Raw genomic sequence first — 72,089 nt, 5'->3', positions numbered from 1 at the left:
CGAAGCCTCACTTCGGTCGATCGAAGCCTCACTTCGGTCGATCGAAGTGCATCTGCTCTGCCCATCTTATTCCTTCCTCCAATGTAATCTATCCTAAGCTTTGGAATGTTATCTTGAACCTTCATGAAACTTAATTTGGACACAAGTATGACGTTTTAACACTAAAAGTGATATGAAATGACTTAGGTAATCTCGAGTTCGGACCTCCGGGTTTGGGTCATTACACGATTGACCTGGGTATCCCAAACTGATAGATTATGTTATTCATATGAAACGCCTCAGTTGTGTTTGTTACGCCTGGATAAGGTTCTACCTCCACTCACTTAGTAAAATAGTTTATTGCGAGCAGGACATACTGATTTTGTGACCTTACCTTTGGTAGTGAACCAACCACATCCATCCCCACTTGCACGAAAGGTCATGGGTTGGCTATTACATGCAGGTCCTCAGTTGGTTGGTGTATTACCGATTTGAATCTTTGGTACTTATCGCACCTCTCGGAATATTCTTACATATCTTGTGACATGTGTGGCCAAAAATAGCCTTGGGTCATTACCTTATGTGCCAAGGATCTTCCTCCTACATGATTGCCACATACCCCTTCATGAATTGTGCACGAGACCTGTCTGAACTCTGTTGAGGTTACACACTTTAAATATGGCCCAAAAAAGATCTCCGATAGAGCTGGTCGTGAAGGACTACATATTTCGCGGCATTCGTCCGGACCTTCCTTACTTAATTCATTCTTTGGCTCAGCCAGCACGCCATCCCTTATGTATAACATGATTGAATCGATCCAACTAGGTTCATATAGGTAGTATCATGCACACCTACAAATGGTCAGGGCTGGATGATGAAGAGATGGATGGTTGGTAAAGCACGTCCACTGATATTACTCTAGTTAGTGCTTCTCTTGAACCGGATTCACTACATGCAAGTTAATCGGCTTTGAAGTTCTCCTCTTTAGGTATCTGTGTGAATTTAACTTAGTCGAATCCTTTTACCTCCCATTCAATAGCAGAATGATATGTCTCCATCGTGATGTCCCTCGTACAATATTCTCCCATCGCTTGCTTCACGATCAGCTATGAGTCGTTGAAGACACATAAGTTTTTTTTATTCTGAGCTCTTTGGCTAGTCTCAATCCCGTTAGTAGTGCTTCATACCCTGTTTCGTAATTTGTTGCCTCAAATTCAAGCAGTGTGCATATCCGGCTCTCACTATGTATTTATCTATTTAAGTATTAAAAAATTGGATCATTTGAGACTAAATTATTAGTTATCAAAAAGGAAATCTTGAAAAATAAAAAAATAAAAAAAAAAAAATAAATAAAAAAAAAATGGGAAAAGGGGAAAAATTTGCCACCTAGGTTTGATCAACAACAAAAAGAACTTGATCTCAAATAGTGAACCATTTACAACAGAGCTTATAAGTGGTTGCAAAGATGAAATGTCAATTTTTTGAAAAATCTTTAATTTTTTTATGACCAAAATAAGTTGTCACTTAATATGGTCTTTTGTCAAAATTTTGTAACAAGTAGTTACCTTTCAAAAAAGTTAATAAATTGTCCATAGATATTTCTTGATGTAGGACAGAATTCTGGACTGTTCGATAAGGCCATTTTCGACAAATAAATAGTGTTTTTTGGGTGGAAACACATTGAGAAAAACCCACTAATTTTAGCTTGTGGGCCATGCTGGTTTTTGGCTGAAAACCTTTGTTTAGGGATTGCTCTAAAATTATAGATTTAGTATTTTTTATTTATTAGTTTTCTTATTCTATTGTTTCAGATGTTTTAGACAATTTATTTTTAGAATTATTTTTAATGTTATTTTCCTTTTGATATTAGGTTTCATTATATTTTCTTTTATTATAAATATGTGTACGGCCAAGTGTAGAATTAACTTTTATTCATTCGATTATCAATACACATATATCCTTCGTTTTGTGAATTCAAAACACCATATTTTGTGAATTCAAAATAACTCGTTCTTTGTGAACAAATTTATCGTTTCCGCTTACGTCATTTCCTCACCTTTCAAACTATAATGTCGAGGATTCAAATTACCCTTTTTGCTGATATAATATATATTCTAAAAGGAAAATGATACTTGCACAGAAGAGATAAACTGATTTCTCTAACCTAATCCATGTGGCTATGTGAATATGTCATGTCACAATATTTAAAGTGATAACTATTAAGTTTCTTTCTTTTCCCTTTTTTTAACTATCCTTTCTTATCTTCACCCCCAAGAGTCCAATCTTTCTCTTTTTTTTTTTTTTCTTTTTTTTCTCTCTCTCATTCTCTCTCTTTTTAGTTTTTGTCTAGTCATCTCATCCATCTTCCTCATACTACCGGATACCTTCATGTAATTTGATTAATTGTTAGTGATGATGCCTACTTATAAAATTCCAATAAAATCAAATTGTATTACAGAGAATGAATGTTAGTGGAGTTCAAAGTGGTTGTTGAGACTCTTTGTATATTTTTTATAATAAAATCATTTTAATAAAACTATCTCCATATATTTGTATTACCTTTACCTTTTGGGCATAGTCTCTTATTTTACGATCAATTAAACCTTTCAAACCCATAATGTTTTTTTTTTTTTTTTTTAACCTTTCTTTGGAGAAAATTTTAACTAAATTCCTAATAGAAGACGAACGGCTAGTGCAGAGATATTTATAGAAAAGAAAATGAAAATAATTAAAGAAGGAATTAAATTTTTATTAAAAAGATGAACAATTAGGGGATCAGAAATAAAATTAGAAGTTCAATGATTTGTAACGAGTCAGCATGACCCACTATTAAATATTATTATTCTGTCTAACAAATCCGTCTAAGTTTTCTATCTAACAATTTAGTCTAAATTTTCTGCCTAAGTATCCGGACTCATTTTTAAATAGTTTTAAAATGTGCTTAATAGAGTAATATTGCATTTAGTTCTTGATTTGCACTTACTATATATACCATTGGTTTCAAAACTTGTCTTCATTTCTTAGAGTATCCCACCACCTAACACTTGGATGCCATGTTTCTTCTGAAAATAAAATAAAATAAAATGTTTGTTAAAAAAAACATTTTATTGGATGAATTATGAATATATGTCTGTGTGTGTGTGTTTATCATGACCACAACCGTTAATGTGATAAATAATGATCACTATTTATGGTATCTCTCGTAATTTTATCGGAGCACAAGTTATAATAAAATATTACAACATTTAAATAACATTAACACATTGGTTTAATATAACATCATTTCAATAATTTCTATACAATGGACGGTCTTGAATGAACCACACAATGGTTACGTGATTAAACGACTTAAACTCGATAATGACCCTTGTACCCTGGTCTTGTTTTATGCTGGTATATTTCAATTCCAATTCATTACCAAACATAACCTAAGAAGGATTCATAATAACACATTGCACTACCATCCAAAAGATAATATATTAGTAGCCACTACGTAGTAATATTTTAGAGAGACCTAATGAATGAAGTTGACTGCTCAACAATAAATGAGTTTTTAAACATTTTAATTATATATAGTGCGCGAGAATGCGAATCTAGCGTTCAGAAAAGAACATCTTAGCAGGTATAACAAAATCAGAAGCGAATCTATGGATCAAAGGAAGACAAATTAAAAAAAAACTAAGATATATTGGGTGAGATAATTAAGGAAATATGCTATATGAACTCATGCAAGAATTGTATACCAGTGTCATTGTTAATTCACCTAATACACTAATCATAGGAGAGAGGGACACCCTAAATTATTTAAAATGTGCCTTATATTCAATTTGATGGTGTGTCATTGTCGATTTTACTCTGGCAGCTTGTGTGTAATTTATTTTATTTTATTATTATTATAATATTTTTAAAAAAAATTAAATAAAGAAGGAATGCTAGGGTGTGTTCAGCTGTTTGTTTGGTTCAATTTTAAAAAAATAGTTTTCAAGAAATTTTCAATGAAAACTATTTTCATATAAAACTAAGTATGTCTTACGATAAAACACAATTTTAAAAAATAAAAATAGAAATTTCAGAAAATTGTTTTTAAAAATCTATCAATCAAACAATTTTTATTTTTATTTTTTATTTTTATCAAGTTATATAATTTTCAATTCTCAAAAAATAAAATATTGTTCAAACAAATTGAATCAAATAAGCCCAAAGCTTCTTGTATTTTCTTACTTGATCAGATTGTTTGTGACGTTAAAAGATGCAAGCTCTTTTTTTGTTAATGGTGACTTAATATAATTTGAGGTCTTAGACGGAAAAATAACATGACCTTTAATAGAAACTACCAATGTGTTAATGTTAGTAATATGCTCATTAGTTATTTTGTGATTTTTACACTTAGCACTAAGATTTTTTCAATCTCTAATTCTATCATTAGCTAATTGGCTTGTATCATACGTTGGAATTAATACAATACGCAAGGGAAATTTGAAACGCCACAACTACCTGCAAGTGAACTTCTAACAGTGAACTTGTAACCCATGGTTCCATAGCAATAACATGCTCGGCAACAATTAAACTTGTGACACTAATATATGAAATGCTACACCAAACTTTGCAAGCAGGGGCGGAGTCAGGATCTTAAGGTTGGGGGCCAAAATCATAAGCAACATTACCTAGCTAGAACCTTTAAAATATATATATATATATTTTATGTAGGCAAAAATATTTTATTATTTATTATATTCATACAAAAATATATCTATCTAAACTTTTGCCAATTTATTTAAATAAATAAAAAAAATCAGTTATTTAAAGAAACATTTTATCAAACTTTTTGAACAAACACAAATAAAATTTATGCCAAAATTATGAAAAAAAAAAAAAGAAAAAAAATTCAATTAAACAATTAGATTCTAATTTTAAAAAAAAAATCATGTCATACTTACACAAATTAATAATCATTACACAATATATCAATAAAAAACAAACTACCATAAATCAATTTTGACTAACTTAAATCAAAGAATACTGGCAAGTAAAAAGAAAAAAAAAATGATAAATAAACAGTGTTACTTTTTTAGAAACTTATTTGAGATGCAAAACAAAACTATACTATTGAAAAATGCATATATTGGATCTGGAAAGAATGCTATGTATTCTTATAAACTAAAAATCAATACAACAATATACCAAGTAAAATTTTGATAAATTCAACTTTTTTAGAGCTAGATTAAGAAAATTATAACTAATTAGTCTAATCCAATCCAAATTTAGGAAAGCTAAAACAAAAAAAAAACAAAAAAAAAAAAAAAAAAAAAAAAAAAAAACAAAAAAACAGACACACACCCACACAAAAATAGATATATACATGCAAAATTTATATAGAGAGAGGAAGGAACAAAAAAAACTTTGAGATTAACATGGATTGCAGTGCACAGAAAAATCATCTATATCGATGAGAAAGAAGTAATTCCTTGGGTCAAATCAATACATGTGTGCAATGAAATATGGGAAATTTTTTTTTTTCCGGAATTTACAATGAAATAAGGGATTGTAAGGATATAATCTTTCTTTGTGTGTGAAACTTGTCTCTTTACACTCTCTTTCTCTCATGAGAAGAAGGACAAGCAAATTCAAGTGGGGAACAAGACAAAAACAAAAAGGTCTAATAAGTGCTCAAATGTGATGCATTTTTGGACCTAAGCTAAGGTATCTTAGTCCATTCATCTAACTTTATTTTTCCATTTTAGTACTAATTTATGTTTTTGTCTATTTCAGGTCAATAAGGTTCAAATGAGCTAAAAATGGTCCATAACAGCCTTTTTGGAGTCGAGCATAGTTCCAAAAAGTTTCAGAAAAATGCAGAATTTTTCCACCAGGGGACTTTTGATCCATCGAAGAATCCTTCGATCCATCAAAGCAATCCGCGATCCATCGAAATGCCACGTCAGCAGATAGGGTTGCCAGCTTTGCAGATAAGGATGCCACGTCATTCTCAATCCATCGAAGCTATTCTCGATCGATCGAGAATACGCTGGCAGTGAGCTATTTTATTCCCGTGTTGGCCCGAACTCCACCTACCACATGACTACGGGATTAGATATTTTAAAGGCTTATTTTCTGACTTGTTCACTACTCCAGGAAGCTTGTATAAGGGGGAATTGAACCATTTGTAAAAGGTCTTTAATTTTTATTTTATTTTTTTACATTGTAATTGTTAGTTTTCTCTCTCTAGAAAAGTTAGAGATTAGGGTTAGAAGAAAAGAGAAGAGTAGAGGCACCAAGAACAAATCTCAAGATCGATCTACACATACTCTCTCTAGAATTCAACAAAGAAGAAGAGGAAAAAGATGAAACCATGTTTGGGGATTACCCTTAAGGGTTCCAAGATCACACCCACCTCCTCCGTGATTGGCTAGACTTCTCCTTGGGGCTTAGATGAGCCCCAAGTTTGTAATTTAAACCTCTATCTCTTTCATACTTTTTGGGGAATAATATCTTGTGATTAGTGTTTTAGCCTTATGAATTTATTGAATCTTGGGTTCTGCTTTGATTTCTATGGATTAGTTCTTTCTATTGATTCTCTATGTGATTACATGTTGTCTTATGTGTGATTATTTGGGAATTGATCTCTACACTAATTTTTCTATATTAATTATATGTCTATGTGTGGTTGATTAAAAATCTAGTGATGGCTATGCATGGTTTTTATTGAATGGATTTGTCAATTAATTTGATGGGTTATGCTTATTCTTGATGAGTTGTTCTACAATTTAATTCATGCTTGTAGTTAGGTAGACAATCTGTACTTGATTTGATATTCCATGGCTTATTATTGCAAATTCTATGATTCTCTAGATTGATGTATGCTATAATTGTTACTAGTTTGATAGGTCATGCTTAGGATTTATGGAATGTTCTACACTTAGTTTAATTGTTGGTTAGGTAGGCAATCTGTAGGTGCGAATTTTTACACCCGAACACTTAAAGAAAATATTAATCTAAAAAATCAAGAACAAGAATAAGCTTAAATGAATCAAACAATAGAGGAAGTATTTTTAGTGGAATTCGATGATTTTTTCCATTCTCAGAGATTTACATGGAGCCGTTTCTTGGCTTTTATTCCCAAACATGGGTATTTATAGCTACTGGTTATGTGCATATAATTATGGTGAGCGTTATGGATTTATGGGCCTAGGCTATCCATTCAGTCTTTAAATCAAGTGGAGCTTCCTAAACTAGCATGCGCATATGGCTCTTATTGTTGGGCCACCAACTATTAATGGGCCTATGGATGATCTCAGTTTAGTAGCGGGTTGATCTTTTACTGCCATGGGGTGTGTTGTGATTGGTGGGGGTTTTCCCCTCCACACTTTGCTCCCGATTCCTTTTATGAATTTGATTCATATAAGGAATTGTAGCTGTTTTCAGGAAGTAGAGAAGTTTCCGCGGCTATTACTATTTGTCATTACCATTTGTGTTGCCGATTTTGGGGCCCCGTGCTTGTCCTTCTATTATTCGCCTCCTTTTGCTTATATATTGGGTTTCGGTCATTCAGGCATCTGCATCTGTGATCTTGTTCCCAAGTTTTGGCGAGAGTCTGATTGCTGCTTCAACATCTCCTTTCATCTGCCGAGGTTAATCTTTCTTCTTATTCCTTTTTTCTTACATTATGAGTCAAGAAAGTAGCAAACGAACTCATAATGTTCATATGTTTGATTCTGAGTCAGGAACTGCGATGGCGAGTTTGAGTGACTGTAATGACCAGGTCTTTTTCCTCCTTTTTCATTTTCGGCGATTTTCTTTTTTCGTCTTTTTCCTATTTTGTCCTTTTCTTATTTCGTCTTTTAGTCATTTTTTGTTTTTCCTTGCATAACCTCACTTGTTGTGCTCGGATTTAATTCCGATTTTGTATACATTCATGGTATTTGATTTCCATGACATTGGTATTTTAACTTTTCTTGAAAAGCATGCTAGATTAGTACTTTTCTTGTAAAGGGTATGAATGTGTAATTATTTATAATTTTTGGGGTTTTAGTGTAATTATGTAAAATAATTATTTTTAGTTTTAGGGACCTTTTTGCAATTTATTTTAGAAGATATTTTAAAAAAGGACCATTTTGCAATTTTTGAAAAGCGTGACAAGTGTCACACTCTTATGGAGCCATTTGTTGGCATTTAGGTGAAGAGACTTGGCACCATGACCTCTTGATATTTGGTGGGTGGAGATTCATCCATGTGTTGGCCTTGGATTAGTGCACATGTAGCCTTTGATTTGTGACAAGTGTGGGCTTGGGATTTAGTCTTGGAAGAGGCATTGGATTAGTGACAAGTGTAGGATCAAGGTTTAGTCTTGCATTGTGTGTGTGAGAGAGGTAGTGTAAGAGCACATAGTGAGTGGATGATTTCTAGCCCTTCCACTCACCATTCTACACTTTACCTTCTTCGTTTCATTATCCCTAGCAAATCCATCATTGGAGGAAAGCTTAGTTCATAGCTTCTCCCTTCAATTTGGTTCACTTCCTTACACCTTAGAGTAGAAACCTTGGGAGAGAAAAGATTACTCTCACTCTCCTCTTTAATAACCCTAAACTTGTTTTACATTTAGGGCTTGGTTGCTTGGATTATAGAGATTCAATTCTCTATTGAGGTAGGGGTGGTTGTATGTTTATCCTCTTTGGGTTTTATATATATTGGAGCTTGATATATATTAATTACATGCTTTCAAATTCTTGTATTTCTATATGAGTAGAGATTTGTATGCTTGACTTAGAATTTGTGGATTAAAGCATGTATATAACTATTAAATTGTGTAGGTAGATTATTGCTTAATGATTTGCCTATTACTTGTGATTTCATTGAGGATTTATGATGAATATCTTGAAATTACTCTTGTGTTGTTAAGTAATATAGATTTCATTGAAAGACTTGTAAGTATTACTCTAAATTGCTTGTAGGTAAATTGCTATATTGCATAATTAGTAATTGTGGCCTACATTAATATTAAATCCGTGCGGCATAATGTGTAGTATCATTAGCTTGCCACTTTAGACATGAAACCTTAGGGCATGGTTTGTGTGGTTTTACCCTACTTGTGCTTGGTAGGTAGTTCATGCATTGAGATTGTATAAATGTCATGAACTTGTTGATTTTTGGAAGCTTGTAAGGATATGAAATGTTTGATAGCTAGAGTTTGGCTCTAGTACGGAGAATAGGAATTCTCCTAAGTCATAGTGTGCACTAGGTAGTACCTTATGGGTCATAATTACCCAAAATAACTTGTATGGTCTCATAGCCACATATCCTAGTCTTTCCATTACTTGATTTCGCATTACTTTCCAAGTTGTAGATCATGGATTTCTTGTAGCTTGTGATTTGGTAAGTCTTAGTTTTAATGTGGTTAGTGTACTTGCTTATGTATACTTGGATGTTACGTGTTTATCGTTTCAACATTTTTATAGCTTGAGATGATTCCTTAGAGCACCATGGGAACATAGACGTTAGGTGGAATGCACCCTTGTGATGGTCTATGTTTGGTTCACATTATACTTGAAACTATAGGGTATGTGCATGCACCACATCCTACGAGTAACTTGATTACTCACCCTAGTGGTTTGGGTTGTTTTTCAGGTAAAGAGACTATGTTTTTAGAGGCTCATCATCCTTAGAAGCTTTTGAGGTAAATGAAGCATTTTTGTATTTTGACATGCAAGTGTTTAGCATGCCTTTCTTTTGATATCATATTTCGAATGCCATGGGTGTATGGTACTTTTGGAGCTTTAGTAGCTTTCTTGATATGTAATGACACTCAAACATTTACTTTTGACATTATAAATATGTATGTAAAGAGGCCAAGGGCCAAACATGTATACTTTTGTACTTAGACACTTTTGGTATCAACATTTGCATCAAAATTGTATTTAAACCAAAGTTTGAGGTTTAACATATGAAAATCTTGTAAATGATGTGTATGAGGCCATGGGCCATGGTTTTATGTTTATTTATTCATATCAAAGTTGTTGACATGTTCACATTCTCAAAACTCATGAAAAATCAGTTTTTACACATTCATTGTGAATCAAATCATCATGGGATTCAAGTTGAGGTAGTACCTTAACACCTTCGGCTTATAGCAAGTTCAGTAGTAGGATTTTGTGGTGTTTCAGTCGACCAAAACTCCATTTCGGTCGACCGATGTCAAATGGTTTGGTATTTGTACAGTAATATCACATTCTAGTAGCCAAATCAACTGTTCAAAGCTCATTTCAGTCGACCGAACCCTTATTTCAGTCTACCAAAATTAATTACATCTTTTCTTCATGTTTTTAGGTCTCAGTACTTTCATTTTGGTCATCTGAAAGTCCACTTCGGTCAACCGAAACAGCTTGATCCCGAGCCTAGTCTCTGTGGAGTTCCAGCACTGATCATCCAAATTCAACGGGTCATAACTTCTTCATTTCTAATCCAAATGGGGTGATTCTTGAGCCTAAACTCAAGGATTTTGAGTCGGCTTTCCAGTGATACCAATACCATTCTCAAATTCTAAATACAGTGGGAGTTATGTATATTTTAGTGAAGTAGTGTCAGTTTTCACTTCAACCGGGACGGGGCATTTTGTGGGATTCTTAGCCAATGTTCATGGAACCTCTTGGAATGTTTCAAAATGATTAGATTAGGTTGTATTAACCTTTTTTGACTTGTTTAGAGTCAAGTTTATCCTTTTAATAGTGAATTGACCTTTTTGCCCCTTGGATAACAAATTTTGTCCTTTTTGACATTTGTTTCCGTCTTTGTTCTCTTTAAGTTTCGTGACCTCATGGAGGGTCACATTTGTGTTTTAGGAGTGACTCTTATCTCTTAAGACCTTAGTTTATCATTTACTTCCGCATTTCGGATCCGTTACGGATCAACTTTCGGTTCATCACTGATGCACTGGGTTGAAAAACTTGGGCCATCACAAGTGGTATCAGAGCTCCAAGGTTTGAATACCTTAGGACGATGGGTTTTGGGTGCATATCATGCTTTTGTTGATATACCTTGATGCATTCACATGCTTTTAATTATATGTTTTGGCATTATAACATGTTTAGGTGTTTCTTGATAACATGCTTAGTAGTATAACATGTCTTTATGCTTATATGCCTATGTAGTTAAGAGCACTTTTGTTTTACATGTATGCTTAATTGCTTAAGTGCTTAATTGTTTAAAAGCTTTTGTTAATTACTTTAGTATGAAAGTATGTTGCATATCTCGTCTTGCTTCATGTCTTGTGCATTCATAGTGTGAATTGCACTTGGTTATAAATACTTGTGTTATTGTTGACCTCATTTCTTTCATGCGTTTAGCGTCATGGTTGTTACGCGTGGAGAGTCTTCGCGTCAGGGCACTGAGGAGCAGGTGGCTGACACCGAGTTCACACGGGGTCCGAGGAGGCCTAGGATTCCAGTTCGTGGCATGGACGCTAATCCACCACGGGCACCAACTTATGAAGAGCGAGTGGCTCAGGGAATCAATCAGGGGATCGCTGAATCTCTACAGGAGTTGATACGCAAGCAGGTGGCAGGAGTATAGATTCCAGCACCGGTACCGGCACCGATAGTCAATGAGGCACTGGAGTACTTTATGCGACTATAAAGGGTCAAGATTGATCCATTTGCGGGGAGTTCAGATCCGCTAGTCTCGAAAGCTTGGTTGGACCTTATGGTTCGCAAGTTAGACAGTATGGCGGTACCCATGGACAGGTTGAGGATTTCCTTGTTCATGGGGGATGTAGATATCTGGTGGAGGTCTATGACCAATGTCTACAATGTTGAGTTAATGATTTGGAATGAGTTCAGGAGTTTGTTCTTTGAGCGCTTCTTTCCTAAGGCTATGAGGCGGGAGATGAGGACATAGTTCGCAGATCTTTATCAGGGCACTATGAGTGTCATTGAGTATGAGACACGGTTTACTTCTCTCTCTCGTTATGCCGAGGATATGGTAGCGACAGACGAGGCTAGGGCAATGAAGTTTCAGGATGGGCTACATCTTAACATCAGGCCACATGTCTCCATTCTTGATTTGAGGACCTATAGGGAAATGGTCCAGAGGGCTATGCTAACTGAAGTAGAGGAACAGGATCAGTTTTGGATTAGGGGTTCATACAAGCAGCCTCGCGGTGACACTCCGTCATCTTCTGGGAGCCAGTGGAAGAAGGCTAAGGCTGGGGACAGTTCACGCACTCAGGGATGATCACAGCAGGCCCAGTCTGTATCTACAATTCCAGTGTCTTCGGGGTTGGCCCGAGGAGTGATTTATCACTATTGTCAGCAGCCGGGGCATATCAAGCCTCGCTGCCTACAGCTTCAGCCACAGACCAGTTAGTCACAGGCTAGTAAGCCTACAGCTTCGATGAAGGGGGTTCGCGGAGCTTGTCATTATTGCAAGCAACTAGGTCACTTCAGGAGAGAGTGTCCGAAATTACAAGGCGGGATTTAGAGTGGCATAGGTTCACAGGTCGCACCGGCACAGTCAGCAGTTGTGCAGTCAGGTTTTAGGGTGCCTCAGGCACCACAGCCGGTGGCGCTGCCAGTTGGTTCTTATCCAGTCAGAGTTTCTACACCTACTGCTTCCGGACATCAATCGGGCCACCAGAGCAGTTCTCAGCAGTCGAAGGCTTAGGGACTGGCTTACGCATTGCCGCAGGCTAATACCTCTGTAGGGACTTCCACAGTTCGAGGTATCTTTCCAATATTCAGTTCTTGGGTTAGAGTTCTTGTTGACACAGGTGAATCGCATTATTTTATTTCTGCATCATTTGCACATTCATTGGGTCTGGAGGTCACACTTCAGAACAGTCTTCTTTGTGTTGACAAACTAGTTGGGGGTCCAGTGTCTTTGGATCGTGTTTATCGGGGTTGTGCTATTCAGATAACTGGGCGGACCTTGGAGTTTGATTTTGTTGTTCTTGACATAACGGGTTTTGATGTCATTCTTGGGATGGATTGGTTGTCATTCTTTAGGGCTACAATCGATTGCTTCCGCGAGAGGGTGACCGTTTGCACTCCCAAGGGAGATTATTTCCATTTTGTGGGAGATCGGAGTGATTCCCACCCGGCTATGGTTTTCAGCATCGGTGACTGGAGTCGCCACAGATCCTACTTGGCTAGTTTGCTAGGTGACGAGGATAGTAGTTTGGGCCGTGTTTTTCTGGCAGTTGTTGAGGATTTTGTTGATGTTTTTCCAGAGGAGCTAACGGAGTTACCTCCTTTAAGGGAAGTGGTTTTTGCCATTAATGTCATTCCCAGTACGGCACATATCTTTATGGCACCGTACCGTATGGCACCGGCAGAGCTTGATGAGTTGAAAAGTCAGTTGGATGATTTGAAAGCTAAGGGCTTCATTCGTCCTAGTGCTTCACCATGGGGAGCACCAGTTCTTTTTGCGAAGAAGAAGGATGGATCTTTGAGACTTTGCATCGATTATCGCAAGTTAAATCAAGCTACGATCAAGAACATATATCCTTTGCCTAGGATTGATGACTTGTTTGATCAGTTGAAGGGAGCGACATGCTTTTCGAAGATTGATTTGAGATCAGGTTACTATCAGTTAAGGGTTAAGGATAAAGATATATCCAAGACCGCTTTTCGTACATGGTATGGCCATTATGAGTTTCTGGTGATGCCATTTGGTTTGACCAATGCTCCAGCAGCTTTCATGGACTTGATGAACCGTGTATTCAGTGACTATCTTGACAAGTTTGTGGTGGTGTTCGTTAATGACATTCTCATGTACTCAGCTTCGAGGGAGGAGCATGAGTATCACTTAAGAGTAGTTTTACAGATCCTTAGGGATAACTAATTATATGCCAAATTCGAGAAATGCGAATTTTGGCTACCAGAGGTGAAGTTCCTAGGACACGTCGTGTCAGGGGGCGGTGTTGCAATGGATCCATCGAAGATTGAGTCTGTGATGGATTGGGAGTGTCCAAAGACAGTGTTTGAGGTTCGGAGCTTTCTTAGCCTAGCCAGCTATTACAGGAGATTTGTTCGGGATTTCTCTCATTTAGCAGCACCTATGACTCGACTTACTCACAAGGGAGTCAAGTTCATGTGGAATGAGGCTTGTGATTTTGCCTTTCAGGAGTTGAGGGTCAGGTTGACATCAGCTCTAGTTTTGATCATACCTGAACGTGGTTTGGGTTACGTGGTCTATTGTGATGCTTCGCGAGAAGGTTTGGGTTGTGTTCTGATGCAGACTGAACGGGTGGTAGCTTATGGGTCTCGACAGTTGAAGACTCACGAGTTGAACTATCCCACACATGATTTGGAGTTGGCAGCAGTTATCTTTGCCCTTAAAGGGTGGAGACACTATTTGTATGGGGAAAAGTTTGAAGTTTTCTCCGATCATAAGAGTCTCAAATATCTCTTCTCTCAGAAGGATTTGAATTTGAGACAGTGCAGATGGGTTGAGTTCATGGAGGACTATGACTTTGTGTTGCAGTATCATCCGGGGAAGGCCAATGTAGTGGCCGATGCATTGAGTAGGAAATCACGGGGCACTCTTGCTAGCATTTCCATTCACAGATGGAAGATGCTAGAAGAGCTCGCAGAACTTGGTTTGTAGTTGTATGAGGATGTTTCACCGGCTATTTTGTTTAGCCTTATGGCTCAACCGGCTCTTGTTAGCTGAGTTATTGAGGCACAACAGGAGGATGGGGAGATGAAGTCCATCCACGATCAAATTTCAGGCGGCGGGAATATAGAGGGTTGGACCTTACATTCAGACGGTGGTCTCAGGTACAGAGGGACGATGGTTGTTCCTTTGTCTTGTCGTGACGTTGTTCTTCAGGATTTTCACCATTCTCGACTTGCAATTCATCCTGGTGGTACGAAGATGTATCACAATTTGCGGAGAAAGTTTTGGTGGAAAGGCATGAAATGGGATGTTTCTCAGTTCGTGGCTAAATGCCTTACTTGTCAACAAGTGAAGGTAGAGCATCAGAGACCGGCAGGTTTGTTGCAACCACTACCAGTGGCAGAGTGGAAGTGGGAGCACATCACTATGGATTTCATGATAGGACTTCCGAGATCCAAGGCAGGGAATGATGCCGTTTGGGTCATTATTGATAGGTTGACTAAGACAGCTCACTTTTTGCCTATGGCAGTGACAAATGACGCAGAGAGACTTAGTGGACTGTATGTGGGGCAGATTGTCAGGCTTCATGGGTTCCAGTATCCATTATTTCGGATAGGGATCCCAGGTTCACATCTCACTTTTGGAAGAGTTTTCAAGAGGCTTTTGACACGGGGCTTCATTTCAGCACGTCATTCCATCCTCAGATTGATAGTCAATCGGAGCGTACTATTCAGATATTGGAGGATATGCTACGAGCTTGCATTTTGGATTTTGGGGGTAGTTGGGAAGACTACTTACCCTTGGTTGAGTTTGCCTACAATAACAGTTACCAGACCAGTATTAGCATGGCACTTTTTGAGGCGTTGTATGGCAGACCTTGTAGAATTCCAATTTGTTGGACCGAGGTAGGTGATACAGTCGCCTTAGGTCCCGATATTGTCTTTAAGACTATAAAGAAGATTAAGTTGATTCGGCAGCGGTTAGCTACAGCTCAGAGAAGACAGAAGAGTTATGCTGATAAGAGGAGGAGATCCTTGTCTTTTGAAATAGTGGACCACGTCTTTCTCAAGATTTCTCCACGGAAGGGACTTTTGAGATTTCGGCAGACGGGCAAGTTGTCTCCTAGGTTCATTGGACCATTTCAGATTTTGGAGCACATCGGTGAAGTTGCTTATCGTTTGGCATTATCGCCAAACCTAGATAGGTTTCACGACGTCTTCCATGTATCTATGTTGAGGAAGTACGAGCCAGATCCATCGCATATTTTACTGTGGATAGATGTTGTTGTTGATGAGGACGTGACCTACGAGGAGGGTCCGGTCCAGATTCTTGATTCACAGGAGTAGGTTTTACTGACCAAGACCATTCCATTGGTTAAGGTCTTGTGGAGACATCACGGCGTTGAGGAGGCTACCTGGGAGCTCGAACAGGAGGTTCGCTCTCGGTATCCCCATTTGTTCTCTCTTTCAGGTACGACTCGATTTTGGGGACGAAATCCTTTTAAGGAGGGTAGGTTGTAATGACCCGGTCTTGTTCCTCCTTTTTCATTTTCGGCGATTTTCTTTTTTCATCTTTTTCCTATTTTGTCCTTTCCTTATTTCGTCTTTTAGTCATTTTTTGTTTTTCCTTGCATAACCTCACTTGTTGTACTCAGATTTAATTTCGGTTTTGCATGCATTCATGGTATTTGATTTCCATGACATTGGTATTTTTACTTTTCTTGAAAAGCATGCTAGATTAGTACTTTTCTTGTAAAAGGCATGAATGTGTAATTATTTATAATTTTTGCGGTTTTAGTGTAATTATGTAAAATAATTATTTTTCGTTTTAGGGACCTTTTTGCAATTTATTTTAGAAGATATTTTGAAAAAGGACCATTTTGTAATTTTTGGAAAGTGTGACAAGTGTCACACTCTCATGGAGCCATTTGTTGGCATTTAGGTGAAGAGACTTGGCACCATGACCTCTTGACATTTGGTGGGTGGAGGTTCATCCATGTGTTGGCCTTGGATTAGTGCACATGTAGCCTTTGATTTGTGACAAGTGTGGGCTTGGGATTTAGTCTTGGAAGAGGCATTGGATTAGTGACAAGTGTAGGATCAAGGTTTAATCTTGCATTGTGTGTGTGTGTGAGGTAGTGCAAGAGCACATAGTGAGTGGATGATTTCTAGCCCTTCCACTCACCATTCTACACTTTACCTTCTTCATTACATTATCCCAAGCAAATCCACCATTGGAGGAAAGCTTAGTTCATAGCTTCTCCCTTCAATTTGGTTCACTTCCTTACACCTTAGAGTAGAAACCTTGGGAGAGAAAAGATTCCTTTCACTCTCCTCTTCAATAACCCTAAATTTGTTTTACATTTAGGGCTTGGTTGCTTGGATTATAGAGATTCAATTCTCTATTGAGGTAGGGGTGGTTGTATGTTTATCCTCTTTGGGTTTTATATATATTGGAGCTTGATATATATTAATTACATGCTTTAAAATTCTTGTATTTCCATATGAGTAGAGATTTTGTATGCTTGACTTAGGATTTGTGGATTAAAGCATGTATATAACTATTAAATTGTATAGGTAGATTATTGCTTAATGATTTGCCTATTACTTGTGATTTCATTGAGGATTTATGATGAATATCTTGAAATTACTCTTGTGTTGTTAAGTAATATAGATTTCATTGAAAGACTTGTAAGTATTACTCTAAATTGCTTGTAGGTAAATTGCTATATTGCATAATTAGTAATTGTGGCCTACATTAATATTAAATCCATGTGGCATAATGTGTAGTATCATTAGCTTGCCACTTTAGACATGAAACCTTAGGGCATGGTTTGTGTGGTTTTACCCTACTTGTGCTTGTTAGGTAGTTCATGCATTGAGATTGTATAAATGTCATGAACTTGTTGATTTTTGGAAGCTTGTAAGGATATGAAATGTTTGATGGCTAGAGTTTGGCTCTAGTACGGAGAATAGGAATTCTCCTAAGTCATAGTGCGCACTAGGTAGTACCTTGTGGGTCATAATTACCCAAAATAACTTGTATGGTCTCGTGGCCACATATCCTAGTCTTTCCATTACTTGATTTCGCATTACTTTCCAAGTTGTAAATCATGGATTTCTTGTAGCTTGTGATTTGGTAAGTCTTAGTTTTAATGTGGTTAGTGTACTTGTTTATGTATACTTGGATGTTACGTGTTTATCGTTTCAACATTTTTATAGCTTGAGATGATCCCTTAGAGCACCATGGGAACATAGACGTTAGGTGGAATGCACCCTTGTGATGGTCTATGTTTGGTTCACATTATACTTGAAACTATAGGGTATGCGCATGCATCACATCCTACGAGTAACTTGATTACTCACCCTAGTGGTTTGGGTTGTTTTTCAGGTAAAGAGACTATATTCTTGGAGGCTCATCATCCTTAGAAGCTTTTGAGGTAAATGAAGCATTTTTTGTATTTTGACATGCAAGTGTTTAGCATGCCTTTCTTTTGATATCATATTTTGAATGCCATGGGTGTATGGTACTTTTGGAGCTTTAGTAGCTTTCTTGATATGTAATGACACTCAAACATTTACTTTTGACATTATAAACATGTATGCAAAGAGGCCAAGGGCCAAACATGTATACTTTTGTACTTAGACACTTTTGGTATCAACCTTTGCATCAAAAGTGTATTTAAACCAAAGTTTGAGGTTTGACATATGAAAATCTTGTAAATGATGTGTATGAGGTCATGGGCCATGGTTTTATGTTTATTTATTCATATCAAAGTTGTTGACATGTTCACATTCTCAAAACTCATGAAAAATCAGTTTTTACACATTCATTGTGAATCAAATCATTATGGGATTCAAGTTAAGGTAGTACCTTAACACCTTAGGCTCATAACAGGTTCAACAGCAGGATTTTATGGTGTTTCGGTCGACTGATGTCAAATGGTTTGGTATTTGTATAGTAACATCACATTCCAGTAGCCAAATCAACTGTTCAAAGCTCATTTCGGTCGACCGAACCCTTATTTTGGTCTACCGAAATGAATTGCATCTTTTCTTCATGTTTTCAGGTCTCAGTACTTTCATTTCAGTCTTCTGAAAGTCCACTTCGGTCGACCAAGATAGCTTGATCCCGAGCCTAGTCTCTGTGGAGTTCCAGCACTGATCATCCAACTTCAACAGGTCATAACTTCTTTATTTCTAATCCAAATGGGGTGATTCTTGAGCCTAAACTCAAGGATTTTGAGTCAGATTTCCAATGGTACCAATCCCATTCTCAAATTCCAATATAAAGTTGGAGTTATGTATATTTTAGTGAAGTAGTGTCAGTTTTCACTTCAACCGGGACGGGGCATTTTGTGGGATTCTTAGCCAATGTTCATGGAACCTCTTGGAATGTTTCAAAATGTTAAATTAGGTTGTATTAACCTTGTTTGACTTGTTTAGAGTCAAGTTTCTCCTTTTAATAGTGAATTGACCTTTTTGCCCCTTGGATAGCAAATTTTGTACTTTTTGACCTTTGTTTCCTCTTTGTTCTCTTTAAGTTCCGTGACCTCATGGAGGGCCACATTTGTGTTTTAGGAGTGACTCTTATCTCTTAAGACCTTGGTTTATCATTTGCTTCTGCATTTTTGGATCCGTTATCGAATCAACTTTCGGTTCATCACTAACGTACCGGGTTGAAAAACTTGGGCTGTCACAGTGACTATGTCAAGGGTCCTATAATCCTCCCTGTAGATATTGTAGAAAGGAAGTCCTTTCAATTTCTCAGTTGAGAAAGAAAAATCATGTTCCTTTTGACGATACCCTTAAAGAGTACAATCATGACTTGAATTTTAGTACAGGTGAGGGTTTGGAAGAAGGCGAGATGCTCTTCTCAGCTTTACATTTTCCTGCCTTTTGATTCCCCCTTAATCCTTTCTACCTTCGAGTCCTGTCGGTGTTGAATTTGGCCCCTCTTCAAATTAACCCGAACTTTTTTCATATTCTCTCTGGTCTTCTTGCTTTGAACATGGTTCAAGGTTTAACCTTGAATCTTGCCGATCTTCTATTTTGTTATACACTTAATAGAACGAAAGGTGGAAAGGGTAGATTCCATTTTCATTCTAGACCGGGTAGGGCTCTTTTCTCCCACCTTAACACTTCTGACAAAGAGTGGAAAGACAAAATTGTTAAAGTCGGAAGGGCGTGGTGATCTTCGTCCACTCGGGATTTATTCGTTCGATCGAGCTTTCATGCCCCATCTATTCCTACATTCGATGATTCGGCGAGTCTTCTTGCTTCGTTTGTATCGTAAAGCATTTTTATTACATTTATGACTTTCTGGATCACAAAACTGACTTTTTTTCTTTGAAATTTGCAGATAGCCGCCTAGCTTATTTGTAGGAAAGAGTCTGGAGCGACATTCCTTCTGCCAAGATCCTTCTCTCTTTTTTTCTTCTTGAGACGATCTCGAAGGATTTTTCGGTAATTGTTCAAAATCCTAAGGAGCCCATCGACCTTGACGCTTCTGATTCCAAGGCTAACCTCTTATCGCCTGCCCCTCTTTCCCTTTCTCAATCAATAATGGAACTTCCTCCTTCAAAACCTCATACGAGTAAGAAGGAGAAGGAAACAGCTGCTAAGTTGCTGCAAGATAGAAAGAACATCCTTGTTAAGGCGAGTAAGCTCTCCTCCTCTCAAAAGCAGAAAGGGTTTCAGTTAGGGACACTTTAGTCAGGGACTAAGTGTCTCTCCATGAAGGATACTTCTCCTTCGAAGTGCCCCAAGTTTATGGCAGGGTCTACCGAGAAGTGGTTCCCCGACATGTTGAAGGCTGATAGTTCTCCTATCACCAATGGTGATTTTGGGGCTGAAGACCCGAATATGCTAATGGGTTTAGCCAGAGAGATGTGGGCACCCAGGGATAAGATTTTATAATAGCAGATGACTATTGACGATCTGCTATCTCTTGCTCCCAAATCCATAATGGAGGTAATTTTTTCTAATTCCTCTTTTTCCTTTTTATCCATCTCGACTTTTTAATAATTCTTTGTTGTTTTTGCACAGAGCTCTTTCCTGATGTTTGCCCCTATGAAGAAGCTGTCAGCTAAATCCCTTCAGGCGAACCAGTCTGCCACCCTTCAGAAGAGGGTAAGTGTTTTGGAGGCTTCCCTTGCCAAGGAGAAAAGGGAGAAGATCTAACAACACAAGTTAATTAAGTATTTTGATAAGAGAGCTAAGGAACTTGAGCACAAAGCGGCTAAGCTTGACTTACAGTTCGGGAGGGCGAACTCTCTTATTCAAACCTGCAAAGATGGGGGTTTAGAGATGTTCAACTGTTTTTCCCATATTGTGAATCTTTGCCATGCCAAAGGCTTCAGGCTTGGTTTTGCTCAGGGGCAGTTTCGTTCTGAAGAGAGAGATTACGGTGTTGCCGATGAGCATGATATCGAGCAGGGGCTCTTGGTTACTGGTGAATATGCCGAGCCCTCTGCTACCCGAGAGAGATTGAGTTTGCTACTTTGCTGAAGGTTAAGGTGGCAGCTAAGGTTCTGCCTCCTCTTCAATATCCCTCGGGCTCTTAGGGGTTACCTGCTATATCGTTTGAGTTGGTTAATGCATTTACCTAGAGGTTTAATGCGGAAGGTGGAGCTAAGCCTGAGGGTGATCCTGCGTAGCTCCTCATTTTTTAGGTTTTTTGTTTTGAGGTGTTGGGTATGTCCTGCCTCTTTTGTAGAAACTCCCCCCCTTTTGAGAATATAGAAGTTTCTTTTGCAATATCTGGGATCGCTTTTGCTTAAGTTCTTACTTATGATTTGATCATGATGCATTTATCTATTTTTGCGATCGGTTCTTGTGGTCGTTCGGCTTTTTGGACTTGATTAATTTTTTGATCCAATTTTCTACTGGTTAGGTTGAGACCGCCTTTGCCCGTTTTTGTGGTCGGTTCTCGGACTCTTGAGGTCCAAAGATGAATTTTACTCCTCGGCAGCTCCTTGTGCCTTAGAGGAATTTTTGAGGTCCTCGGACTCTTGAGGTCTGAAGATGATTTTATTCTTCTTTGCAGCTCGTTGTGCCGTAGAGGAAATTTGAAATCCTCGGACTCTTGAGGTCTGAAGACGAATTTATTCCTCGGTAGCTCTTTGTGCTTTAGAGGAATTTGAAGTCCTCGGACTCTTAGGGTCTGGAGATGAATTTTATTCCTCAGCAGCTCTTTATGCCTTAGAGGAATTTTTTGAGGTCCTCGGACTCTTGAGGTCCGAAGATGATTTTATTCCACTTTGCAGCTCGTTGTGCCATAGAGGAAATTTGAAATCCTTGGACTCTTGAGGTCCGAAGATGAATTTTATTCCTTGGTAGATCTTTGTGCCTTAGAAGAATTTGAAGTTCTCGGACTCGTGGCGTCTGAAGATGAATTTTATTCCTCGACAACTCTTTGTGCCTTAGAGGAATTTGAGGTCCTCGGACTCTTGGGGCCTTCGCTTATTTCATGATCGGCTCTTGGGTCGTTCGGCTTTTTAGGACTTTGAGAAATTTTACTAGTCAAGCCTAATTGGGCGTTTGGCTCTTGGGGCCTTCACCTATTTTGTCATCGGTTCTTGGGGCCGTTTGGTTTTTTTAGACTTGAACAGTTTTACTAGTCAAGCCTGATCGGTCGTTCGGCTCTTGGAGCCTTCGACTATTATGTGATCGGCTCTTGGGGCTATTTGGCTTTTTGGAACTTGAATAGTTTTACTGGTCAAGCCTGATTAGGCATTCGGCTCTTGAGGCCTTCGCTTATTTTGCGATCGGCTCTTGGGGCTGTTCGACCTTTTAGACTTGAACAGTTTTACTAGTCAAGCCTGATCGGGTGTTCGGCTCTTGGGGCCGTTCGAATTTTTGGGACTTGAATAGTTTTACTGGTCAAGCTTGATCGGGCATTCGGCTCTTGGGGCCTTTGCCTATTGTGCGATCGGCTCTTGGGGCCGTTTGGCTTTTTATACTTGAACAATTTTACTGGTCAAACCTGATCAGGCGTTCAGCTCATGGGGCCTTCGCCTATTGTGCGATCGGCTCTTGGGGCTGTTTGGCTTTTTAGGACCTGAACAGTTTTACTGGTTAAGCTTGATCGGGCGTTCAGCTCTTGGGGCCTTCGCCTATTTTCTTACTAATTGTATACCTAGTAGGTCATATTTTAATAATAAAGGACTCTTTTCCTTTTTTGTCAATGTGGGACCTCGATTTCTAGGAATAGAAAAACATTTTTTCGTTTAAAAAATGTGGGGAGTGTGTGGAGACCTCTGATAATGGGGCATTTCGATGTCGTAAATGGGTTCTCACTGTCAATGGGTTGGTAAGTGGGTAACCTTATAAGAAAAGGTTAAGGTTCTATTTTTTAAGCAAAGTGGGACATCATTTCCTGTAGATGAAGAAGTTTTCCCTTTTCATGTAAGATTAAAAAGTGTGAAGTGAAGACCCCTAGTGGTGGATCCCACTATGGGTTGCCTACCATCAGGGGGTTTACTCCACTGTTTTGATTTTTTTTTATTTTATTTTACATAACAACTAAAAGTTTTATTTTTATCTGATATGGAACTTTCGAAAAAGACAAATAGCAACTTTATTTGTTCTAAAAAAAAGTACTAGAAAGCATTGTACAATTACTTTATTGAAAGTACCTTTTCAAATTCATTGCATTCCTTGGTTTAGCTATTTCTGTGCCATCCAGGTGTTGGAGTCTATAAGCTCCCTTTCCAATTACGTTTGAGATTCGGTATGGGCCCTCCTAATTACGTTCCAATTTGCCGATATACTTCTTCGATTTCTGGAGTACCAGGTCTCCCGGATTGAAACTTCTTCTTCTGACTCTTTTATTGTAGCTATTTGCTATCCTCTTTTGATAAGCTGTTAGTCGAATGGCAGCCACTCTTCTTTTCTCTTCCAAGAGATCCAGATTGTGCTCTAGAAGCTGATTATTTGATCTTTGTTCCCAAGTTAAGCTCCGGATGGTGGGTGCCACCACTTCGGTGGGGATTACAGCTTCAGTTCCATAAGCTAAAGAGAATGGAGTCTCGTCTGTGGGGCATCTTGGAGTGGTTCTGTATGCCTATAGGACATTTGGCAATTCGTCCAACCATTTTCCTTTCTTATCCTCAAGCTTCTTTTTGATGCCAGCGAAGATTATTTTGTTAGTTATTTCAGCTTGCCCATTGCCTTGTGGATGATACACGGCTGACACCTTTTGATTGATCCCGTATTTGCCGAAGAAATGCTGAGTGTTTCGATTATCCAGGTTTGGTCCGTTATCCATAATGATAGATCTTGGGACTCCGAATCTGCATATTAGATTATTCTAAATGAACTTTTTCACTTGGACGTTAGTTACGCTCGCGTATGCTTCTGCTTCCACCTATTTGGTGAAATAATCAGTGGCCAATAAGACATATCTTTTTTGCGACGCAGCTATCGATAGAGGTCCTACCATGTCCATTCCCCATTGGGCGAATGGCCATGGGCTACTCATGGTGTGTACTTCTTCCGGGGGCCAACAGACAAGGGGCATATCTTCGGCATTTGTCACATCTTCGGGAATATTCTTCTGCTTCCCTTACCATGTAGGGCCAGAAGTAGCCTTGAGTTAGGGCTTTATGAGCTAACAACCTTCCTCCAGAATGGTTCCCACATTAAACTTAGTGCAGTTGCCTTAACACTTCCCTAAACTCCATAGGGGTTAGGCTTTTAAGATAGGGTCCAGAATGCGATCTTCTGAAGAGCTGTCCTCCTATTATTAAGTATTTGGCAGCTTTTAGTCTTAGCTGTCGGGCTGCTTCCTTGGACTTAGGGAGTTCTCCTCTTTCAAGGTAAGCTTGTATAGGATCTATCTAACTTGGTTCCCATGGGATTAAGAACACCTGCACTCCTCTTGCTATGTTTGGCGTATCAAGGACATCAGCAGGGATGACTCGGGTCAATGATTCGTCCGCCAAGGATGCTGCATTGGCCAGGCGATCGACTATCGGGTTTTCTTGTCTCGGGATTTGCTGAAACTCAATTGAGTCAAAGTATTTTGCTAGCTTTTCAACTTCTTCCCAGTACACACACATTCTGCCCTCTTTGGGACATACTCTCTTGTCACCTGCTTGATGATGAGCTATAAATCACTATAAACCCTGAGGTATCTTACTTGGAGTTCTTTGGCCAGTCTGAGCCCTGCTAGCAGTGCCTCATACTCTACTTCATTGTTTGTGGCTGGGAACTCTAACCGAATTGACTGCTGGAGCTTGGTCCCCTCTGGAGTTTTTATTTCCAGACTTACCCCAGCTCCATTTTGGCTAGAGAAACCATCGACGTATAATTCCCAGCAAAGGTTTTCTGTGACTTGCTGTTCTTCCTCAGGATCAGTATCCAAGAAAAAATCTATAACCACCTGCCCCTTCTTCGTTGTGCATGGTTCGTACCGAATGTCGAAGGAGCTCAACTCGATTGCCCATTTGGTGATCTGACCTGACAGATCTGGCTTACTGAGAATTGCTCTGATCGGATATGTCGTGGGGACTATTATCTGACGAGCCTTGAAGTAATGCCAGAGCTTTCTTTTGGCCTGGACGAGGGCAAGGATGATTTTTTTTGCCATCGAGTACCTTCTTTTTGCATCAGTCATGGCCTTGCTGGAGTAGAAGACCGGGTGCTGCTTTTTTCCCACTTCTCTTATTAGAGCGAAACTGGTCGCTGACTGAGATACTACTAGATAGAGGTACAACAGTTCTTCAAAATCTGCGGCAGATAAAATTGGGGGGTTTGCTATGTATTCTTTGAGTTTTACGAGAGCTTCTTGTTGCTCCGCCCCCCAAAATTTTCCTTTTCTTGCTTGAATTGCATTGAAGAACGGCTTGTATTTGTCTGAAAATTTGGATATGAAACGGCTGAGGGCTGCTACTCTTCCAGTGAGGATTTGAACCTCTTTCACGGTTTGGGGCTCCTTGCTCTGTAGTAGTTTTGCTAACTGGGCAGGACTTGCCTCTATTCCCATCTTGTTCACTAGGTGCCCGAGGATACTTTGAATGAACACTTTGCTGGATTTAGTATCATTTTATTACCTCTAAGAGTATTAAACACATCTTGCAAGTGTTGCCGATAATCCTTCTTGTTCTTGCTTTTGACAACCATATTGTCTGTATAGGCTTCGACCGTTCGGCCGATCTATTTTTCAAACATTTTGTTGATTAACCGCTGATAAGTAGCCCTCGCGTTTTTTAACCCGAAGGGCATGACCTTATAACAGTAGGTCCCTCGTTCGGTAATGAAAGAAGTCTTTTCTTCATCCGAAGGGTTCATCGGGATCTGATTGTAACCTGAATAAGCATCAAGGAAAGTTAATTTTTCATACCCGGTTATAGCGTCTACCATCTGATCGATTTTAGGAAGTGAGAAGCTATCCTTCGGGCAAGCTTTGTTCAGGTTGGTGAAGTCGATGCATACCCTCCATTTACCATTCTTCTTTTGGATGACCACTACATTTGACAGCCATTGAGGATACTAGACTGCTCTGATAAACCCTACTTCTAAAACCCGGTTGAACTCTTCAGCAATGATTTTGTTTCTTTCGGGGCCAAATCTCCGCTGCTTTTGCTTCACTAGGTGATAGCTCAAGTCTACGTGTAGGCTATGACAGGCTATCCGGGGGTTAATTCCTGGCATATCCCAGTGATTCCAAGCAAAGATGTCGGCATTTTGCCTTAAATCTCTGTCAGCTCCTCCTTCTCCAGGGCTGATTAGAGTGTCCCTATATAGGTTAACTTGTGCTCATCTCCCGGGACTATCTGCACAGCCTCTAGGGGTTCTTCAGTCGGGCACTCCTTTTTGGGCTCCTCCCTTCCCTTAGGAGAGGAAAAGCCCTGTAATTATTATTTCAGCACTTGCTTTCCCTTATCAGTTAGGTAGATCGTTGTGTGATATCATTCCTTTGTTGTTACTTGATCCCACCAAATATCGATAACCTCTCTACAGTTTAGACCAACGCACCTCATGACTTGATGTAGAGTTGATGGGACCCTTCCATGCAGTGGATCCACCCTCGGCCCATTAACAAATTATAGGTTGGATGAATATCCACAACCATAAAATTCTCTTTCAGAGATCTTTTGGCCACAGTGACTGCTAGTGTGATTACACCTATGGGCTTTACTCTTTTGCCGTCGAACCCTACCAGGGGGTTCTTGGTGGGGCGAATTTGATCTGTGGGCAGCTTCAATTGGTCGAAAGTCCACTTTGTTATAATGTTTGCACTACTGCCTTAGTCGATCAGTACTCATCTGACCAAGCAGTTGGCTACTAACAGGCTGATTACCAATGGGTCTTCATGTGGGTGTTATACCCTTCTGAGATCCTCCTCATGAAAAGAAACATGTGTCAGGTTAGGTCTGCAACCTATAGTATTGTGATAAGCGCCGAATATTGTATATTCAAGCGCCCTAAATTACATTAGTAAAGTCCGTTGTATGTTAATTTATGTAGATTATCTTCATTTCGATGTTTTTATGCATTTTCAGGTTCATTGGCCAAAATGGAACAAGAATAAGGCCTTGTGGAATCTTGAGCAACAAAAAGTGCCAATGCTGAATTCTGGCAGCAGTAGAACCTGGGCTTTGTCGCCATTTTCGACCTAGCAAACTCAAGAACTAGACTTCTATCATAACATGAAAGATTTAGATCTCTGAATCAGCTTTCCAAATCTTCAAGTGGTTCATCATTCGGAGTTCGGAGGAGAGAGTTATGACCTTCGTAACAGAGGTGCGCAGAACTGCCTGGCAGCACTGAAGTACTGCCTTTCTCCCCATTTTCGACCAACCAGACTTGAGAATTGGGTCTTCATCAAAACATGAAGTTTTTAAAGCACTGAATCAGCTCTCCAAATCTTTAAGTGGTTCATCATTCGGAGTTCAGGGCACAAAGTTATAGCAGTTTTACCAAAATAGGTCAGCGCTGAGCAAGAGGAGCATGTTGCACATTGCACTAAGTTAGAGTGCTCGAGATCACCAAGCGAGTGCTCGAAAATCAGGCAGAATGCCCTTCGGAAATGGCTCATTTCAGCCCACTTGCACATTGGTTTCCTCAATGCCATCGTCCTTCTTTATGAAGTGGTTGGAGGTGTTCCTTGGAGGAGAGAGGGTGTTGTTGGAGCATAAAAAGCTACCCAAAGGCCACACATTAGGAATCTTTGATTTTTGCAAGATAGAGGAGAGAGAAGAGAGCAAGAAAGGAAGGTGTTCTTGAAGCTAACAAGGGGGAGCTCAAAAATTGGAGATGGAGTTCAAGCTTCTTCTTCATTCTAAGGCTCCAATGGGTAACTAACTCTTCTTCTAGGGAGGTGATGAAACCCCTCCCTTGTAAGCATGTGTTAGTATAGTTTATTTTTGGGGATTACAATGTATTTTTTATAGTCTTTCCATGGTCAAGAGCCTCATTTTTGTTGTAATGAATGTTGAATGTTTATAAATGATTATTGTGAGTTATTCATCTTGTCTTGGATGGTTACTTTTCGTAATCATATTGCTTGCACTTCCATGGTGACAATGGAAGTTAGATCATGGAATGGTTTCAATGGCATGGAGTTGGAGAACCTAGATAGTTCATGGCTTAGGGTTTCCCTTTGATGGTCTATACTTGATTCTTTGCTTTATGTGCATTCACCATTTAAATTAGGGCTTGATAATCCTTGACTTAGTAAGCATGTTCTAAGCTACATTTTAGTTTAGGTAGTTGATCATGTGAACCTTTGATGGTTTATTCTTGCCTTCCTATTTAAATGAACTTCTTGAGGATATTATAGCAACCTAGTATTGTTATGTATCATGACTATCATATATGTTGTTTTTCCCTTAAATTAATCTTAACCTAGCATGTGTATAGGGATGGAGGTGGATTCATTTCCCTAGCCTTCTTTACTTGTACCTCACTCCCTTGAATTCTTGCAATTTATTGTTTTATGCACTTTTAATTTCCTAACTTAAGTGACATCCAACAAACCTCTATAAACCCCTTATCATTCTAAGAACAATTCTAGACACTTAGGTTGCCATAGACTAGCGCAGTCCCAGTGGTTCGACTTACCCGACCAATAGCCCTATTTTACAATGATTCGTGCTATTGCGAAGGTTGATGTTTAATTGACCAACCGATCACATTGATCTCACCAATCATTTGTAACTTATGGGCTTACTTAAGCTGAATCCTGTAAGAATTCTCCGATTACTTGTCTTCCTCTAGACGACCATGAATCATATTGATTACTTAGACAGGATGATTTTCTATTGCAGCCTTTGGAGTTGCCCGGGTTTGGTCATGCTGCCTCTACTGTCCCTGGCTAATCAAATAGTCTGCCAATTCACCCTTGGCTATTAGTGCCTCCACTTGCCTTTTCAAGCTCCTGCAATCATTGTTTAAGTGGCCAAAATAACTATGGAATGCACAGTGCTTACTTTGGTCCCTCTATTCCATCGATTGTCTGATTGGTGGTGGGATCTAAAAGATGTTCCTAGCCTTAGTCTCTTGATACAACCTGGCTAGCGTCACTTTGAGTGGAATGACCTTCTCGGCCTTTTGAGATTTCTTTTTGGGGGATCTTCTCTCGATGCTCGGGGGTTTGTGCTGAACTCTTGATGTGCTCGGTAGCTCCTTTGGTCGGCTCTTCACAATGACCAAAGTTACCCTTTGTTACCTGGTTACTTCGTTCTCTTCGAGTCTGATATAATTTTGCGCTCGTGGATTCAATTATGACATGTTAGTCAGAGTTTTCTTTACCAGAGAAGAGTGAAAACGTGAGCCTTGCACCATGGCTATCTTGAATGCTTCTATGGCCGTATCCTAGTTACAATCTGGAATGCCAGAGGACTCCATATTAAATCGAGTGAAGAAGGCTTGCAGGCTCTCTCCCTTCATTTGTCGAATAGTGAAAAGACTGGCAATGGTTTTTTTTTTTCTGTTTCTTGTTTCCGCAATACTAGGCCAGAAATGCTACGCATAATGATTCAAAGTTTGGAATTGACTTGCAGGGATGGTTTTTGAACCACTCTAGGGCCACCCCCGTCAGACTAGATGGGAATATTTTGCACATGAATGGATCATTGTGCGCCTCTAGTGTCATTTCCTGAGTGTAATGGTTTAGGTGTTGAATAGGGTCCCTAGTGCTATTGAATTTGATGAACTTCCGTATCATGAATTTCTTGGGTCTCGCAACTCGTTCTATCTCTTCGGTAAAAGGAGTTTTCACTATTGACGCAGTGAATTCCCTCGCCATGTCTTCGAGCGTTTGGGCCTTCAGCCCTTTGATTCGCTCGTCCATTTCCTTTCGGAGCCTGGCGATAAAGTCACTTCCTGAGGAGGGTTGATCAACCGTTGGGATCCGTACTTCCCTCCCGCCTAAATTAGCATCATCTGATGGATGGACCTTAGCCTATAGTAGAGTTTCCAAAGATGCGGGATTGACTTGCTGTGTTATTGGTGTCATCCAATGTTTCATTGAGCTATTGTCATGGGACCCTCTGCTGGAAAGGTGGGTTATCGGGGATTAAGAGGCCTGGCTCCGGAGGAGGATTTTCGTTCAGTCGTTTGGGCGATTGGTTAACCAAATACTATTCAGGCGGTAGGTTGACCAGATGCCATTCGAGTGGTAGGTCGATCGGATGCTGTTTGGGCGGTAGATTGATCGGAGGATTATTCTGTCAAGCGTCCCCTCGAAGTCTTTCATTTTCCTCGCGCAAATTATTGATCTGCACCATGTTGGCTTCCTGAGCTTGTCTCAGTGTGTTAATCTGTTCAGTACTAGCTTCATTGGCTTGTCGAAAGACGTCAAGTTGCACTTGCATCTCTTCACGTATTTTCTGCATGGTCTCTAGTTGTTGCGGCTATGCGGTGTCTGATCCTATTGCCATTCTGAATCGATGTCGCATGAAAGTGATAATAGGAAGGCTTTTTGCAAACGCTTCCCACAGATGGTGCTAAAGTGTAGGTGCAAATTTTTACACCCGCACACTTAAAGAAAATATTAATCTAAAAAATCAAGAACAAGAATAAACTTAAATGAATTAGATAATAGAGGAAGTATTTTCAGTGGAATTCGCTGATTTTTTCCATTCTCATTTAGGCTTTATTTATAGGCTCTTTTCAGAGATTTACATGGAGCCGTTTTGTAACGACCTTGGATTTTTCAACCCAGTATGTCCTGTAATGAACCAAAAGATGACCCAATGACGGATCCAAAATGCGGAAGTAAAAGAAGCAAAATGGCCTCAAGAGATGTATGTCACCCCTAAGGCACCAAGATAACTCCCCATGAAGCCACGAAACTTAAATGAGCCAAGCAAATGAAGCAACAATGACAAACCCGAAAAGAAATGAACCAAGGGTTAAATGGTCATTTCATACTAAAATGGGCACCACCGTGCACACTATTGGAAAGACAATGAAAAATGAACAAAGTAAGACTCAAGAATTGCCTGATTTTGAGTCTGGACGAAAAATATGAAATTAAAACGAAGTGGCCTTCTTCATTTAAGAGTTGCCACGAACCTAACTCACTAAAACTGGAATAACTCACACTATAGATGGAGTTTTGATAAGTGGTTGGTACCATTGGAAAGCTAACTTCAAGCTCTTGAACTTAGACTCAAGAACTACCAGATTTGGATTAGAAATGAAAGAGATATGATTTCTCAGAGTTGGAACAACAAAACTGTCTAAGGAAAAGATGAAGAAGATGGTCCCAGGGAGGATCGGTCGACCGAAATGCAACCATCAGTCGGCCGAAACTCAATCGTCGGTTAGCTGAACCCTAATCATCAGCCGGCCGAAACGATGTTTTTCAATAAAAGGCTACTGGAATGGTCTCGAGGGCCTTGTCAACTGACTGATGGATCCTCAGCAGCCAACCGACACATCTGTTGCAGTAGAAAAAGCTGCTGCAATGTGTGTGTGAGGTGCTTGGTCCATCTCTAAGGCTATACATGCATTCTACATGATCCAAACAAGTTTAAAAACATTCCCTAGCGTCATTCAAACGTCCAAAATATGCTAAAATAAGAGGAGACTTAAGATGACACCCCCATGCATGAATTTTTCATAAAAATTCATAAAATCGCCCAAAAATAGTTCCAAAGTTGTGACTTAAGAGTTTTGTGAAATGTGGACATGCACGCAAACGTAAAAAGACATTTAACACGCGTCCCAATGGTCCGTGCCCTCAAAATGTCCTAAATGCAAAATATGACCTCTCAACGACCAAAAATGCCTTAAAATGTAATAAATGAAACCACAATGCAAAGCCTAAAACAAAATGGTGCTTAGCCCTTGGTCACACCTCATTCATAATCAAGGAAACCCTATAGAAGAAAAAGAAAGGAATTCCCACACCCGATGCAAACATGATGAAGCAAAGTCTTAACATTTTTCAATATTTTCATAGTGAACCTTGAAAACGAGAATGCATAGAATACATATTTGATGCCATTGGCCTAAGGCCTCAACTCATACATGTCAAATACATTGAAAAGAGTGTACATAATACATATATGGAATCAAAGAATACAAGTTTAGACATACAAGGCTATGAAAATGGCAACTAATGCTAACATTTACATGAAATGGAAACTAATGATGAGCATCACGAACCAAGTCTTCATACCTGAAACAAATCCCCAGTAACTTCGGGGTAAGTAAAATAAAGCTACTCGTAGGAAATGAGCATGCATTGACCTAGCATTTTACAATTTTATCACCTTAAGGTGAAACATGTTAAGGGGGCTTATACTACGTAACGTCTATGTCAAGATGAGGCTCAGGGAGCATCCTAAGCTATCTTAGAGTAATATCAATGAGAATCATGACATATACACATATATGAAATGAATCCAGGTTGGGATAATCCAAAGAACACGACAAGTTTATAAGTTAACATGGATCACTTTATCAATGTAATTGTACAAAGTTTGGAATAACCCATACAACACGGCAAGAAGATACTAGAATACAAGGATCACATTATCAATGTAATTAACATGATTGGAATATTCTAATTAACACGACAGGAGTAATACACGAAATGAAGGACAAGGCATAATATCTATGCAATTAACAAGATTGGAGCATTTCACATAATACGACAAGTTTTAAATCTTCAAGGAATAGCAACTTTAAATTTAAAGAGTGAAATCAACCAATGTGGAAACTTGGATATCGCCCGGATTAAAACCGTACTCTTGGGATCACTTTAGGGCTACTAACTCATAGGTACTTTCCCCTAGTGCGCACTATAGTGTAGGGAGCTCTCTATCTCTCGTACTAGAACCAAGTCCTAGCCATGTCAATTCTTGATTGATATCCCAAGTCACAAAATCAACAAGTTGTGCAAGTCAAGATTGTATCAAAATACAAGAAATGCATTAACCACGTTTCATGCACAACCAAGATTTTGGAACACACAAGTCATGCCTTAAGTTCTCAAGTATGATGGCATGTGAAATATCAAGAAATCACAGTGTGCATCTATATAGACTAGAACCAAGATATAATCCATTGAAGTAAATATACCACAAGTATAAAATATATAATTCAATTACTTACTAAACAACACATGTGTAATTAAACCATTCCAAGACAAATGTGCATATTCATTAAGTACATTAATGAAACCTAGGTATAAGGGGTCACAATGCTTGATAAAAAGATAAAAGTCCATGAAATACAAGTCCGATTCATAAGTTGACAAGAGTCCAATATCAAAGCATGATTAACTTGATGGAAGCATGAAAGGGAATTTAATCTACTAAAGGGATAAATCATCAAGATTACAAGGCAAGTCCAATATTCTACGAATAAGATATGTTAAGGACAAGTTCAATGTCAAGTTACAAGTTTAATGTCAAGTTACAAGTTCACTTCATATGAGATACAACCATGTGAATTAGATTCCATACAAAGGAAATAAATAAATGCAAGTCTCAAAACTTATCCGATTATTCTCAATTTGATACATGTGAAGGAACTTGTCAAGGAAAGTATGATACCAAGTTAGAAACTTAATCAAGTTCATGGAACCATTGAATGGATTTTAATTAATTCTTTTAATTAAAATTTCTAGATTTTGAAATTCATCCAAATGATCTTAAATTAATATATGTTATACAACATGTTAAGACTTGATTTAAAAGCATGTTATAAGAATTTTCCATGCAAGGTACGGCTATGAGTATTAAACTTTAATACTAGAAAATAATTAAATAAAAGGTTTCAAAACCTAATCAAATATTCCCGATTTAATATATGTGAAACTATATGGCATGCACATCAAGAATATCAAGTCGAAAATCCAATTGGGTGAATAATGCACATGGAATAAATTAATTAATCAAATTAATTAAATATTACTAGATTTCAAAACATCTCCGATTACTCTCAAATTCACTTATGTTGATGAGTATGCTAGGGCCTAATATAATATGACATCACATATTAATTTCAAGCTAGATAAGGCCACATGAATTAAATTTTTACTCTAGAAAAATATTAAATAAAATCTTCAATACTTGTTCAAATGCTCTCAATTTAATATATGTCAATGAACATGTCAAAGTGTAATATTCTATCATGCCACATGTTTAAACCAAGGTACAACCAACTGGGAAAATCAAATCTCATATAAGAAAATTAAATAATAAAATTCCTAGATTTGATACCAAAGCATGTAATTAAGTTGCATAAATATCAATAACATGCAAGATAACAAAAATAATAACCTATAACACCCCCTACCTCAATTTGAGATGAAAATTTCAAATCCCCACCGAAAGAAAAGTGCTCCGAATCCGACGATACTTCGGGGTTTTGTCGGGGACAACATAGTAAACCAGAATCCCAAGGAAGCCCCATCAAAATCACAACTTGACTTCAAATCCGAACTCAAAATTTGGCCAAAAATGGGTTCTAATAAGGGGGAAAGGTAGAGCACGTCGAGGCCTACGATAAACGTTAAGACCAAAGACTTTTCACTAAGGAAATCAAGTGGAGGAGAAGAAAGAGTGAAGGCAGCCCCTTGAGCTCCCATGGCTGCCAGCCAAGAGGGGGAGGAAGATGATGAAAAAGTGACTTTTCACTTTAAGACATTTTATTTATAGGAAAACCCTAAAAGTGACCCGAACGGGCCCCGCCAAGTTCGGAAAAGTGTAATTCGCACAGACGTGCTCAAACGGAAAAACTCCGTGAACAAAAAAGAACCGAAATGAGAAAATCTGAACAACGGAAGAAACAACGTCGAAAACTGAGTCCCGAGCAGAGATATATGCCCCAAACAAGTTCGGCGGCAACCGGGGCCAGAAACCCTGAAACTAAAGAAAAATGACCAGAAGAGAATTCTAAGAGTACGCGACTCGACGAAAATTGAAAATGAATCTCGTACGAGGATCCAGGCTCAAAAAGAGGCATTTTTACAATAACTTTCCTTAATTATGGCGCCTCCAAAAAGTAAAAACTGCACTAATGACCCAGAATGAAAATATCTTTCAAAAATATTTTCTTAGAAACCCCTGAAATAAAATATCTTCAAAAGATATTTATGAAAAATACCTCAAGAAAAGAAAAAGATTTTGAAAAATTATGCATTCATGCCCCTATGGACATCGGAAGCAACCAGAGTACTTTACTGCAAAAGTAAATATATATATGAAAACCACTTAGAATGAAGATACGTGAAGTCAAAAACCAACTCCGAGCATGAAAAGTGAGGTTGTGCCAAAAAGTGACAAATGGGGAAAAGACAAAATAGGGAAAAGAACGAAAAGTGAATAGTATCCAAAAAGTGAAAATATAGAAATGAATCAATCCTTAAAGGAAGTTGTCAATCCAAAGGAATGAGTCTCAGAAACCATTCCCGAGCACTCGAGACAACACTAAGTGATGAGAAATAGAACTCGAAAAAGAAAATTAAATGGAAAAAATTTATCCGTAAAATTTCAGAAAAATGAAAATAAGGTAAATAACCGGGTCATTACACGTTTTTTTGGCTTTTATTCCTAGACGTAGGTATTTATAGCTACTGGTCGTGTGCACATTATTATGGTGAGCGTTATGGATTTATGGGCTTGGGCTATCCATTCAATCTTTAATTCAAGTGGAGCTTCCTAAACTAGCATACGCATATGGCTCTTATTGTTGGGCCTCCAACTATTAGTGAGCTTGTGGATGCTCTCAGTTTAGTAGCGGGCTAATCTTTTGCTGCCATGTGGTGTGTTGTGATTGGTGGGGGTTTTTTCCTCCACACAATTTATACTTGAATTTGATGGTCCATGCTTAATATTGCAATTGGTAGTCACATCTAGATTACAAGAATGTTTTCCCCAATTAGTTGAAAGTGTGTGGTTTGGTAAACGAGCTTGGTGGCGATTCCTATGTCCCAAGACCTCACTTCTCATCTTTTAAATCCCTATCTCAACTTAGTTTTATTTTACTTACATTTTAATTAATTGAATCTTAGTTTAATCAACAATCCAACATTCCTTTGCAATCTTTAGATACATTAGAGTCGAAGTTAAATTCCAACATGTATAATCTCTTAGGATGATCCCTTTTCACTCATACTACATAGTATAGGTGTTAATCGGTTAATAAATTTAAAGTATGATACCCACTTGACACTAATTTCTAAACTCAAAGTGTGTGCACACGCTCGGGTCGCATCAAGGTCAAATTTAGATTTTCAATCATCAATTTTTGTTGATATTCAAAACTTCAAATGAAATTTTTCTTCTAGATTCTGTAAAAAATTAATTTCTTATAGAATTCTTATAAAAACATTCAAATAAAAAAAAATATATATATATATATATATAAAAAGTGATGGAAAGAATCGTGTATGAGATGGAATTTTAGGATAATAAGGTTATGGAAAGAATCGTGCTTGAGTTGGAAGGATTTTAAGACAATCAAGTTATTGAAAGAACGGTGTTTGAGTTAAAATTTTAAGATAACCACATTAAATTTTTATGTGAGTCAGTTTTTATCAGGGTTCAATAGTAGTCAATTAAATCATTTTTTGTAGATTATATGTAAACAATCTTTTGTTAAATGTTAATTAAAGAAAGAATTTTTTTTTTTTTCCTTAGGGGTTGAAATTTTAAGATAACCACATTAAATTTTGATATGAGTAAGTTTTTATCGGGGTTCTATAGTCATTAATTAAATCATTTTCTTGTAGATTATATATAAACTATCTTTTGTTAAATGCTAATTAAAGAAAGAATTTTTTTTTTTTTCTTAAGGGGGCCAAGTAAAGATTTTATACCATACATGCTATATTATTTTTAGTTTTACCTATACTAAATAAAATTCCAAAAAACTAGGGGGGGCAATGGCCACCCCCAGCCCCCTTCCTTCTACCCCTGGTTGCAAGTACATTAAGACCAGCAAATAATACATTCTGCAAGAACATAACCAATAACCCAAATGGCTCTAGACACCTAAGAATTAGGCTTTCTTTTAAGTGAAATTTCTTCCCTTGCTATAAAGCCAGTGCAACGAGGGTTAAAGAGAAATATTACTCTCAAGATACAAGGAGTGTTGTGTTGCAGCATTTGAATGTTACATAGTTCATTACAACCCAAAACAATTGTTACATTTTGTAAATGTATGATGGATAATATATATGGAAAGGTAAGAATGAAAAAGAATTCTGTAAAGGGATACCATACAAAGAATGCTTCAGAGAGAGTAAGTCTTTAAATTTCATCCATTCAACATGGAATCACCTTTCACATTTATAACATGAAAGCTAACATAAATATCTACCAATTCTGAAAAGTAATGTATTTTCATAAAAGACACCATTTTTTAATGTATAATAAAGCTTTTCATAAATAAATTTGAAAATATATTTCATATATTTCCAACATCATACTTTGAATTAAAAAACTAAGAACAAAAACAAAATAATCTATCTAAATCTTTTAAATAGACAAGCCATTTTCTATCATGCTTCTCGCCATTTGGTAATTTTTGAACATAATATGTAGCGAAAAAAGCCAAGAGTTTTTATCTTTAGAAAATTTGAAATCATTAAATCTAACTAGACCATTTTCTACTAATAAATCTCTTATTTTTGTATCACATTTTTTTTTCATTCATTAGATCATAGATATTTGTGGGTATCAAATATGATTTTTATTTATTTATTTATTAAGATCTTCACTTTTCTTACTTGTTTCACTTTCTTTCAAAAAAAAAAATTCCTTTGTAAAGATTTTTATATCACACATTTGATTATCATTATAAATCAAGTCACTAACATCTTTTCTTTCACTACTATATAATCTTCTAATTTCTCTAGATTTGGTTGTTCATTTTAAATTTTTCACATAAATTTTTTGTTATGCTTTCATTGTTAGTTGTAACAAATTTATGCTTTGATTGAATTAGTTTATCTATTCTTCTCTTTTTTCTTTTTCTATTTTTTCTTTCTTGACTTTTTCATATCAAGATTCATATTTTCCAGTTATGTCTCACAAAAATTAGTGAAACTAATAAAACTTAGAAAAATTGAAAAAAATTATAAAATAATTTAAGTTATGTGATTTGCGTTATACGGAATAGTTGTGGAATATAACTTGAAAAAATAACCTAGAGGGCTGGGATGAATAGATTTAATGTTCGATTTTTGAATATTTTAATTATACTGAAATGAAATTAAATAACAAACTCACAAAGAAAAAAATAAAGTGCAAGTAAAGTAAAAAAAGTTAGTGATTGACCTCGAGGTTTTAGCGTGGAAATCCAATTTGAAGAAATCCAACCAACTTGTGAAAAAATCACAGAGACTTTTGTAATCTCAAGCGAAACGATTCACAATTGTTGAACCAAAGTATAATAGATTCTGTCTCAGGCTCACACACACTTCGTTATATGAAGAAATAGTTGCTGAACATCTCTGGTTGACTCTCGTGGCTCCTCATCCGATTGCAGCTGGAAGAACACGAACACTTCACGAATGCTTTGTCCCCTTCATAGCTCGATTGAATACTGTAATGTCCCAGATTTTTTTTTTTGAATTTTTTGTTATTTTCTATACACCATTTTACGCGTCATGCGGGTCCCGGTGATTTTATTGTACTTATTTATTTATTTGGGACATTGATGTGTTATATATGTATATAGATATATATATGTGTGTGTGTGTGTGTGTGTGTAGTTAGTGGAAGGAATTATTTTGTGGCACATGTGTGATTGTTTTAAGAAGGGAGGTTAGTTTGGTACTTTGGTGGGTCAAAGTGGAAGACTTAATTTGGGCCACATATTTGAAGGCTAAAGTCAAACCTTGGATTTCATTCCATCATCTCATCACATTCTCCCTCCCTCCCTTCCCCTCCCCTCCCCTCCCCTCCCCTCCCCTCCCCTCTATTCTTCCATTCTTTTTTTCTTCTTACTTCTCTCTAGGATCTTGCATATATAGGTGAGATTTGTAAAGAGTCATAGTTAGAAAAAGTGTAGGGCTTGGTAAAGGGAATGTTTTGACACCGGTATTGCATCATTTTTGTGGGATTTCGTATTTGGATCTTGAGCTTGGGTTGCATGTTTTGAGGTAGGGAAGTCTAAATTGCAATTTCTTTGATCCTTGTGAGTTTTCTATTGTGTACAGTTGTTGAAAAGCATGATATATGTGAAGGTGTTGTTGTTTAAAATTTAATATTCTTGAGATGATTGTGCCTTACATGATTCATACTATAAATGTAATGATTTGACGTATTTGATTTAAAGCATGTTATGATGATGATGTTATATGTTAGTTTCCTTGAGAAATGTTAATGATTGGTATATAGCATACATATCATGGACATTGGTTGGATTCATGGGTTGGAAATGATGTTTAAAATGGTTCCCAACGATTTGTAAAAATTGATTTGAAAGTTTTGAAAGGTTTTATTCGAAAATGTTTTGTAAAAACGGACGCCTTGGAGTTGCCATGTGGTCTAGGGTTAACCAATCTAGAAGGGGGCACAAAACTGAATTTGAACGTGTATAATTGAGCTACATAAGCCCCAAATGATGCTAGGGAGACACCCTAGGTCATGGATAGCAAGCCAATTCCCTTCGTGACTCCTAGGAGTTGCCTAAGGTTGGGTTGTTGTAATGACCCAAACCTGAAGTCCTAAATACTAACTGGGTCTTTACCCAAACCCTTAATCACCCAAGGGTAAAATAATCAATTCAAGGTATGTACATAAATTAGATGACTCTAAGTGAGTCCTATAAGGTCAAAATATATCTAGGTGGTCATTTGAACCTATACCACAAGGTTTTAGATGCAAGAACGATGCTTTCACATAAATGGTCCTTCATGGTTCGAAAGGCTCTCGAAGTAGTCCTCACTAAAACAGTAATAACTTTCTCTACATTTGGAATTTTTGGATGAGGTTGGTACCATTGGAAATCTGACTCAAAAACTTGAAATTGGACTGAAACGTGACCTAATTTGGAGTTAAAATGGGTGAGATATTGCTATTTGAAAAATGAACATCAAATTTGGCAAGTAGTAGGAACAAATTGGCTTAGTTGCCAACTAAGCCAGCTCATTTGCCAACTGAGCTGGTTTCTTTGCCAACTAAGCCAACTCAATTGCCAAAGAAGTCGAATTCTTTGGACCGAGAGAAATTTTTTTTTTATTTAAAAAAAAAAAAAAATGGGTTCCAAATTAAATGAGTCGACTTCTTCCTAGGAGTAAGCCTAAAATTTGTACAGAAACCTCACCAGAAGTGCCATTGTGCATTTCTAACCCATACCATGCATCTTAAGGCCTCAAAACTGAAATCTAAGCATCCAAATGATGGAAAATAACATGAAAATAATTTTACCACATGTGTGGACAAGCATAGGCCATGGCATGCAAAATATAAATTGAATATACAATGTATGCTCTATATTTGAAATGGCTCCAAGGCCAAAACTATAACCTTAGATATAAATATATTTACATTGAACTTGAATACATGAAACAACAAAACATAAACTTCTAACCATGCCTAAGCTAGTGTTGGCGTAACATCTTCTTCATCACTTCAAGTCCTGAAAATGTTTAAAGTAAAGGGGTGAGCACCATCGCTCAGTAGAGTATGCTTAAGGCATGGTTCTTTAAAGCCATGTGAAAAAATACATATAGAAAAGGGTGAGCAAGGTAAAAGGATCATGCTAATAAGAGAGAAATAATAGAATCAACAATATATGGTATTAGCAACAATAATTAAATATCAATTTAACCACATTCACATGCACAAGTCCACCACAAAACTAACAATGCAATCAATGCTTATACCATGAATCCACCCCGAACCAACCCCATGATCTTATCCTACACACAATAGCATTTTACCAACCAAACCATCTCATTACACAAATCCACACTAAAGGCATCTAACTCCAAATGGCACAAGTCTACTGCTTGTCTACCATTTGGAACACTAGCTAGCTATTCCTAGCCAAAATCCACCGCTCATCACCATTTGGGGCCTAGCTACCGAAATCTTGGAAATAAGACTACCGTTTGTCTTTCGTCCATCACAATTCCACTAACTTGAAACCTCATCCTTTTCATATTGTCTTTTCACTTACACATTCTCTAACTAATGCATGAGCTAAAAATACCTCAATAATTGCTCGCCTTCCAACTTAAAATGACTAACTCCTAGCTAGTACCATTAAATGCATATGCCATCCGACATTATCAAATCTACATCATACAAACATACTTCAATCTAAACAAAACTCAATGAACTTCTTCACAAAATCAATTTTTCAAACATTAATCATGCTTAAAATAAAGAAGGTTATAACCAAATCATGTAATACACATACTTTACCAATTTCATTATAAAGCATTTATAATTTCCTTATTTTAAGCATGCTTCCACATTATCATTCTAGCATACAAAATTGGCACATTTACACCACATAAGGCATGCTAGCAATTTCCTACATAGATGACATGTAAAGTACATGATTAAACATCAAATATACACAACAAATGTAACGACCCGAACCTAGGGGTCTGAATTATTAATCAGGTCCTTACCTGAACTTGAGGACTCTCATGTGTAATACAGTCATTTCCTTGTCGAAGCATCATTAAAAAAATGTGCTGAGGTCCATAAGACTCAATAGGATCATGAATGGGTCAAAGAAGAAGCAAAATCAAGTTTTCAAACAATCTGGCCCAACATGCAGGATTCGGTCGACATGTGAAACAATATGTCGACCGGCTTAGCTCCCCAATAATAAATTGCATACTGTCCAAATAAATGAGGTATTGATCGATGTGAAAAGTCTACACGTCGATCGGTTCTCCCTAGGTTTGTGTTTTTTTTTTATCACTTTTTAGTGCCTTTGGCACTTGGCATCCCTCTTAGCTCAAATGTGACATTATAAACGACTTTAAACCGGTTCCAAAACTTTCATAAAGTGAGTAAAACACTAAACGCTTGAAAATGTGAATCGTTTGATGAAAACACCCCCTTTTTAATAGAAATTCCATTGTCAATCATATATCATTCTTTCTTGAAAATCATTTAATGATAGCCCTCATTATACATACTCAAAATAATCATAAGCTAATAGATTACACTATAAATTTACATTTCCATGGAAATAATTTCAAAATAATACATGTTTAAACCCAAAACTTTACAAATATGGCATCAATTACAAAAAGGTGATAAAAATAGACTCTTATGTCTATGTCTAAGCTCGCAAAAATACACCATCCACCTCTTCTCTTGCAAGCCTTACAAATGTTTAGAATAAAAGGGTGAGCACCACCACTCAGTAAAGTACACCTAAGGCATGGCTCCTAAAGCCCCGTGAGTAAACACATAAAGAAAAGGAGGTTAAGATAGGATGATCATACTATTGCAGGGAAAATAACGGAATCACTATACATGCAATTAGCAACAATATACATGTAGTAACTTAACCACATTCACACACATAAGTCCATCACAAGAACTATCAATGCAAATCCATGCTTATGCCATGACTCTTCCCGAACTAATCCCATGATCTCATCCTACACACAACTACAATTTCCCAACCAATCCACCTCACTATAAAAATCCACACTAGAGGCCTCTAACTCCAAATGGCAAAAGTCTACCGCTTGTCCACCATTTGGAACACTGGCTAGCTATCCCTAGCGTGAGACCACCGTTCATCCAACCATTTAGGACCTAACTACAGAAATCTCGGAAACAAGAATACAGTTTGTCTTCCGTCCATCACAATCTTCCTTAACTTGAATCTTATCCTTGTCACATCATCCTTTCACTCACACATTTCCCACTCAATGCATGAGCTAAAAATACCTCAATAAATGCTCGCCTTCCAACTTAAAATGACTAGACTCATAGCTAGAGTCAAGAATGAACATGCCATTAATTATAAGAAAAAACCATATTACATTAGCATGCTTCTACAACACATGGTTCAACATTTTAATTCACAAAATCAATTATCAATTACCAAGCATGCTTAAATTTAATAAAAAATAATCTATGAAATACATAACTTTATCAATTCTATCATTAAAGCATGTTAGCAATTTCTTCACATAGCCATTCTAGCATACTAATGGGACAAATTCATCATATAATCATGCTTGTCACCTTTCCACATAGATAGCATAAATTATACACAACTAACATCATACAAGGCATGTTTATCACACTTCCACATAGATGATATGTAATTTTCACAATTTAACACCACTTAAGCATGTTAATGATTTAAATTTTTATAAACTTAATAAATTTTCTACAATAATATATATATATATATTCATAGCATGCTATATCAACGAATTAACACATAGGGACTCACACACAACCAATGACTCCACGAATTAGACACCCTTACCTCAAATTAGGATGAAAATCCTAATCCCACCGAAACCAAAGTGCCTCTCTCGTAAAACTGTCTCCGTAGGATGAAATAGGAGGCGAATGAGAGCAATTAATCCCTCTACGGTGCCTCCAAAATTTGAAATCGGACCTCACCCAAAAACCTTAAAGTACTCTAAATCAAAATCCAAAACCACAGGTGCGTAGCTCTCGACACGCTCATCAAACTTTCCTTTTACGGCGTTGCCAAAATCTCACCCAGACTAGATGAAATCTATTCCCGAAGCATGTAACAATAAAAAAAAGGAAAGAAAATAAAAGGAATTGGTGGGAGAGAGATAGAGAGACACGGCTAAGAGAGAAAAAGATTTTAAGCCACCCTTTTATACTAAAGTAAAAATTGTGGGTTCCGCCTCCCACTTAAAAAGTTAAAACAGTCCGTTTAAGTTCTGAACACTTGCAAATGACACAACGCAGTGCAAAATGGATAATCCCAATGTAAACGAAGAACACAGTGATGTCAAGAAATTTCTTGAACACGAAAATCTTCCGCGGGGCCCACCCAACACCCCGGGCACGAAAATCAAAACTGACCAAAATGAACCCAAATGAATTTCTAAGGTTCTAAACCTGATCGAAGAAACGTCCCAAACAACTCCCAAAACACTGTGGCACGTATCCCTATGCACAAATAAAATAAAACGAAAAATAGCCGAAAAATACCGAAAATTTTGGGACATCACAATCTACCTTTCTTTAAAAGATTTCGTCCTCAAAATTTACCCTCCTGAAAGAGAAAAACATACTGACCTTTATCCTTACGCCATTCTCACATTCTCCTGATTAGACCACTGTTTCGTTACCCATTTTCTGTATCACCACATCACAAAAAGAGAAATCTTTGCCGAGAATCTCTAGCCAACTGCTAACCTTGAAAAGACTTGAAAGAAATTAACAACCTCCAACATACCATCCCACCATGTCAAGATCAACCTTGAACTTTAATTTGCCACTACTGGCAAGACAGCCACACAAACATTGAACCCCAAGCAAACCTACCGATCACGCTGTCAAGTATTCTATTACCGACTCTATCATCATTACCTATGATACCCAAACCAAACACTCAAGATCAACCTGCTTAACAATCTCGAAGAACCCCGTACTACCAGCACTATCACTAATACTATTGTTGCTTCCAATCAATCCAATACCGTTCTAAAAGAATACTTCCAAACCTCAATTGCACCAATCATTAAATAACACACACTCTCGTTGATATATTTGTCTGATTAATGACTAGTGTCTGTTCACACATACGCACAAGAATGGTAGCCTCGTCGGTGTCTAGGACCCGCCCACACATACTTGTCAGCATTGTAGCATCATCAATATCTAACACCCTTCCATAGCATCCTCATATGTATGGTGGCATCACCAGTGTCTAGTACAAGCCTATGACATATCCTCATCCAGGCTATTAATGAAGATTATTGAAGCAACAAGTGTATCTAATGACACGAATAACCGTTACCCTAAGTTTAATAGTATCTTGACATTTTGTTTCTAGCTAGGCATGGTCCACAAATTTCTGGCTTGTCCATTTTGGCCAATCCCATACTTAAACAACAATGACATCACCGTTATGCTTAAGGCCTAAACCCCCAAGTACTAGATCAAACCCATCTCATCCAATTCATAAGTCTCTAAGACTCAAACCTCACAATAACCAAATCGAAAGCTCCTCAAGATACAAGGATCACAGCCCAGAACTCCGGTCTAACACCTCACTTGTATCCTAAAAGAATCAATACTTATGACGTTCTCAAATCACAATCAGTCTAGCCTATCAAGCGAATCCCTGACGAAACCAATCCTCTCTACAAAACGTGACTAAGCTACTTATAAAGTGGTCACCCATGATAAAAGCTGAATATTGTATATTCGAGCCCCTAAATATACGTATGTTAGGACCTAAAGTGATACTTTAATCTATTGTTAGACTGATTTATGTTTACTTCGTGTTTGTAGGTACTTACCCAAAGAAACGGTTAAAACAAGGACTTCAAGATGAAAAGACTAATATCGAAACTTACAAAGTCGTTACCGATCATCTGAAGCAAGCTTAGAGTCAAAATAGTGAATTTTGGAGAAGTTTAAGTTCCACAGCTCGAGCCTAAGTCCCTTAGCTCAAGCACAAAACCAAGAAGTAAGAAATTCCACAAAGGCAAAATAGCTCAAGCCGAAATCTCTAGGCTCAAGCCAAAACTCAAGGTGCTCGAGCCTTTGCCAAAAAGCTTGAGCAGAATATGTCTCGAAATATGAAAAGACGCTTCGGAAATTCCATGTTGCCAGGACCTCGAGCCAAAGACAAAAAGCTCGAGCCTTTTCCCAAAAAGCTCGAGTCGGAGTCCAAAAGCTCGAGCCCTAATCAAGGTGATCGAGCACTGTTAAAGAAGAATCCCAAAAATATTCTAAGCATTGATGAAAAAGACGTTTCAGAAAAGATTTGAAAAAATTTGGCTAAGTATAGAAGTTGGGCTCGAGCACCCTTCCAAATAGCTCAAGCAATTGCCCAAATAGCTTGAGCCGAAGCTTCTAGGCTCAAGCCAATATTGTTGATAAGTCAGAATTTTAAGTTGCGGAATTTGTTTTAATTATGTCATATTTCATCCTAGACAGGCCCAGATGATCCCAGAAGACTTAAAGTCCATCCAAACCTTATTAGAAGTCAATTCTTCTATAAAAGGAGGCACAAGGCCATAGGAAATCACTCGCGATTCTCTTTATTTTTATCTCAGTTTTCTATTCAGATCTAGTGGCGGCTTTTAGGGTTTATGTAGTTATTGAAGGTGAATATCCTGATAAGAGAAATGCAGTCTATGATGATGAAGATCACAATAACATAGATGATATCTTGCATTGCCATGAGTAGCTAATTCCTCTCTTAGCTATATATATATATATATATATATATATATATATATTTTGGTAAGATAATTAAATTGTGTTGATATTCTATTTCCATCCTCTTCCCCCGAAGTTCTTCAGTTGGGAAAACTGTTGCAGTTTATTTAAATAGTGTTCCAAGTTATTTAATGGACTCGAAAGCAATAAACATGCATGCATGTGGTCCTGCATCAACCAACACGTCTTACTATTGTCTATGCTTTACCCACCACATGCACATCACTGTATATATCTAACTTCTATATATACTAACTTAAAATGTTCTCCTCTCTCATATATTGTATGCTAATCAGGATTAAACATGAAGTCTTTCATCAGGAGCGCAATGTTTTTCATCTCCCTCCTCACTTTTCTAGGAATTTCCTTAATTATGGCTGAAGCAAGAACTCTAATTATTTTACCAGGTAATTATTTAAATATTAATCCCTCTTTTTTATACTTGACGAGAATTGTTCAAGGGTACGTTCAACACTTCGTCTACACTTAAGTCTATAACTCTGAACATCTGACGAATACATATATTATGCAGGAAATTAAGGTTTGTTACATATATATATATATATATATATATATATATATATATTATTTTTAGAAAAGAATGACTTGGATCAAGGGTCTATTGGTTGGTAACATGTAATTCTCCATTTTCTGTATGCAGAGACTCGACACTACTTGTTTGTGACAGCGGATGATTTTGGAAACCAAAGCCCACCACCACCTCCACCAAAACCAGCACCAACACCTGGACCCATTATGAATCTTGCGCCTCCTAATCCATTCTCAGTTACATCCTGAGGAGTCTAAATATAAGGATGACTTATATATATATATATATATATATATAGATGATTTGAATCTCCAGTAAGATATCAGTTGGAAGCCTATACCAAATATTAATCAACTTGTTGAAAGATGAGAAGACAAGTATTGGAATGAATGTTTAATTTATTATGTATCTTGTAATTTGTGTGATTTTAGAGTTTTCTTTTGTTTTCTCTGTTGATGTATTTTGAAAGATTAAAGAATTATATATATATTCTTGAATCCTTTTGTGACAAGTAGTGAGAGAAAATAATATACTAGGATTTGAGAGTGGCTATATATATATAAATTCAATTGTATTCACTTATTGTGCTTTCTTAAATAAAAGTTTATCCTATCAAAAAACTTCCAGCATTGGTGCTTGTGCGGAACCGTATATATACTAAGTGACTGCACAGAAGTGCACTAAATAAGGTATTATATGTTGTGTATAACTACGTCATGGAGTGTGTTTTTTCTGGCCATTTATCTTTCTGGTAACAATAAAAAAAAGTTCTGATTCCACTTGTAGAGCGCTGCTATTCATTGCGAGAGTCCAGGAAATCATCTACTCACCGGATTATCTGTGAGCCCCATCACATGATGGGGTCCACACATGTCTCCACGGTTGTCTACTAACATGATCTTTGGGACTCAAAGCATACCTGTTTAGACTTCAGGGAGTTGCACTACCAGCTAGGGCAATAGGTAATGCCCCGTACACCTTGGTGAAATGAAAAACTGACCCAAGTTCCATCACCACCATCTCGACCACGACATCAAACTTCAATACTTCAAGCCCCTCCACCACCACCACCACCATCCCGTTTAGCCAAACTCATACATATTACCTTTTCACTCTCACTCCAAAGCCTCCCACAGCCTTCCATCCAAACCAGTTTTTCCCATCAAACGACAATTCAAAGAAACACAGCCCAACCAGCTTACTTGCTCCACTCAGCAAGCAACCCTTGAAGTTACTTAGATCAGATTTTTTATTTTTAAGGAAAAGAGACCTAGAAGGACTTGAAGCCTCCATAATGGACACCTGCAAATTAATTAAGCTGTCCTTGGAAGAGATTGAATTCCTCTTACGTCGATCTCAAGTGCCATTGGCAAACCCCTGCATGATGATGTACGTCCATTCACTTTGCAGTCCAAAATATTTTCCGTCCACTGGAGCATGAAGATCATGAAGTTGATGTTGTGATTGATGGTAACGTACAGTGATTCAATTGCTAGTCCACCAACCTCCCGGAAGCTAGAGTTGTTAACCAAAGCATCAAAAACCCTGAAAACTCTCAAAAGAAAAGAAAATTAGGTTGACGTACTTGCAGTACTAGATGCAAAAGTAGGCATGGAAAAATGTGGATTCTATACATAGATACATTCCTAGGCGTTCTTGCATAACTACAATCACTCTTTCTCTAGGCAAAATTTGGCTTCAATGGAATTCAAACAAGGTTGACTATAACTATTATCTTTTCCACAGTTTGGATGTTAATGAACTTTGTCTATAAAACTTACCTATATATTCTATAAATAGGGTAAATACGAAGGGGAAAAACCCCTCAACATTCACAATTTCAAAAAATAAAAATAAATAAATAAAATTTCCCCATGAACTTTCTTTTTTTCGCAAAACCAGTTATGAAAATGTCCAGACTCCAGATACCAAATATATCCAGATACGCCCAATCGTTTTCATTAACTCAAAAAAACACTATGCAAAAACTACAAGGGGCATGCCCCGAGAAATAAGAAAACAAAGCATACAGCAACCGATATAACATGAACACACAGCATGCACAAGAAACTAACAAAAAGACCAAAAGACATAACAAAAAACCACCAAGGATTAAAAACCAAGCAAAGCAAACCCACACAACCGAACAAAGCAAAAGCAAACCCACATCAAGATATAAAAATTGAGATGGGCAATTCTCACACACTTCAAAACCACCTGCTATATCATCAACCTTTCTAAAATTTCCCATTTACCACACCTTGAATTTAACAAGGGACGTGATCTTAGACTGAATACTACCCATATCTCTTAAGTCAGACTAAAAACTACCCACATCTCTTAAATCAGACTGAATACTACGCACATCTATTAAGTTGTTAAAGAAGAGCCTCTCATTCCTCTCTCTCTCCAGAAAACATAATTAGCTGTTTCTACAGCCAATTTGATAGTATTATTAAGATTGCTACCCCATCGCAGGCCATGTGAGCAGGTAACTCCAGTCTCCAAATTATTAAGCTACAGTGCACTGAAAAAATAAATGGGAATGTTCCTCCATATTTGACCTGCAAAAAACACCAAACCATCCTATTTATCTTTCTAAATTTGAGGAGCTTGTCCTGAGTATACAATCTACCTCTTATAGTTATCCATAAAATAATGCTGCCAGCAGAAGATCTTCCAAGGAACAGGGTCACTCTAATGCCTCTTCCAAGGAACAAGGTCACTCTAATGCCTCAAAATTTCCCACATAGAATTTACAGAGAAATCACTCCCAGTCAGTCCCCAAACGTGCTTGTCATCTATTATGGTCAGGCCTGCCATGCTCCAAAATTTCAGCTTGCAGCAACTCCATGTTGATGTTTGGTGGCATATTCCATTCCCCATTTCTCATGATCGCATCCACTTTTAACATCTTTGCTTGGCTCAGAATAAAAAATGACACCTTTCCCTCTCAATAACTTAATTTCTATCATATATATTTATATAGCCCTATTTTACTTTATTTTTTGTCATTAAGGGTTCTTTCGTCATTTTACAACCAATGTTAAATTTTATTTAATCTAATTTATTTTTCTTTATTTTTTTATTTTTTATTTTTTTATTTCTTAGGAGGTAAATAGTAAATTAGATGTATGTTAATATCACTTTAACGGGTTGGCGGTATGTAGCAACTTCCAAATTGTTGAGGGTGTTGGTTGCATCACTAGAGAGTATTGGCAAATTTGTGAAACACTAGGAAGCACATATACAAATACGACACAATATGGATACGTCAATACAGCAAATTTTAAAAAAATTTATGATATGAGTACTGTATGATGCTACAATAAAAAATTTAAATTTATTTTTATATATTCAAAAAATAAATTTTTGGTTAATTTTTTGAAAAATATTGAGAATCTAAATGAATCATTAGTATAACATCTGAGTTTGTTTCACAACACATAAAACAAGCATCCTTATTCATCACTTAATAAATTTTGATTTTTTCTTAACAATTATACCATTATATTATTGTTGAAAAAGTTACTTAATGTTCGAAACTTGTTAAAAATATGCTATGAAGTATCTGAGAAGTATAGAATACGTGGTGAAAGTATCTAAGAAGTATCGAATATGTGGTCAGAGTATTTAAGAAGTATCAGATACTTGTTAGAATTAAAAATATATTTTACAAATATGGATACATTCAAGAAGTATTGGACACGTATCCGTAGAGTATCGGCATCCGACATATATGTGATACGGGTACATCACTCTTGTAGAAGTATATATGCTTCCTAGGTAAAAGTTAAGGGGGATTTTTTGCAGTTAAAACCTATATATATATATATATATATATATATATATATATACCTTCAGAAAGAAACCTGAATTAGAATGGACAGAGAGAGATCTGCTATGAATTGGCAGTGTGAAAATCGAAACCAAATCTGTTTGAGAAATTTACAATGCCTTATTGAAACCTAAAGATTGAAACCCTATATATCAGATTGAATGTGGAGATCATTGTACTATGAAGTTTGGGGCCTAGGGCTTGTTTTTTGAGTCCTCATGATCAACCTATGGATAAAGAGCTTGGAGTAGAGCGAGTTATGAAACGATCCGGCTAATTTTTTTTCCCTGAATTCCACGGTCCTTTTGAATAAGAAATATCAATCCTTCACTTGGAATTGTAATTTTGAAATTGGTACATGTGGAATTCAAAATGAATTCCAATTCCACACTTATTTAATAGAACCAAACAACATATTTGGAATAGGAATATTAATTCCAATTAAAGGCCCAATTCCAAATGACCAAACAGATCCTAATTAAGGGTATATTGCCTCTTAGTTACTCTTTTACTATATTTGGATTGTTTACTTCTTTGTTAATCAAGTCAATCTAGTTAGGATCTGAGATTTTGCACCCAAAAAAATAATTTAAAAAAAAAAAAAGTTTAAGTCACAGAAGCTTTAAATTTAACAAATTTTAAAAGGGCTTGACATTTTGTAAAATTAACTTATTTTATTTGTATCTTAATTTAGCTTAGTTAATTTGCTTCGATTTGACTAGTAGTTACTGAAGTTGATCGCTTATCAACTCGAAAAGATGAGGGGTTCGATATAGAGGGTGGTATAAATAGTGAAACCAAAATTTAATGTTGGTTAAAATTGACAAACTAAGCCTTGGTCGAATTCGTTCATTACTTAGCTTAAGGTAACACATGGAAAGTTGGTGATGGAACTCAAATCAACATTTCGAGGGAGTCGAGGGACAGATGAATTCCATGGGAGGCTCAAAATGTTCAAGTCACCAAGGCTACATCTCAGTTGCAACAGGTTTCAAAATTGATTATATCAATTAAAAATCATTGAAGGAATACCTGATTAAAGCCTCATTCACAGTTAAAACTGCTTATCACCTAATTGTTACCGTCAATAAAGACAAATAAAAGAATCAGAATATTGGGAAATCAAGTTCTAAATTGAGCATACCAAAGAAAAGATCAAGCACTTATTTGGAAGTGCTGTCACCAAAAACTTGTAGTCTTGGAAGCTTTAAAGCAGAAAAGCATAGTTGTAGATTCCATTTGCAGAAGGTGTGGCAAGAGTCTATGAAGCATTTGCTATTGATATGTCCTCACTCCATTCGAATCTTGGAAACTCTCTCCTCTTAGGATTGAGGTACATTTAGGTCCTTGTAATTCATTTTCTAATTGGTGGTATTTTCTTAATTAGAATTGGAAAAACTTTGATGAAAAGGATAATATTTTGAGTCTATCCTCCTTTATATGTTGGTATGTTTGGAAGGGAAGGAATGCTTTCATTTACACTACAGAAAAGTGGAATGATAGAGTCATTGTAAGCTCTGTAGTATCTCAATTCACTACCATCAAGGGTGTAGCCTAGTCCTTTGTTCTCTACTTTCTACAATGAAAGGTCAAGGGTTCAAGTCCTATTTGGGACAAAATTGGTTGTATGAGTTACCTTCCAAAAAAAGAAAGAAATGCACTCAAGTAGGCAAAGGGGGCACATTTTGATGATTTGACAACATGATCATCATTGACAAAGGAAGTTCAGTAAATGCAATGTCTAAATCAGCTGTTCTTTGAATGAAACTTCAACCCAAACCTCTCCCACAACCATATAAGATTGCCTGGGTAATGAAACTTCCTTGACCATTTTAGAGAGATGTTTGGTTCCTACCCAAATGGGTGCCTATTCTGATAAAATATATGGTGATGTCCTACCTACGGATGTAGCACATGTTCTACTTGGTCACCCGTGGATTTATAATGTTGGTGCAAGCCATTATAACAAAGACAATACCTATATCTTCAAGTATAGTGGTTGAACTATAATGCGAAATCCTGCAAAACCAACAAGACCATCAAGAACGGGTTCTAGAGCACCATATAGGTCTTCTTCTCAGCCATGAGATGACAAACATGTGTTGGTAAAAGAAGTAACTAAGGAAATTCCTTGTGTTCCATCCGACAAGGTGTTGGAATCTCCACCACTTGAAGTCGAGGATGTAACACTAAAGGAACCTCGAGATAAGTTGCCGGATGTTAATGACATTGAACAAACGATGAACTTAAATTCAGGGTCACAGACATATAACAATGCACTTTATTGCTCGACTCTTAAGAAGTGTGTTGAATTGGAACATCAGTTAATGACATTGGTTGCCTTTTTTTTCCCCCAAAAAAGTAGGAACAATAATATTCTAGCAATTCTGAATCTCTTACCTTACCTGTTACAAGTACATCTGATCTGTTATCCATCTTTCTCGCCGTGAATCCATCTTTTGGTTAGAATCATACAAGGAAGTGTCTTTCCTCCCTCCACAACGCCAGCACCTACAACGCCACCTTCGCCTCTCTAACTGCTCCGGCCACATTCAAGATAATTTTGCCATTGTGTCATATAGGGATGTCAAATACAAAAGTTAGTTTTGGAAGACACTTTGGACGCTTTTAGGAACCAATTTGAAATTTCCCTCAGCATTCCATCTTCAGATTGATGCACAATTTAAGGTCATAAAGCGAAACCCAGGATATTTTAATAGGTTTCTTGTGCTGAAATGCCTAAATATATGGGACTAGTTTTTGCCTATAATGGAGTATGCTTACACTAGTTTGATCAATCAGTAATTTCTTTTTCAAGATTATCTATAAATCATTCTCATTCCAGTCCATTGATCAAAATCCTTCACCTCCATATTTCTATTCGCTTGAATTTCTTGATTCCTTTGTTCAGCTTATCCATGATGTTCATGCCAATATGCGTCAAGAAATTGTTTTGAGTAAGAAATATTATGAACTTGCTGCACATGCTCATAGTAGGAATCATGCATTCATTGAAGGGGGTTATATATGTTCTAATTCCTGTGCACCCATAATTTTATCCTAAGAACTCCTTCCAAACATTGACTGTCCAAGTATCCACATTATTCATAATACGGGACCTAAAATCAGATGTGAGTATGTAATTTAGTTTTTGATGTGGATTACTTGTTACCTAAAAGGCACCTTTGAGCCTCCTATTTTGTCGGCATTTGTTCTTACAGGTGAAACTGCATATTCTTCAGCATCAATGTCAATTTCTACTCCACTTCTACCACACTTCCAGATTGATGATCTTCTTAACCATCAGAGTCATGTCACTCAGTCTTGGAAAAATTTATCAGTATCTTGTTAGATGAAAGGTCATCTAGATTCCGAACAGTACCACCAGGTTTACTCTTCGGAGAAGAGTTCTTCTCAGTCGGGGAGATTGATGTAAAGTATAGACTAGCCTATGAAGCTACACTAGACTAGGTGGCCACCCTAAGGGCTGCAATCAGATAAGGATGTCATGGCTCCTGCATTAATGTTTTTGCTGATTTGTTCACTCTGTTTCCTCACCCCCTTCATCTGTCTCCCCTTTTTTCTTCTTATCTCATCTCATCTTCTAACTCCCATCATATTCTTTCATTCTATTTCTAGAATTTCATCAAAGCAAGCTACACGTTCTGCGTCAAATTTGGTATCACAGCTTTCACGTTCTACATCAGTTTCACAATTCAGCATGAAGGCATTATATAATGTCTTTTTATTTTATTTATTTATTTGTGAGAAAATATTTATAACGCCTTTTTGTTTATTTCCTTTAAAATATGTATAATGTCAATAAATATATGAGAAGCAAACAATTGAAAAATAAGTTTTAAAATTATTTATGGGAAAAAAATTGAATATATATTTTTTAAAATAATAAATTTTGGCCAGCCCAGCGACCAAACTGATTGGCTGGACTGGCCACTTTAGGTAGAGAGCCACGTCAGCCCATTGGGCTGGCATGGCTCTCTACATTTACAAATGTGGAGAGCCCGATAAAGAGCACCATTACAGATGATGTTACCATGGTAAACAGACAAATCACAGTCAAACGTGCCTTGTCATTTTATTGCTAAATCAGGATTTAATACCAAATTTCTTTGTTATCCGGTTTTATTGCAGAAAGAACAGTGAGAAAGAAAAAACAGAAATTAAAAAAATAAAAAAAGAAGAAGAAGAAGAACTGAATCTTACCAGCAGTTGGGGGACAAAATGGTGATTATCCAATTCCATTTTCTTTTGTTATCCTCTGTTTCACTCACAATGAACCAAAGAACTACCTCTGATGAAGACATGAGATTCTGTCAATATTGTAGTAATTTTTTACAAAGTGTTATTCTTTCTGGGGTTCTACAAAACAAAATCAAATGAATGTGCCATATGCGAAACAAACTATTAATAAAAGAAATGAAAAGCAAATAAACGTTGATTTGTTGAATTTGACTTGAGTATTGTTGGATATCATTTCTAAAACCCCGGGGACACTATTTGAAAGGTCAACAAAACAGTATAAGATTGTTTCTTCCTCTTAGTGGTTGTTAGTAGAAGTAAAGTTTATAAACTACTCAGTCATGCTCTGTTTGGCTATCTAGCAAATGGAAGGAGAGAAAATTCGAAATTTTGTGAATTCCATCTGCAAGGACTATAATATTCCAGAATCTCTCCCTTCCTTTTATCTCGTCCCCCCAAAAATAGATCTTCAGGTTATGATATCAGATTTTAGGGTGTGTCCGGTTGCATGGAATTGGAGAAAAACAACTAAGAAAATTGAACCAAAATTGTCTCAAATTCCACAAATTCCAATTCCAAGTCTCCAATTCCATGCAGCCGAACACACCCTTAGTGTTAAATTAAAGGAAATGAAACAGTACAAGGGAAACTACAGTGTTGTGCATCTGACTGGAGTTTCTAATGATAGATATTGAATATGTACAAAATCAACATGAGTTATAGATGCAAAGTTGAAGTCATTGGGCCTAGGAATCTTGTCAATTTTACTAAAAATTTGCTTCAAGGACTAGTTAGGAGGGATAAAAATAACTCACCTTTACTATCACTGTCGGTTTGTTTCTTCATTTTATTTGATTCCTCGGTTTTGTTTCTGCTTCATAAGAAAGTTTGTGAATAATCCATGCGTCATACTTTCATTATAATCTGTCACTTCTCTGCATTGTCCATAATTACATAGATTAGGTTTTTAAACATGATAAATAACTACCACAGCGAAAAAAGGGGGAAAAAAGAAAAGAAAAGAGACAAGGAAATAATTTCAGAATTACCTGGCAACATCAATACATGTGGTATCACTTTTCCTGCATCCCTGAATATGTGGCAGAGAGAGGGAGAGGGAGAGGGAGAGAGAGACGCGGGGGGGGGGGGGGTATGGGGGGGTATCATGAAATATCATCCATAATTTGTGCAACAGTAAATGAATAAATTTGTACGTACGAAATGCAGCATTTATTTATCTTACCTTCAAAATGTAGCATGTTATTCACCCTACTCAAAGCATTTTACGGAACAGGCCAAAAACTAGCATATTTAAATCTCCCTACAAAAAAGCATCAGTTTAGCATCTGACTTTTTTTTATTCTTACTCAAGCATCTGACTATCATGATGCAGCATTTTGGTTGGCCTCTAGCTGCCAGCATTTTGGTTTCTCGTGGTTAAAATGCAACAGCAGTTTATCTTTAGCCATCTCAAACACATCCTTTTTCCTGTCAAAATGCTTAATATTGGCTTCTCATTGTTAATATGCAGCATTTCATCTTTAAAGACCAAAATGTAGCATTTAAATATCTCTTATAATTAAGGGTTCTGGGAGGATTGCTTAGCTTTTGGCACTATTTGCACCAAATGGCTGCTCTAAAGAACAAACCCTCCAATTTATCTGCTCACGTGCAAAAATTTATTTTGTTTTCCCTAAAAACATCAAATGCAGCATAAAAGTGTCTCATGCCAAAGTCAGAATCCTACAGGTGAAAACAATATTTTAGCTTCCATGTGGTCATTTCAGCTAAACGTCTTTAAAAAAAGCCTTAAGTAGCTTCCTGCCAGAACCCTTAACCAGAAAATCTAAGTGTATCACTTTAGCATCCAACATTCAGAAATTAACTTCTATTCACGGAAATGTGGCATATGCATGCCATTCAAAACTCATTTAAATGCACCATTTCATCCAATGAAGTGGAATGAGAAAGTGCAACCATCTGAGTGTTAGTGTAAATACCCCAAGAAGTGATCTGTTCCAAGGTCCACCCCACAATGCAATATTATCAATACAAAGGTTGAAGAGAGACGAATTTGTCTTGATATTATTACATGCCACTAACTACTTAGACCATATAACAACCAAATCAAGTAAGCTTGATTCACTGAGTTTCTTAAGAGGCAACTGATGATTCACTGTTTCAGGTTCTGGAAGTGTAATATACCAATTTCTCTTTTAAAATATGATTGATATCTTTAGCGGCTACCACTAAACAAAATTTGTTGATGGCTGATAAGCTTGATACAAGCATTGAAAACATCCATTCAAGTCTGAAATGGTCATAGCAATCCAGATTTTTGTTCCATATTCCTCAATTTTTAGCAATCAAACAGGGTTTGATTAATATAGGACTATATAATTAAATGAAAAAGGAAATAAAACAGAATAGGTCTAAAATTATTGCACTCTTTAGAAGTATCTTACAAACAGATCATGAAATTAATTATATTGCTTCTCATTATATAAAAATGTTATTATGGTGTTAAACAATATCACAATAACAGGTTTCTTAATCGAGTACCTCAAATCCATCAGATTTAAGAATCTTGTTGTCAAATGCAAAGGGTTGAACTGATGAAAGTGCCCAAGAATTGGTCCAATCACTACCTAGGAGAGCAAAATCAATTTCAGTAGCAGTAAAACAAATCAGCATTTTAAAAAATATATGAAGAAACAGGCCTAACTTCATAATTGGTTTTGAAAATATCCTACATTTTTAAGTCAACTAAACTTTTCACAATTCCTTATGAAACATGGACACAGATACGGATACGGATACGGGATATATAGACATGACATGACATGACACAACACAACACGTTATGAATACGGTAATACGACAAATTCTTAAAATATAGGATAAAAAAAGGCGAGGACATGACAAGATATATAATAATAATGTAGATATGTATAAAATTTTATATATATATATATATATATATATATAGATTAACTTCAAAATAATAATTGTTCGTCATGATATAAATTGCTACTATTATTTCCTTCTAAAAAATTCTGAGAAGCAAGTTGGGAGTGGGGAGTTATACTGCATGGATAAAATTTGGAATAAATTAGTCATGATAAATGTCTCTAATACATCTTTTTTGAAGGCATCCATAACTTTCCTCAACAATTATATTATGATATCATACTTGGAAAAGCTACATCATAATAGTTAAGACTTGTTAAATATATGCTGAAATATGAAAGTATCAGAGACGTGATAGGAGTATCAGAAAAGTATCAGGTATGTATTAAAAAAATAATAATTATTCTAAATTATGAATACATTTAGGAAGTATTGGACACGTATCCGCAAGTATCTAAGGAGTGTTGATATCCGACATGGACCCGACAAGGGTATCTCCCCCTTTAGATATATATCATGCTTCATAGCAAAGAACGATTGCTGTGATATTCTTCCTTATTTTCTGCAACCTTGCTGCACTAGTGTGCGAATATAAAATGTGTATCTGTCAATGGAAGGTTCTGGGAGTGGTAGATGGAGTACATACCTGACCTTTGACATTATTTTGATAAAGAGCTTCCCTTGGACTCGAAATTGAATTCTCATGCTTTACGGCCTGAACTTTTACATTGTACCAAATGATCATCCCTGGTGACATTATGTATCAAAATTCATTGACTTGGTGATTCTTTAAGAGACACAAAGAACCCACAAGTCTGATGTAAAAATATTCTCCAATTGTATCCATTTCTGATACTGATCCTATTGCTTAACAAGAACGAACAAACTATCAATTTCAAATGTATCTACGAGTATCATTTATGCATGTAACAATATTGATACATCAATTTTCATACGAATTGAGTAAGACTAACACTTGACCATGTAGCAATAGTGGAATACTTATACCAAAATTCAAAACTCAGTGAATCCTTTGTCTATATCTAGAAAGAAAAGCCATATACAAAGTATGATTTTAAAAGCAAAAAAAATAAAAAATAAAAAAATAAAAAATAAAAAATAAAAAATAAAAAAAAATAAGAGAGAGAGAGAGGGAGGATATCTTGAGCAGAGAAGTCTCCTTATCGCATATAAAGGGGACAGTCTTTGATAATAATTTGGAGAGTGGTCCCTCGCTGCTTTTCTGTGGCACCTTGCAATGTCTTTAAATGCTGCTCTACTTGACTTCCTTCTACTGTAAACGTTTCAGCACACAGGGATGCAATTATGCACAGTCAAAAAAATTAGCGAGGAGAAGAGAAACTTAAAATCTTTAAGGCATATGAATGCAAATTATGTGCAGTCAAGAAAATTAGTGAGGAGAAGAGAAATTTAAATCTTTAAGATCTAAACCAATTTTTTTCTAGTGTTGATTCTGCCCACTAGGGATGCTGGGAAGAGTGAACTGGTACAAATCCTTGTCAGGATTGATGCTCGATTCACCTGATCAAGAATCATTACCATTGTCATCGGTCACACAAGAACAATGTACTGCATCTGAAACCTCTTCGAATTCTTCATTCTCCCCAACTTAAACATCTATTTTTGATAATCATGCTACAAACGATTAATCCAATACCATCTCAGCAATCTGTCTGTACATAACTTCTTTAGAAGACATCCCTTTTCAAATTTCCCTCTTTCAGTATCTTACTTCGGATTTTAGGCAATGCACGACCTTCACCAAATCTTGTTACCAATTCATGCACAAGAAGGCCACAAGCCCAAATATTGGGGGAGGTGCTGCTCAAGTAATGATCAAACCTCCGGTTTTTCTTCCCTTTCGCCTTCTTGACAACCCACAATTACCAAGCTTGTCATGTATATAGTACTAACAACAGTAGCAGGCAAGATACTGCTGTGAACATAACCACACACAATGATTTGATTAACCCTCAAACAATAGACCATGTAAAACACATAAAATCAGATTTAATTAACCCTCTGCTGCCTGTTTCCTTGATCAAATCAACTATTGGATTTGGAAGCCTACTGGTCTTGTTTTAATCTTAAGATACAAAACAAATAAATAAATAAAATAAATTGTTTTTCCTCTACTTCTCAGTGTATCAACCGGATCATTTCACTAACACTACATGATGTAAACTTGCTCCATTTTAATTTGGAGTTAATTATACAAGACAATAAATATCCATAATCCCTATGGAATGCAAATAAAAAAGACTTCATTGAAAAGAAAATTCAATATAATTTTTGATAGTATGACATTTCCTATTAGTGCTCTATCCAATAAAAATCTGGATGTATTTATAGTTGTGGAAACTTTGAAGCCACGAGGGCCAAAAATCTAACATGTGTTTACTGAAAATGAATTGAGATCGGATGACCAAGTTTCTCAGAATTGGTCTGAGTCATAGTTTATGAACAGCAATATGTACTTTGGTTTCATGAATAGTTTTTAGCTGAGAATATCTGCTGCACAAAGATCCATTTTTCTGCCATTTGTTCGTACCACCCATGATTGTATCTAATCTTTATCGACTCAATGCTTCAATAACACATGTAGAACTAGATAGTTAAAAAAAGGTCTGGAATTAAGCAGATCAAATAGCATATACCATCTTTGCCAATCTTATACTGGCAATTTGGTAAAACTAGTTAGCTAAGACAATTTCATATTTTCTTATATAGGGACAATCAGTCTAAACATACTTAAATAGAAAAAAAAATTCTAACAAAAAAATAGAACTGGAGAGACATTTAATTACTTGTAGGATGCAAAAGAAAGAAAAATCATTTCTTCTTTTGTGTGTGTGTGTGTGTTCGAAATATATCCATGCTTCATAGCAAAGAACGATTGCTGTGATATTCTTCCTTATTTTCTGCAACCTTGCTGCGCTAGTGTACCAATATAAAATGTGTATCTGTTAATGGAAGGTTCTAGGAGTGGTAGATTGGGTACATACCTGACCTTTGACATTATTTTGATAAAGAGCACCCCTTGGACTAGAAATTGAATTCTGATGCTTTACAGCCTGAACTTTACACTGTACCAAACAATCATCCCTGGTGACATTATGTATCAAAATTCATTGACTTGGTGATTCTTTAAGAGCCACGAAGAACCCACAAGGCTGATGTAAAAATATTCTCCAATTGTATCAATTTCTAATACTGATCCTACTGCTTAACAAGAACAAACAAACTATCAATTTCAAACCGTCTTTACGAGTATCATTTATCCATGTAACAATATTGATACATCCATTTTCATACGAATTGAGTAAGACTAATACTTGATCATGTAGCAATAGTGAAACACTTATACCAAAATTCAAAACTCAGTAAATCCTTAGTCTATTTCTGGAAAGAAAAGCCATATGCAAAGTAAGATTTAAACCAAAAAAAAAAAAACCAAAGTAACAGACACAAAAAGCGATATTAAATGAGATCTTATTCACAATGCAAAAACTAAATAAATAAATAATGAGAGAGAGAGAGAGAGAGAGGATATCTTGTGCAGAGAAGTCTCCTTATATCGCATATAAAGGGGACCTTCTTTGATAATAATTTGGAGAGTGGTCCCTCCCTGCTTTTCTGTGGCACCTTGCAATGTCTTTAAACGCTGCTCTACTTGACTTCCTTCTACTGTAAACATTTCAGCACACAGGAATGCAACTTATGTACAGTCAAAACAATTAGTGAGGAGAAGAGAAACTTAAAATCTTTAAGGCATATAAATGCAACTTATGTGCAGTCAAGAAAATTAGTGAGGAGAAGACAAAATTAAAATCTTTAAGATCTAAACCATTTTTTCTGTTTCTTCTGATAATTAAGCATTTAAATATAATAACATGATTAGAGGAAAAAAAAAAAAAGGTCTAGATGGACATTATTTCCAACTTGGAAGTTGAGAAGTATGAATGTTACAGATGATTTTTTATTGTTTTAGATCTCTTGAACTGATAGTTGGATATCATGTTGGAGTTTAAAAATGTCAAGCAAATATGCAATTCAAAGTGTAAGTAAAATTTAAAGGCATGTATTACATATAGGTAAGTTCTATCTTGGCATTCAGGTAACTCAATTGTACAATCTCAAGTTTTAACCTAAAGTGCTGATAGAAAGTGGTTGCCATGCCATTCATATATGTTAACAACCATCTACTCCAAAAGCTTGAGATGTTAGAGAGAGTGTAACTTAAATATATAAATCCTTCAACACGCCCCCTCACGTGTGGCTTTCTTTTGGTCCTACACATGTTTCAATTTTAATTATCAGGGTGACGGTGAGGTCTGAACACGAGACATTTGGCTCTAATACCAAGTTAACAAACATCTTATCGAAAAGTTTAAGCTGTTAGAGAGGGTGCAACTTTAATTTTTATACATATCATTCAACACACCCCCTTACGCATGGCCTTCTTTTTGGTCCAACACGTGTTTTTCAATTATTTATTAGGGTGACTGTGAGGTTTGAACTCGAGACCTTTGGTTCTGATACCATGTTAACAACCATCTACTCCAAAAGCTTAAGTTTTTAGAGAGAGTATAACTTATATATATATATCCTTCAACAATATATATATATTTATATTCCCTGAATTGGTGCCGTTCATTAAGAGAGGTATGATTGGATTATAGTGCCCATGCTCTTTCACTAGCACAAAATGAGAGAAGAAATTACAATTTCCTAGTCACAATAAAATTACCTATATAGCATCTCTATTTCTAAATTAGAACTACTAGATTTGAACATAAATCTTGAGATAAATTCACAAAATCTAATTTAGAGATTTCAATGGAATGAAGAAATCATATAACGTCATCACCACTAATGTCACAACTAGTGAATCACAATGGAAAGATTTGAATTATTTAGGAAAAAAAAAAAAAAAAAAGACTTGAATTAAAGAAAAGAAAGGAAATGTAATTACCTAGTGTTGATTCTGCCCACTAGGGATGCTGGGAGGAGTGAACTGGAACAAATCTTTGTCAGGTTTGATGCTCGATTCACCTGATCAAGAATCATTATCATTGTCATCAATCACACAAGAACAACGATCTGCATCTGAAACCTCTTCTAATTCTTCATTCTCCCCAACTTAAACATTTATTTTCGACAATCCTGCAAAAAATGATTGATATAACACCATTTCAGCAGTCTGTCCATACATGCCTTCTTTAGAAGACATCCCTTTCCCACTTTCAGTATCTTACTTCGGATTTTAGGCAATTCATGACCTTCACCAAATCTTGTTACCTATATCAAAGAGACTTTGCTAGTAGCAATTCATGCACAAGAAGGCCATGAGCCCAAATACTGGGGGAGGTGCCTCTCAAGTAATGATCAAATCTCCGGTTTTTTGCCTTCTTGACAACCCACAATTACCAAGCTCATCATGCATATAGTATTAACAATAGTAGCAGGCAAGAGTAAAATGATCTCAGGTCTATATTGCTGTGAACATAACCACACACAATGATTTGATTAACCCTCAAACAATAGACCATGTAAAACACATAAAATCAGATTTAATTAACCCTCGATCAAATCAAGTATTGGATTTGGAAGCCTACTGGGCTTGTTTAAATCTTAAGATACAAAACAAATAATAAAAAAAAGTTGTTTTTCCTGTGTCTTCTCAGTGTATCAACCATATCATTTCACCAACACCACATGATGTAAACTTGCTCCATTTTAATTTGGAGTTAATTATATGAGACAATACATATCCATAATCCCTATGGAATGCAAATAAAAAAGACTTCATTAAAAAAAATTCAATATAAACTTTGAAGCCACGTGGGCCAAAAATCTAACATGTGCTTATTGAAAATGAATGAGATCGGATGACCAAGTTTCTCAGAATTGGTCTGATTCATAGTTTATGAACAGCAATATGTACTTTGGTTTCATGAATAGTTTTTAGCTGAGAATATCTGCTGCACAAAGACTCATTTTTCTGCCATCAGTCTGTACCACCCATGATTACTAGTTAGCTAAGACAATTTCAGATTTTCTTATATAGGAACAATCTTGATAATTGAATGACAGTCTTGAGGAAAATATTTCAGTCTGCATGTGCATGTTGGGTATCTCAAGAGTTCATGGGAGGTAACAATTGATTATAATATTCATGTCAATAATAATTTTAACTGCCTGGTTCCTTGGAAATGGAAGAAATACAATTATAACATACTAAAATGCTGGGTTTATTATCTATTGAAAAGAATAATAATTCCTGGACTTTTAACAAATATGACACGTGAAGACGTAATGTAATGTGTACAGTAAGAAAGCTCTTTGTAAAATGACCTCTAAATACACTTTTTAAGAATGACTAAATGTACTGACACAGTAAGTGCTATAGTCCAGCAGGAATGGCAAAAGCAATTGGACACTGCTGCATTTTGATTGATGAAACCTGGTCGAGTTCAGGAGCATTGCTAGACTTTGTAATGTCCACCCTTTCTTGAACTTCTGATGCTTCTTCTTCAGCAAAACTAGAAACCACTTCATTATCCATCTCCTCTACATCTTCTTCTGACGAAGAATAGAAGGAGTCTCCTTCAGATATGAAGCTACAATCATCCGAGAAGCCGTAAGAACTGAACTCATCATCATTATCAGAGAACGTAAATGACAGGTCCGCATTAAAGACTTCGTCCTCTTGTTCAACTTCTCCATCATCATCAACTAATCCTTCTATATATGGGTGGTTCAGTAGCATTTCAGCTGTCAATCTAAACTTGGCCGTCCTCACAAAACAACACTTCAAGAAATCCCTCCCCTCTTTTGATATCTTGCTTGGAATTGTAGGCAATGTACACCCTTTACCAATCTGACGTAGAAGGCTCTCGGCATCCTGATCTTCTTTCGTATCCCAAGGCGGCTTCCCTGTTAGCATCTCAAGCACAATACAGCCAAGAGCCCAAACATCAGAGGGAGGCTCTCGTATGTTATCAACCACAGCTTCGGGCGACAAATATAGAGGAGTGCCTCTCAAATAAGGATCGTTCTTTTCCACCCTCTTCGCCAACCCAAAATCACCAATCTTGGCCTTAAATTTGGTAACAGCACCTGTAGTAATAGGCAGAAGTATTATGTTCTCAGGCTTCATATCACAGTGAACATAACGACTCTCATGAATGTGATTAAGCCCTCGAAGAATTGACCTCGTATAGCACCTAACATCGGATTCAGGCAACCCACAACCGCTTGATTTCTTAATCAAACCAGCTAGGGTTCCTCCAGGACCATACTCCAACAACAAATTATACACCATCTCACCATTTTCACTGGTCGTGATCTCATCCCCAAAACATCGAATAATATAAGGGCACCATTGGATGTTACTCAAAACCTCTCTCTCCTTCTGGATTGAACCTGAAATAGAGACCTCAGCAGATTTCACAGCAATAACTGAAGGCAAATAGCTATATCGCAATCTCGGTTTCTTGGAATCCGCGAAATAAACTGACCCGTAACTTCCTTTCCCTATCATCGCCCCTCTTAACCATGCCACTCCATCTCCAAATTTACACGCACTCTTCTGTTCAACCTTGTATTGAAGCTCAAGTTCTTGCTTTCTCTTCATCTTTTACCTCTTCTATTTCACCAATTTTCAAATGCTTCTTGAAATTAGGGTTTATACACGACTATATAATATAATACTCCGTATATATGGAGAGAGAATGTAACAGACCTTGAATTAGGATTAGGGTTTGGAGAAAATAAAAATCCAGCAAGGCTTTGGAGGACAGAAAAAAGACCGACAATCAATCTTAGGGTTTTAAACAAGCAAGAGAACAGGGTTCTTCTGTTTCCTTGGGCTCTCTGATATTTTAGCTTTTCCCGTTAGCAGCCGCGTTTCTTTTAAGCGATTTCAAAGTGTAATTTAACCGAATAACGGTCATGTGTGTAGTATTCAAATATTGACTAGTCAATGTAGTCATACTCAAAACTTTTTACATATTTATAATCTTGTGGGAAAAAAAATGAAAAAAAATAAAAAATGCCAACAATAAAAAATAATAATAATATGGAGTATATGAAATGTTACGTATTTGTGATCAGAAAATCCAGTCATTCAAATCATGGGGACCCGCCAAAGTCAACTCCCATTTAGGAGTATAATTTTGTGAAAAAAAAAAATCAAATCCCTTGGGCTTTGTTGATATTGTCTCTGTTTTCTCAATTATTAATTTTTTAATAGGAATTTGTTAAAGTGTGGAAACATGCTAGTATGCGAACAAATATGTGTTTAATTTCATGATAAGTATGTGTATTGCATGATTTTGGCGCAAAGTTGCTTAATATATAAATTGTAGCATGATTTGTGATGACATGAGATTTTATGATGAGCATTCTTGTAAGTGGTTACAACAAAGTGACATGTTGTGCTCTATTTAAATGAAAATGCTATGCTTATGATCAAATTGATGGGTATGTTGTGAATAGATTTGAATTCTAGAAAATGTTACGTTCGTGCCATAGTTACATGCATAGCATGGTTGGGGAATTTGATTAAGAAAATGGGTTTTGAAAAGATTTTATAAAAAAAGAACCGAATTTCAAAAGTCTGGTGCTAATCCGACCTAGAGGGAGTGTTTGCCGATTTAGGACATGAAAAGTAGATTTCTAGGCCCCAAATGGTTGTTGGATTTAGAACCAAGGATAGTAAATCAATCTCGCTTCGGTAAAGTCAGTTAGCGGTTTTCAAATGTGAGTTGTAGGTTGGTAAAGACCAAGTTTAGGACCAATAGAGGCCAAGTAAGGGTCGGTTGAGACCAAAGTTGGGAAATATGGGGCATTACATTGCATTCTATGCATACTTGTGTTGAAATTCTTAAATATTATTGTTGAAAATTGATTTTGTGAATTAAATGCTATAAAATCCCCAAGTATGATCTCGGTTTTCTTTTATCCCGTATGTATAATGTGTGGCTCAAGGGAGTCCAAGGTTAGCACCTTAGGTATCTTCTACTAAGCGCGTTACTTTGTAGTAATAGGTTCCTCAAACTGTTATGAAAGATTTCTTCTTTTTATCATCTGGGTGCATGGGTATTTGATTGTAGCCTGAATATGCATCCAGGAAGGTTAAACGCTCGTACCCAGTGGTTGCGTCTACCATTTGGTCAATTTTTAAAAGGGGAAACTGTCTTTCAGATAAGCCTTATTTAAGTTTATGAAATCAATGCAGACTTGTTAGACTAAAAGGGGGGGTGAATTGGTCTATTTAAACTTTCTTTTCTTGGTCAACAAAACCAATCAACACAAATCAAGCACATGACACAAGATATACAAGGAAACCCACTCAATAGGAAAAAACCTTGGTTCTTGGCCTCAGCCAATAAATCATCCACTAGCTGTATGTATCTTGTTAAACACTCAGCTGTCTCACTCTCTGCACACACCCTTGTACAAGAATAGACACTAGTTTTCACAACCAATACACACACACTAGCTCACCAATATGCTCACAAGCACTCCCCCTGTCCTAAGCAACCTTGCTTGGACCCAAAAGCTCTCATTAGCTTAATCAACAATGGGGTGAGGTATCAAAGCCCCACTACCATTTACAATGAAGTGTCAATACACTAAGTACAATGCACTTAAGCTGCAACACAATGTAAGAATGTAATATACAGCCTTAAGTGTAGAACACAATGAAACACTAGTTTTAACTTCTCTGCAACAAGAGGGATAGATCTGTCAAAAACCCAATGCAACTTCACATGATGATCAAACTAGGTTCCCCCAGCCTTGTCTCAGCCAAATACGCTTGCTTGAGTGATCTACTCAATTAGATAAGCAAGGTAACACAATGATAGCTCCCAATAGGCTTAAACCCTAAAATCAAGGGTTGAAAGGTCATATCACAGTGCAGATTCACCTCAGCCCTTTTCAATGCTTTCACGGTTTTTAAACTTCAATATAAACTTGCTTGAATGATAAATTCAATCAACACACCAAGAAGAGAAGTAAACAATCCACAATAGGCTTCATAATAGATTTCAATGGCAGATCAATAAATGTATAATGTAGCTTCAGTATTCACCCTTTCTCTAATTTCACAGCCTTAATTAACTCAATAGACACTAGCTCAGTTAATCAACACACTGACCACAACAATATAAACAGATCTCAGCTCACAAGAGGTTCACAGTTCAAGTACTTAAACTGAAGCTTCAAATTCTTTCTTGTAGAATTCTGCAGATGTTAGGTTTGGTGGGTCAAAGTGCAATGCAGCATCAACTTAGGCTCACTGTAGCTTTCAGCAACATTTACTCAACATATAGAACTTGCTCAGATCAGTAATACTCAATATATAGCCAGATAACACTTAATTTCAGTTCAAGGAGTTCTTCAAGACAAAACTCTGATGTGATTTTGCTCTAAGGGACAAGACTGTAATTTCACAGCCAAACATACCAGCTCACAATGCAAACAGTCTTATATAATCAAATTACATGTGCTCAGATGAATAACATAGCAATCAAATAAGTATATTGTAGTTACAGCTCTCACATCAGGCTATTTTCTGCAGAAACACAACTATCATTGTTCTGAAGGGCAAAACTGAAATTTCAGCATATAGCAATTCGAAACTTAGGTCCCCAGCATTGTTTCAATATACTAATCATGTTTAATGGATAATCTAGATAGAAGTAATATGTTATATCACTCTCAGTGATTTTAATTAACTCAACTTTTAATACTCTAGCTCAAGTAGTATTTAAGAACAACAAAGCTGCTAAGATGGTTCTCTTTACAGATATCAATTTGAGCAGCTTTAATTACATATTTCAATCATGCTCAGGTGTTATAAATACACTTCTCAAATAGATACCCATATTCACACTTCATATCAGCAGATATTTGCACCAGAAAATTAAATATAGCAGTTTTGAGATACTGAAACTTACTGTAGTGGTAATATGTGCTTGTGGTCACTTAGAATAGTTGTAAAGTAGCAAAATACATTTGCTTAAGCTCAACTTCAGTTCTTAGAATACTCACAGTAGGTTTGGACCTCTCTAAACACCAATTTGCACCAGGAAATCAGCTACAAATAGGCCTCATTTTCATCCTCAAGTTGTATACTCTCACAGGTGTTATTCTGAGGTATTTTCAGCTCCCTTAATTTACCACATACTCAGAAAACTTCCATGATATTGATTCTCTCGAGTTTCTCTCAAAGACTTCTTGAAATGCAGCCCCTCTAGAGATTTGTAAAGTTCAGCAAATGAGGCTTAAAGCAGGCTGCTGCTATAACATTGTATTTATAGTCTTCAACTTGAAACCCTAGCTGAGGATAAGGCTGAATAATCGTGTACCAATCAGGTTATAGAGTATTTTCTGTAAATCCTTAGGTGTGTGGACCACTTTTCTTTGACAGACCCTACATTGGCCTTGTACACACAAACACTTGCACACACCAGCTGTAGAAAAAGAAGATAAGCTTTTTGGCCAAGAAATTGAATATCACGTCCACCAATGCCCACAGCAGGACCATTGAGCACGTGTAAGCCTTATGAAGGACACAATGTAGTGTATATTTATGTGTAATGAATTGCCAAAATTGCCCTTGAGAACTCTACATAGCACTCACTGTTTTGCAGCCACTGTTAAGTCCTTAGAAATATTTATCTAAGCTCTAATACACAATGCACCATCTCAAGCAAGTATAGGTTGACCATTTACATGTGTGGAATGACACAAATACCCCTTGTGACCTTATAGTTGCCAAACAACCCCTAGAAGATAGCACTTCAAACAATATCTTCTTTTAACATTAAAAGAGCAAACAATAGAACCAACAAGACTCTCCACTTTCCATTTTTCTTTAGGACGACCACCACATTGGACAACCAGGAGGGATACTGAACTTCTCTGATGAATCCTGCCTCCAGCAATCTGTCCACCTCTTCTGCTATGATTTGATTTTGCTCTAGCGCAAACCTTCTTTGCTTCTGTCAGACGGGTTTGAAATATGGATCCACATTAAGGCAGTGGCGAGAAAAGGATGGATTGACTCTTGGCATGTCTTAGTGACTCCAGGTGAATATATCAATGCTTCTCTTTAAGATTCCAATTAACATCTACTTTTCCTCCGTAGTCTACATCGATCTTATCTTCGATATTCTTCCTAGTTCCAAGGGGTCGATCTGCACTTCTTCGAGTGGTTCCATCGTGAGAACCGACTCCTCCACCCCTATCTCTATCTTGTTGGGCAAAGGGTTATCTAACTGCTATTTCAGGCTCACAGCATGGGCGATTGCCTTACCCTTAAGTGTCACCACATATCATTCCTTTGCAACTACTTAGTCCCCATGGATGTCAATCACCTCGCTCCCATCTAGACTCAAGCATCTCATTACTTAATATAGGGTGGATGTGCTCGAGCACAAATTAAAAAAAGTCAAAAATTGATGTGTATGTTTTTAATAGTAAAAACCACTTGCAATAGTATGAATCCTTATAGGATAGGGCTATGTTTAGGGTGTCGAACCTCAAGGACTGTGTTGGATTGTCAAGTGTAAAATTAACTGCTAATTTAATTTAAAGAGAAGATTTTATGTGTTAATTATATCTAAATAATATGAAAAGTAAAAATAAGCAAGTAGAACAACAATTGAGATCAAGACAAGAAATGCTTAGGGCTTGACTTCACCACGAACCTCATAATATAGTCAATTGATTCACCTTTAGGGATTTCAATATTTATGCATAATCCAGAATTAAATGAATTAACATCCAATTTAATTCAATTTTAAGAAGATAAATCATGAATTTACGTTAAGAAATAACCTATCTTCGGTTGGCACGAATTATCTACCTAACTACTCTAAACTAAATTATAGAATAATTCATCTTCCCTAAGCATAAATTATCAAAACATTTATTCACAATACAATTAAAGCACTATTGCATGATCATTATTCAAATCGTTATGAGAAGCCCTTAGCCGCCAATCTCAAACAATAAGAATAGTTCAAATTTGATTAAAGTAAAATCAATTCTAAGACAAGACATTAATTTTATCAAAAATCAAGTTTATTCATTAAAACTCCAATTGCTTAGAAATCCTAAGTCAATTGCTCATAATCATGCAATTAAAATACATAAACAATGAAAATTCGTAAAGTTAAAGAACAATCAAACTATATTATTCAGATTCGGGTTACATCAATGCCTTAAGAGAAGATTTAGCTACTTGTGAAGATGGATGATAGCATCATTGTTAGTGTAGAAAGCATCTTCATGGACTGCAACTCTTCTTCTTGGGATCTTCTTCTTTAATCTTCTAAAAGAACTCCAAAACCCTAAAAGCAGCCACGAGATCTGAAAATTGCTACATTTATTTCTTTGTGGCCTTTTATACTTTCTTAATTTTATAGGAGAAACTGAATCCTACTCCTTTTTGGATGGGCTTTAGGACTTCTGGGGTCATCTGGGCCGTCTGGAACTTAAAAGGACAAATTATATAATAATCCTACACTTAAAGAAATTTCCAGAATCAATAATGCTCGAGCACAAATTTTTGTGCTTGAGCATTTTTTCTACACTTAGCCATTTTTTCATCAATTATTTTCGAAACGTCTTTTCTCCCAACACTTAGAATATATTCTAACTTTCTTGATTTTGTGCTCGAGCACAAAATCTTGTGCTTGAGCATTTTGGCCAATGCCCGAGCTATGGGACTTGGAACTTCCAAGGTGTCTTTTCAACTTCCTAAGGGTGTTTATGCTTGAGAACAAATATACTTAGCCAATTTCTTCAACTACCCCAAACTATCTCCCAAAATAATCTCAAAAGGTCCAGTATATCTTTATAAGCTCCGGGAACATCTCTTTGAGCTCCAGAATCGTGGTTTTGTCCTATTCTTCGGGAAATGACCTACAAAACACAAATATTCTAAAATAAGTATAAAACTGAGATAAAGACAATGCTAAGGTATTAATGATGCATGTTTAAGGGCTTGAATATGAAATATCCAGCACTTATCAGTGGGCAAAACATTTTGTACTCCG

At 36.8% G+C, this 72,089-nt stretch overlaps 1 protein-coding gene and 2 long non-coding RNA genes across 3 annotated transcripts; all 3 read right to left on the bottom strand.

Moving 5' to 3' along the window:
• Positions 1-47,397: 47,397 nt before the first annotated feature.
• LOC132286661 (uncharacterized) lies at positions 47,398-56,202 on the bottom strand. Its single transcript, XR_009472835.1, has 4 exons — positions 56,130-56,202; positions 55,896-56,015; positions 55,045-55,132; positions 47,398-48,527 (listed from the first exon to the last, which is right to left on the bottom strand). It is a non-coding gene; the product is annotated as an uncharacterized LOC132286661 (long non-coding RNA).
• Positions 56,203-56,252: 50 nt separating this feature from the next.
• On the bottom strand, positions 56,253-63,229 carry LOC132286612 (uncharacterized). The gene is made up of 4 exons (XR_009472821.1): positions 62,987-63,229; positions 58,637-61,698; positions 57,643-57,728; positions 56,253-56,401 (listed from the first exon to the last, which is right to left on the bottom strand). It is a non-coding gene; the product is annotated as an uncharacterized LOC132286612 (long non-coding RNA).
• Positions 63,230-64,249: 1,020 nt separating this feature from the next.
• LOC132284943 (mitogen-activated protein kinase kinase kinase 20-like) lies at positions 64,250-69,296 on the bottom strand. The gene has a single exon (XM_059787083.1). The coding sequence runs from the start codon at positions 65,648-65,650 to the stop codon at positions 64,418-64,420; it is 1,233 nt and encodes a 410-aa protein (XP_059643066.1). The 5' UTR covers positions 65,651-69,296; the 3' UTR covers positions 64,250-64,417.
• Between the last annotated feature and the right edge of the window lie 2,793 nt (positions 69,297-72,089).

The sequence above is a fragment of the Cornus florida genome, unplaced genomic scaffold (assembly GCF_030987335.1).
Source record: "Cornus florida cultivar Cherokee Brave unplaced genomic scaffold, ASM3098733v1 CherokeeBrave_3.0.0_Hap2_Chr11, whole genome shotgun sequence".
Taxonomy (NCBI): Eukaryota; Viridiplantae; Streptophyta; class Magnoliopsida; order Cornales; family Cornaceae; genus Cornus; species Cornus florida.
The sequence above is the reverse complement of the archived record's forward strand: the minus strand, read 5'-3'. Positions and strand labels throughout refer to the sequence as shown.

Bases quoted from the DNA above. Each gene is read 5' to 3' on its own strand.
- LOC132284943 (XM_059787083.1), bottom strand. From the start codon at position 65,650: ATGAAGAGAAAGCAAGAACTTGAGCTTCAATACAAGGTTGAACAGAAG.